A 72,089-nucleotide genomic window follows, 5' to 3' on the forward strand; every position below is an offset into this window, starting at 1 on the left:
ATCACAAGCATATTTTTGTAATTTACACACATACATGTTCATTCACAAGTATGCACATGCTTTGGCTAGAGCACACACACATACACAAACGCAGAGAAATTGCACAGGCATTATCCATGTCCTGACTCAGACACACTCATCTATACTCTCTCCCTCACCTTTCTCTCCCCCTCTCTCCCCCTCTCTCTCTCTCTCTCTCTCTCTCTCTCCCAGATGCTGCCCCGCTGTGATGCCTGAAGCTAAGCAAGCCAGCAAGATTAATAACGAGCCGTGCTCCCCGAAAGGCAGGGCAAAAAATACACTGTTTGCAGAGGACAGAGAGAGAGAGACAGAGAGAGAGAGAAAGAGAGAGAGAGAGTGGGTGTGATTGGGGCAGAAAGAAAGAGAGAAAATGTGTGTGTGTGTGTGAGGGAGAGAGAAAGAGAGACAGAAAAAGAGAGAGAGAGCAAGAGAGAGAGAGACTCTTTTTGTTGGCAGGTTAGTGCCATTCACTACCTCTAACGCTCACACAGACCCTCCCCCGAGGCCCGTCGACATGGATTAATGTGTTTAGTACAATTATTTCATTTATTACTGTCTGGAGCTTTTTTCAGATAAGAACATTTTTCAGGTTGCTAACCATTATTACCTCCAGGACTTGCCAAGCACGGGGGCTCGCGGTCAGAAGTGCTTCGCTCTCTTTTGTTAATGCTTCTCGCCAGCATCTGTTTCACAGCTCCGTTGAAAGATTGAGAGGGGGGAGAGAGAGCTCCATCTTTCTCTTCTGTTCTTTCCCTTTCCTTTTTTCCTTCCCCCCTCCTTAAACTCTCACATTATTACTGTAAGTAGAATATGGGCTCTTTTTTATTCTTTTAATTCTGTTTTAACGGTTTTCAGCAGTTTGCACCAACATTACTTTTATATATTTTAATAAAGGCTCTGTTTGTGTGTTTCCTCGTCCCCTTGCGTGTGTTTTTAATTTAATAATTTTGTTTTGTTTTAGCTCTTTAATATGGATCATGAAAACTCGGAACAGGTGTACTGCTGCTGCTAATCCTCAGCAGGTAGTCCTATAATACTCACACAATGGCTGCCAGTCTGAATGATGATACCTGCTTCAGAGGGTGTCACAGCGCTTAATCTATCAACCTACCCACCATGCACCCCCAAATCTCCACCCCCCTGTGAATCTTCGCCTTGAGAATTTCAGATCTGGCTTTGGCACGCCTGTCCTGTAGCACTAAATGACATTGCTGGCATGAACACTGTTAAAAATAAAGGTGCTTGAAATGGTTTATGCCCTATGCCATAGAATAAAAACCCATTGGTTCCATAAAGCACAGTATTTGTAATAGAAATATATGGGTGTAAATAACCTTCCCTTACATTTGTAAAGAACATTTTCATAAAAAAAGGTTCCTCACACGTCTCATTTAGACACTGACATGTCAAAAGTCATATGACAGAAACTAGTATTCTGTCCCGTGAATTTTGCCATGTCCCATAGTAAGAAAACAGTGCTGCACTGACCTGCAGGATATGCGTTTACACTTAATGTAGATGTGATGCCAAAGTCGCTGGTCTGTTTAAACAGTTCTATCCTTGCTATGAACATGCTGACCAGTGTTCTTCACTCATTTACTTGATTAAAAACATGTTGTTATGTAACCTAAGGTGTTTTTTTTTCTGTGGCACAACTACAAGAACCATTTAAAACTTCATCATACATTTCTGCATTTTTATAGAACCTGTTAAAATTGGCATTAAACATTTTTTAGATTAATCAGGACAGCTAAGGTGGACTCAATCTCCATTCCTCCCTCCACAATTATTCCACTCTCCTGCTGTTCTCCACTCCTTTATTAGCATTCACTTCTTCCATCCTGCCCTCCCCCCACAAGCACCCCAGTTCCCAGTATACCATTACACTCTCAAAAGTGAAGGTTCCTAAATGGTTCTTGGCTTGTACGTACAGTTCTAGGGGAAAAAGCTAATTGGCAAGGAAACTTTACATTATGCAGCTGCTCTTTAATCTTTAAAAAGGTTCTTCCGACTCACACATCCCATTTACACATATAATTCTTTATGGAACCATAAGTGATTAATGTATGGCGTTGCTCCAAAGAACCCTTTTTAGCACCCTTAAGAGTGGAGAGCACGGGATCCATTCACAGAAGAGCAGAAGCTGCTTCTTACTGAGCTTTCACGTCTTCTATTTAGGACAACTGAATGATAATGAAAGAAGAAGTCATGCCAGGCTGCTTACAGGGTCAATGCTTGGCTGTTTTATTGTGTTTTAATCATTTTGTTGTTTTTGATTGGCTGCCATGCAGTCAAAAACACATTTAATTCCGAATGGTGTGGTTTTGTATGTGTTACACCCCATTTACACTGGTCACTTCATATGAGTAGTATCTAAATTGTATCCTGATAAGAGTTTAGCCACATGTATTGACACTTGGTAGTCAAATGTGTCTCCAGTTAGTCAGATTAAAATCTGATTGCTCTGTGGGATGGAATATGCAAATTCATTCATTGTGCAGCAATTATTACTCTTACACACTTACATTACTCTTTATTCTTGTATTTGATGTTGTATCAATTTTACTTCTCTTTAAAATTTCAATTTTCTTTTTCAGTATATTTTCTTTGTTCTTAGGTCTCAGTGCTTTTTTTCTTTAATTGTTCTGCATTATGTCTTACATCTTTCTGTAAAGCACTTTAAATTGCCTTTGTTTATCAGGGCTGTGCAAAATGCAGAATTTTAGAATTTAATTCAGTTAATTAATGAATTTGAATTGGAATTACTATCAGTGGAATTGAATTCAGTACAGTTCAAAGAAATTCATTCTTATCACATATTAGTGAGAATGTGATACTTTTAACATACATTTGAAATGAAATGAAAGTACAGTCCCGAACATTAAGTATACATTTTCTTATTGAACGAGCACATATGTCCTTTGATGTATGATATCATTTTAAATATTGCTGTAATTAAAATTAAAAGTACAAACCATATTTAGCCCTTAATTAACTACTTTCATTAGAGTGTACCCTAAACAATGGCCTAAATATTTGGATAACTATTTTGAAGGGTTGGATAAAGCAAAATATTCTGTCGTATCATTTTCCACAATTTGAAAATTTACAATTTTATTTATCTTAATGTTATATAGAATATGATTTTTATTTTTTTTTTATAAATCCTGCAATTTAAATTGGAACTTCAACTGTATGTCCTGTATGTAATCTCAATTCAAATTTAAACCCAAGAATTGAACTGGAATTTTGGGGTCATTCTTAATGAAGTTCTGATTTTTTTTTTTCAATACTTATTTTAAAGTTACAAAAATATATATGATGGTATTTCCAAACAAGGACGGTATTTACAATATACCTGATGTGGCAAATTCCTGTTCATTGTTAATTCTGTGTTTAATCTGTCACAACAGCTCGTTTATTCATGTACATTTAAGAGAGTTACAGTATGGGAGCACTGTGGGGCTCAGTAATTAGTGATGTCGCTCTCTGAAAACAGGTGGGAAAAATACAAACCCACTGTAGTTCTGAGTTTAGAAACGAACTCGGTTCAAATTCAAGGTAAACCTGGGTGCAGCAGTCTGGAATATGTGCCTGAACGCAGCTAAAACAGCACTGAGGACCTTCAGTTGACCGTGTGCTCTCAGGTTTGAAGCTTTATCTGTTTTTTTTGTGGGGTTTGAGCCTCAGTTAGGTGGAACACGGTCTGTGTGGTGTTTGCTAACTAGCTGTGTGAATGTTAGCTTAGCTAGGTTAGCTAGCTAACTAACTAGCTAAATGGTTAACTAAGTTACCTAAAGCCTAGTTAAGCACCAAAAACAACAGAACCTCTCGTATAGTTAGTTTACTAGTTTTTATTAGTTGTACTCGGATCAGTTACCCAGAAACGCCTGTACTTAGCTGTGTGATGCTCAGTAGTCTACCTAAAATAACCTAGCTAGTTAGGTTGGCTAGTTAGCTAGCTAGCAAATGCTATCTTAACCAGTAAGCTACTTAGTTAACTAGCTAACTAACTACATAACCCAGCTAAATTTTACCTTCTATGGCATGGTGTTGCCCTCAGGCCTCAAACCACTTTTTTTTTGGTATTTAGCCTTTTCCTTTTTTAAAAATAGTATGACAAAACATGTCTCTGTGTAATAAACAAACGTTGTTATGCATGAGTACAAAATGAAAAAAAAAAAAAATTATTATTATTATTATTTGTTGCTGCCTAACGATCTTACCACTAGTTACAGTTACCACTTGTTTGGGGAATAATGATAATAAGCAGTTGTAATAATTATTTTCCTCCAATAATATTACATTCATGCCATAGAGGGTTAGGTTTTCAGTCCAGCAGCAGTTCTTCACTCTTTATATGTGGGGTTTCAGTCAGACAGAGTTTAAATATGTGCTGTGGTGAAATGGTTAAATGTGAGTTGACTGAGAGTTTAACATGTTTTCATGTAGTATCTTTATATTTGCGTTAAGTAATATCTTCATAATTCCAGTGTTGCTTATTTTTTAAATACCTACACTGTGAGTTTAAAATGTGTTCTATGATTTGACTTAAATGTGTGTACAGTTTTTACTTAGTCTGTAAACAAACTGAATTTTATATTTGTTGTTTTCCAGTTTTAGAAATAACCCAGAGTTAGATTGTATGGTAAACATGTAAACACAGGACTTGTGCATCTTACCCAAATCCCCATCCCCAGCGATACCATATAACTCGGTAATATTGATGATATGACCGTTTGATAAAAGTGCATAGTGCTTTTGAAATGCCTCATTGCATTTGTGGTTTGATCTCAGATCTTCTCATGAAATAATCATATTTGTAGCTGTTTTAAATAATCTTGAATTGTGCATTTTTATGAGTCTTGGCTTTATTCAGATATAACACTGACAATTAAGATGCTTGAAGCAACCAGGTGCAAATAAAGTCACAGTTTCCAGTTTGTAAATTTAACAGTGTTTGTGTACTGTGCTTTTAATATAAGATATAGATTGTTTATTTGAAGAGCTGGAAAGTTGGGGATGAGGTGGGGTGATCATACAAAAACCTGACTTCACTTACACTATTGTCAGTGGATGCAATCCATTATCACAGCAATTTGTCTTAAATCTAGTAGGTAGCCTTAATTGGACAAAATTTTCTGATATAAGATTTATTAGGATTTACATCAATAAAAACAGAGCTGTGACCAATTGTACAGTCATCAAAAACACATCATAAATCTGACATTTTTGTTAGAATTTTGAGCATCAGGGACATTGTCTTCACTGTGCAACACTATATCACAAAGCTTTCTAAAATGGTGGACCTTTTAAAGTAATTGTTTTTCACTTGATATTAAGACCAACACCACCTGTCACTTTCTTCCTTCTAATGATTACTTTAGTCTTGAGTGAGGTGTGGCCATGTCACTGTTGAGTTGTCAGGAAATATGAAAGGTAGAATGAAACTCCTTTCTGGGTGAACAGTATCAGCAAGGTCATCCCTCCAGCTCAGAGACTCAGACACAGGGTAGAGCCATGTCAGTGTGTTGCCATGGCACCTGCTTTGATGGTATGTCCAACGGCACCTTTGTGTCCCCAGGATAGAGGCCCAGATCTGGAGCGAGGTCAGCGTGACTGGCCTCATATCTCATCAGTGTGTTTGAGTGGGACACTTAAGGAGGTGCATAGTCATTAGAATTTGTGTGCAGATGTACGAGTTAGATAAAGGGTTGCCGTGTCATTAGTAGGGTTCTCTGGGAGTGGCTCAACGCTTTGAGTGATGATGAGACCCTACTTTGTCTCATGGCCTCATGCTCTTGACTGTGGCTGTCTCCCCCAACGTTGATTGAACAGGGGTCACTGATAATGAAAGACACACATTGTCATCATTTATCTCGCTGGTTTGGTCTGAAGGGACCCCATAACGATTTGTCATGATCACTGATCCTCCCCCCACTCGAAGGGTCTGTCTTCCTCTCACTTTCTACTTTATGCTTACCCTAAAACAAAAAGCGCTTTAGCTTTTACCTTTGACTTTTGAAAACGTACCTCGGACCCCGCTGAAGGAATGTAACGTACAACACAGCAGTAATGTAGATTAGAGTTGACTGCAATATTACCACACCAATGCTATTGCTATAATTAGAGGACATGTTCTCCAGCACAAACAATAAAAACTGCTTACCCAGATGGCAGGAAGTCATGGCTTTTGCTCTGAATGAGGAAAACGTTCATCAGAACGTGAAAAACAGGTATTTCCCAACAATGGAAACAATAACACGAGCCTGGATCTTTCACCATCCCCTCTGTGTGATTGATATCCCTTTACGACACATATTGCAAGAGCCGACTTGCTCAGAATTTGGCTCGGGTTCCAACGCCATGACTGCAAGCCGATATGTGGAGAATCATTCTCCTGCAGTAGATACTGTATCAAAGTCGAGGCTCTTCACAAAGGCGCACAGAGTGAGAGCGGGCTGAGAAATCTCATCTGCGTTTGCTATTTTTTTAAAAAAACATTCTCAAATCCTTATAACAGGATTGTGAGCAGCTTAAGCACAGTTTCACATCACGGTAAAGCAGTAGATTACATGCCACTCGAAAAGAGCACGCTCCTTTGTCAGTAACCCGTATGCTTACTCCCACATGTACCACTGGCTCGTTGCGTTACTCCAGCTTGAGATAATGACAAGAAAACAAGCATGCCTGCGACAAGACAACATACTGGAATCACCAGCTTCCCCTCCTCTCATCCCTGTGTCTGTTCCCCTCCTTCGGCTGTCTCTAGAGGACAATCCTCAGTCATTACGCACTAGATATACTGCGTTCTGCTGCTCTTACAGGTCTAAGTGCCACCTGGCACCATTCATAAAGCCTACACTGTTCTCCAGTGCCTGGTGTGTACAGGAGATGGTAGGGTGCTGTGGGAGGAGACTTGGGGGAACAGAAGATCAGAAAATGAAGAGGGAGAAGAAACACAATCCCCTAAAAAGAAGAACTATTTCACCACGAGCTAAAAATCACAGCAACATTACATATTCTCTAGAATGTTCGTGCTGCTTTCAGTGTCTATAAGGCACTTCCCACACACACTGCCCTAGAACGTCCAATAGAACACTATTACACAACCTTCATGCTGCTCTGAACTCTTTTTTATGTTACTCTATTCTAGGACAGTATGTTAAGTTTTGCTCATACACATTGTTCTAGAATGCTCTCCCCTATTGACACTGATATAGTATAGTCACACTGTTCTAGAATGTTTGTTATAGAATAATCTGACTCGCATTACTCTAGAATGTTGTTCTCACTCATACAGTTCTAGAATATTCTTCTCGCTCACATTGTTCTAAAATGTTCTTCTTGCTCACACTCTTCTAGAATGTTCGCCCCTATTCATGTTGTTGTAGAATAATTTGACACACTGTTCTAGAATGTTCTCCTCACTGACTCTGTTCTAGAATGTTTGCCACCATTCACGTTGTTATAGAATAAATGAATAGAATGTTATTCTCGCTCACATTGTTCTAGAATATTCTTATTGCTCATACTGTTCAGAATGTTCTTTTTGCTCACACTCTACTAGAATATTCTTCTTGCTTACATACTTCTAGAATGTTTGCCCCTTTTCATTTTGCTATAGAATAATTTGACACACTGTTCTAGAATGTTCTCCTCACTCACACAGTTCTAGAATGTTCTTCCTTATTCACATTAATAAAGAATTATCTGACTCGCCCTGTTCCAGCATGTTTTTTCCACTCACAATGTTCTGGATTGTTCTATTCTTAAACAGTTGCTCATTTTGTATTGTATGATGTTCTCTCGTATTCACACTGATCTAGAATGTTCTGCTGCTCCTTCTCCCGCAGTGCTTTCAAAGCAGACTCAGGTTTTCATGAATCATGTGACTAATCAAGTGTTTGACGACCAAGACCAACTGATTAAACCAGAAGAGTCAGGTGTACAAATACCTTATTGGAGTGAAGACCTGTATTCACACTGGCCTCTTGTGAATAACATTAGTAAACTTGCCTCTAGATTGTTCTCATCTATTTACACACACACACACACACACTGTTCTAGAATGTTTACACCCATTGATAGTGAGCAAGTAGTATTATTTACTCATACTAACCTATGATGTTCCCCCTCTGTTATACTGATTTGGAATATTCTTCTACATTCTGGAATAATCACTCTCCATTTCCAAGTTCTCAGTATTCTGGAGAGTAGTCGGACCATTTAACTACCTAAAAAGAAGAGAGCTGATAGGGTGACAGATGTTATATTTTTGTATATAGGACTGCACAATTTACCACAGGAGAGAATGCAGTCATATCTTGTCTCTTCATTTTATGTCAGTCTTCTGGTTGCCGGATTAAGTTACGTACCCATGCATTGCTAGGCACACTAATTTTAGCAGTCAGTACATGACTAACATGATGGCATTAACACAATATCTCCCAGCAGTGCCTGTTTTTGTTTAAAGATATTCCAAAGCACATTGCACAGCTCTAAACTACTAAAATACATTTTTGCACTGCCCAGGATGTAGAAATATTATAGAACGATGCAAAATCTACTGATCCCCAAGGTAAAGACAAAACAAAAACATCCAATGCCTTGTTCTTTCATGGCCTCTTTCTGGCCAGAAATGTTCTGAAGGATCTAAAATGTTTAAAATGTTACATTGAGTTCCAGTTACCATTTGGTTTCACACAGTTTTAGAGTTTAAAGTGTTATCAATTTTTGCTTTTCAGGTGTTGTGCCGAATTATATATCTGATCGAATTTGACTTACCTTGGTGGGCATGTGCATCACGCAGCAGAATGGGCATAACAGATTCCACTTGGGTTCATTTTTTTTCTGTTTATAAATATTTCTGTTTAAATCTACAGTTACAGTAGATACATGAATCACCAGCGTAAGCATTTGCATCCATATGGCTATGTGATGCACCTGCGTGCCAAGTGGAGTTGTTTTTGGCCCACCACCGTTTCTTTATTATTTCAGCTGAGGACAGCCTACCTCGGGTTCCTGAACCCAACCTCGATGGAAAATGCTTGCACACTGCAAACAATTCCGAGCATGGATCTGTAGCTCTGGACCGTGACCACCTCTTTTGCTTGGACCAAATTTTGGTCCTTTGTTCTGGACCATGGTTCGTGGCCTGTTTCACACCTGCCATTTTGGTTTAGACCAAACTGAAAGGTCCAAAAGTCTGGACCAAACAAGGCAGGAGTGAAAGCCCCCTAAATGCATTTGCTTAAGTCCTTCCTTCTCACTAAAGCTAGTGGGCTGTGGGTACCCAGCTATCAATTTTGGATTAGTGATTAGTAGAATGTATTCTGAATGAATGTTTCTAGGACATTTGTTATTTAGTGCTTTTAAACATTTTGCAATGCCACTTGTGTCAGTGTATATTTACATTTTTATATTTATATATATATATACAGTATATATATATATATATTGGAATGTTATTTATAACGTTTTCCTAATGTTAGTATTCATCTACCTGGGAATGTTGTGTGACAAATATTCTAACAACAATGATGCAAATGTGATGCAAACTATTATCTCTCATGTTTTTAGAACATTCCTGAAACATTTCTTTCTGTAGCATTACAGGCTTACCTTCCAGCAAACCTTCCTTTAAAATCTCTCCCAACATTCTTATGATGTTTTCTGTTAGCTGGGTACCTGCACATAAATCAACCAGCTGATTGTCTGTAGCCTTAAGACACCTGAAAACAAATCAATTTGGCAAAAAAAAAAAAAAAAAAAATATATATATATATATATATATCTATACCCACCTCCCCCTTCTCCCTTCTCTCTTCTTTCTAAATCTCTAATTGTTTTCTCCTACCTTTATTTTTCCACACTTTGACTCCTCCTGTTACTGTGCTTACTGTAAAATAAGCATATGGCAGATCAGATCAGCATTAGGATTGGTTGGGGTTTATTGGACAGCTGTGACTTGCTTGTTTAAAATGATAAGATATGATATATGAGTTGTCATAGTTAAGGTCTGTTATGTGCAGTTGTAGTATGTGAGGTATTTATATGGTTGGCTGAGACCTCTCTTTGATAACAGCTCAGCACACACTGGGTCGGAAGCAGGAACCAGAGAGAGAATAGATCATAGGGCTTCTTTATAGTGTTTCATCTCACCGCCACTTGATTCAGTGACAGAAAGAGCATTGTGATCTTACGCTCCAGCCACAGCACTTCGTATAGACAGACGCATGGAGTGATGCAATGAGGCCTGACTGGATTCAAGCGCTCCTCACAGTTTACGGTGTCCTGCGTATGACAGCAAATGTATGGGTGATGATACCCTATAGAACATGCTCAACCTGTTCTTTATTACTTTGGCCTTCACCCTATTGTAGTAAAAGAAGAATCTGCTTGACTTCCACCCTAATACACAGCTATTGTGTTGAACATCAGCACAGTCTCACAATCGCCACGTGAGGAGAGCCATGGAATCCAGACAAACAAAGCAGTTGTGCTAGTTATGCTGTTATATTTGCCTTTTTTATACTTTTTTCTCACATGTTCTAGAATGTTCCTTATTGTACACACTGTTGTCTCTGCTATAACTGCGTTGGACCTCCATTCACACTGTTCTAGAATGCTTTCCTCACTTACTGTTTGGTATTTTTCTGTCCATTCACACTGTTCTAGAACATTCTGTGCTTTCACACTGATCTAGGGTACTCTCTACCTATTTACAATACTAATTCTTCCAATTCGCATGTGTTTCCCTTTCACGCTGTTTAAGAATGTACTGCCCATTCTCATTGTTCAAAAATGTTCTACTCCGTTTAGAATGCTCTAGAATGTTGTGCCTACTCACACTGTTCTAGAATGTTTTTTTTCTACTTTCATTGCTTGGAATTGTTCCCAAGCACATTAATATATAATATTTCTTTCCATTTATGCTGTGCTAGAGTTTTCTTCCCATTAACACTGTTTAGGATTGTTTTCCCGCAATTCACACTATTTTAAAAGTTCTGCCTGCTCACACTGTTCTAAAATCACACTGATGTCTGAATTATCCTTCTATTTACTCTATTCTAGAATATTCTCTTGTACACACTGTGGTAGTGTGAGGATGAGTGGCCAGGAAGTTACCGGAGACAGAGGTGGTGTTGATACCCAAAAAAGCTTGCGAATCAGGTAAGACTCAATTTTTAAGTTTTTATTGTTGACCACAAAAAAAATAGAAGCTGCAAAACAGAAGCAAAATGAAACAGAAATTGTTTCATTTTGTTTCAAAAAATACATTGGTGGGAGTTAATACCACGGTGGGATAGCTGCTGCCACCTGCAAGATACGTAGACAACTTTACCAAACAAATGTTAGTCATTTTTACGCAAAATTTTATGATATATTACTCAAAATGTGTTTGTAAAAAATGTCATATTGTACTTGTCTTGCCAATATCAGCACAAGTGAACATGAGCACCCCCGCAACAGACAAACCTACGCCAACTAGCACTGCATGGGTATTCTCAATTAATGCGTGCAGCAGGCTATATTGGATTCTATAGACATAGTGCTTGTGCTATCTTAGTGATGACCCAAGCCAGGGATTTTCTCACTTGCCACGTTTTATTCATTGCTTGTTACTGTCAGTTTACAGAGTGCAGGTGGGCTGTAGGAGAAGAAATTGTCACTAAAAGCCTCAAAGTGCGTCTATGAAATCAAGCACTCTTGTAGAACGCTCGCCCAGTTGCACTGTGTGATGTTGACGTCACCAGAGGGTGGACTCTACAAGAGCATGGCAGGGGGTGATTTGGGACGGGTCTGTAAATGCTAATGTATGAAGTAAACTGCATGCGTTATAACGCGTTGAAAAACCAAGCGTTACAAAAGAGTGAGGATGCTATCAAAGTTTCCTTAATAGTAATACAGTCCACGTGAATAGAAAACCATAACTATTGTTTACAACTCCCAAAACATGAGCCTGAGGCGAGTCTGAGATCAAACCTCGAGCCCCCATCTCTAACATACATACAGATTGCGAATGCTCTCTACACTTAACTGTTCTAGAATTCCCTGCCCTGTTTACACAGCTCTGGAATGTTCTTTCCACTCACACCATTCAGGACCACGCTCTCCTTTTTAACAATAATATATAAGATTCCTCCTGTATTTATACTTCTCTTGTACTCACACTGATCTAAACATTTTTCTTCAACTGTAGAATGCTCTTCTTCTCTCCAAACTGTTCTAAAAGGTTATAATTCTTTTGCAGTGCTCTCAAACATCACTCATCATTCTTATGTACAAAGGGACTAATCATTATTTGTGTATTTATTTTTTCTGTGTAATTTCATAAGTATAGAACGTTTCTGTACAGACACACACAAACATGCGCACACACATACACACACAAATGCACACACACACATGCTCTTCATGCTATAAAAGATTTATTATATGGTGTAATGGGGTACCTGGCGAACAGCGTGAGCTGGTGATTAAATACAGGTCTGTAAATGTCACTGGTTTTTAATGCCATGGCAGCAAAGACACTATTTTTATTTTTGTTTAGTCTTAATTGTCACTGCTGGTGGGCTTGTTAGGGCCTTCACTGCTTTATTACATCACTGCAACCTCACTGCCATTGTATGTGATGCACATTTAAGGTGCTTGTTCTGAGGCCTTTGTTTGTGTGTGTGTGTGTGTGTGTGTGTGTGTGTGTGTATAGGAGAGAGAGAGAAATATAAAGATGCACAAGGGAGGAAAAGGTGGCCCGTTTACACTACTGTAGAATTATGTTTTGCTTGTTTACACTGTTCTAGTATTTATCTATACTAAGTTTTAATTGTTTCCCTAATTCACTCTAATATAGCTTTTTTTCCATACAAGCTGTTCTAGATTGTTGTGCTTGTACAGACTGTTCTACGAAATTCTGTCTGTTTCCCATTCAATGTTCTCACCACTCTACCCATTTACACTGTTCCTGAATGTTATCTCTAGTATCAACATTTTGGGATTGTTCTTCCCCATTCAACCTCTAAAATGTTCTCTTTTGCCTGTTTACACTGTTATCTTTACTATGCCAGATTGGAACTGTTTCATATACTGTATATGGAAAAGGGAAAGTTAAAAGGTGAAGAAGCAATAAACGAATTGCCCAGTCACATGGTGATTTTGCCATACTTTGATACTGCAAAACTACAATACTTTACGAGTAATAAAGCAATTACTTTAGTAAGTCTTGGGGAGTTTAGAGCTCCTGTGTTTCAATAATCTGTTGCAATTTGATGCCACATATCGATATGATTTGATTGAAACAATAAGATATATATAGCAATATTGATATATTGTCCCACCCCAGTTGGGAATGGAGGAGAAAATGAAGTGTCATAAGGAAATGGAGAGGTATGGGAGGAAGACGTAATACAAGAGAAAAGTGTGTGTGTGTGTGTGTGTGTGTGAAAGAGAGAGAGAGAGAGAGAGAGAGAGCAGCCAAACAAGCAGGTGATTACAGAGAGATGGAGGACCCCGGCTGCTGAAGGTGGAGGAGGTAAGGGAAACACGCTGTAGTTGTGTAGTAGTATGGAGAACTCCTGGCCCAGTACGGCACACTGAGGTTTGTTTATTCTCAGCCACAGAGCTGGGAGAGCGCTGGCTTTGTGCCTGGGATCAAATAGAGATGCTAAACCTGCTGCGTGTGGCAGTGTGGATGGAGGGCCAGGCTGTGCTCTCTGGGTTTCTCTCCCTGCTCCTTTCAGCCACCTCTGACAAGACGGAAATATATGGCTGCGAGTGCCTCGTTTCTTAATGGAAGCATGCCTCTCTCATGGATGAGAGAGAGAGCAGAATCTGTTCCATAAATTCTTTGCCAGCAGCAGGTACTGACTGTTGGAGAGAGCTGGCACTGTTCTGCACTAATGGTACACTCTCAGATTCTTGAGGCTGTCCACGTACGCACTCCTACCTGCCTGCTTTACTCTCTATTGACACTATCTGTGACATTGTTACAGCTGTCTTCCTCAAAATAAATGTATGCATTTCCATATAAGAATGCCTTGTGGTACATTCACTTTTTGTAGACACCTATCTATCCAACATTTCTCCCAAAATCAAGAATAATATTAGGAAATGGTCCCCTCAATGCTAACAAAAAAGTAGTTCCACTGCTCCACAGTCCAATGCCAGGGGCCTTAAGTCACTAGCCAGCATTTGGCAGTGGACATAATGACCTCAGTCTCATTTAGGTTTTTTTTTGCATAATGCTGTTTGGTGCAATTTCAAAGAAAACAGGACTGTAATTCTATATTAATAAAGGAATGTATCTTTTGTTCATTTTAAAAGTCAGTGCAGAAAGACATACTGGAGCATTCCATTTGATCCATTCATTATGACATTTAAGTAAAATGTGAATAATATAAAACCTATTTTCAAGCATTAAATACAAAATGTATGATTTAATAATATCCTAACTAGTATCATAGGCTAATGTTCATATTGTTTAAATGATACAATCTGCTGTTGCACAGTAATGAGCTTGCACACAAATATGTGTACAACACTGTTCTGTACCTTGTTAAATTCTGTTCCCTATAACAGTGCTCTATGTAGTGATTTGGATTTTTCACATTTACGGGACAGTGAGTATTAAACAGTTAACAAATGAGAAGGTGTCCCAATACTTTTGTCCATATAGTATCTGGTGCCTCATTGCAGTAATTTCATTTAAACATTTTGACTGAAACCTGCCTCAAAATACAGTTCAGTAGGCAGAATTTGTTTTGTTTTAGACACACACCTTTGTGTCACTATTGTCTGTTGGGTAATATTGTAGCAAAACATATAAAAATGGTAAAGAGTTGCATTAAAAGTACATTAAAACCTCGTTACATTAATGCACATTAAACTGCTACTTTTTTCCCCTCCTTCTGTAAAAGGTATTACCTCAGAGACATGAGGCTGCAGTGATATGTAGTGCTAAAATACAATACGCAGCAGTAAAGCCTCAGTAATGTGCATTCTCAAATGACTGAAACGACAAGGCTTTTGTCTCTCTCTCTGTTCCTGATGCGGCCTTTATGCATGCTGATTTGCAACTGGCGTTCATTGCTCTTACTGCCACTTCCCCATTCCCTCCTCCCTCTCTTGCCAATTAGCTGTGTGACCATAGAGGATGTTGTTTGGCGTATTTGGCTACGTGCAGATTGAATTAGCTGCAGGGTGGGGTTCGGCTCTCAGCAATGTGAATGAATATCTGATCATCTCTTATAGAGTGGTAATGAAACGCAGTTATGCCACAGGCAGTCCTGCTAACAACAATAACAACGGACCTGCTTAAAAAAAAAAGAAAGAAAGAAAAAACACCCACACCTGAGAGAGCCCGTCCGTAATAAATCAGACCAGCGTCGTGTAATTTGGAGGAGAACGAGGAGGAAGGTGTTAAGAGGGAAAATCAGATGCTGCTCGGAACAGATGGATCCTTCGTTCAAGCACTTGAGCCCCTGATTAAGTGATTCTATTGAGACACATCCTTTTTGTTAAACCTTTGTGAAATCTTGAATCTGCTAAATGCTTAATTTCTTTGCCTCTCAGTCTCTCTCTCTCTCTCTTTTTTTTTTTTTTCTTCCCCCCCTTAAACTTCTGAACTTCCATTTCTGGCCCTGGCCTTGAACATCACTCCTCACTCCTCGTTCTCTCTCTCTCTCTCTCTCTCTCTCTCTCTCTCTGTCTGGAAGGACAGGAGTAGCACGGCTCAGTCTTGGTGATAACAGAGCACCAGACACAGTCCAATAGCTTTTAACATAATTCTGTTTGCGTATGAGATCAATTAGCTTTTCAACAGAGTTGTTCCTCTGATTATTTGGCTCTGTTTTCAATTATGCCATGATGCTGCGGGCTGAGCGCAACCGCAGCAAGCTCGCCCTGGCTGAAGATGACTTAGCTCTTCCTGTACACGAAGTAATTGTGGTAGGTGGTGTCACGCATTGGTGAGTGTGCTCTCCTGATATTTCTGCACCGTTGCCCTACCGGGGTGCATTTCGCGCAGCTAAAAAGGATATTTTCAGAACGCTAGCGCTGCAGTTTTATACACTTGCTGTTGCAGTTCTCACAAAGGGCACGTACAGTACAGTGTTTTATGAATATTTCTTCATAGCCACATTTCAGCCATTTCAGGCTAGTGTCTCTGTCTTCCTCCCTTTCTCTCTCGTTCTCCCTCTCTCTATTTCTCTCTGTGCTACAGAGCACACCATGTTCCAGCTCTAGGAATCCAACACATCATGCAAATCAATCACTATATGCCCAACACACCCCACACAATAAGGGCAGCTCCAGACCTTTCAGAGCCTCATGTGCATATCATCTTTCTGCTCTAGGCCAAACTGCCTCTGCTGAAGCAAGAGCATTGTGAAAGCATTCTTTCTTCTTCTTTCTCTATTTTTAATAGTCATGCCCCACTGGTATCTAGCTCACAAAGAGATAAGCTAAGCTTGTGCGTTTTACACAAGCTCTTTGCATATGTGTGGCGTTAATCGACTTCATTGCTTATTTTACTGGAAATCATAACTTTCATGGAGATTTGCGTGAGGTGGGTGTATATGTACATATTCAACAAACCGTGGCAAAGGTCAATAACTGAAAGTTTACTCGTGGCCGCGCTGGTTTTGGCAAGAACAAGTAAAGGAAGAGGACCTGTAAGAAGAAGGATGAATAAATAAGCTGGCTGATTGGAGTTCCATTGGCAGTACTTGGTTACAAGTCTTACCATGGTCTTGCTTGCTCCAGCAGCCCTTTGGGTGGAGAAGGGTTGAAGCGGGTGACCGAGAGTCTGGGGTTTTAGGCTACGTCCACTCATATTCAGATATTTGAGAAAAAAAAACAGAGATTTCCCTTTCTCTATTTTTGAAAATGTCGTAACATCACCAGGGGGTGGAATAATGAGGTTAGGCCATAATCCTGTTGAGCAAATTTTATTTTAAACAGGAGAAAGCATGAATGACCGCCAAATGAGCAGTAGTTCTGTCATAAAATGGTGGCCCCCTGGCAGAGACCCTAATCTACCCTCTACCATAACATTAAGAGGGTGAATAATGCTCCAAAATTGGAACACTGTGAAACCGCTACAACCAAATCCCATTTATCTAAACATATATATATATATATATATATATATATATATATATATATATATATATATATATATATATATATATATATACAGACCCATAACTCCAACACTCCCCCCCTCCCCCCCAAACTACATAAAGCCCAAACCCAAATATAAGAGAAAAGGGCGGCCACAGAGCATGATGGAAGTTTTGTGAGACACCCAATACTCCACAGCTCCACAAGTTTCCATCCACACACAAATGAACATACTTGCTTGAGCATGCTGACCCTGAATGGGGAGGATTAATCCCAAAATGCATTCACTCTCTATAGTGGTGTAACAGTACACAAAATTCACGGTCCAGTTCACACCACAATATAATCCCCATAGGTTAGTTCCAGATTTTGATATGGTGGGTGGAAAAAAAACAGATTGCTTCAAATAATTTTATATATATTTTACTTCAAGTAAAAACATGGGATACATAAAAAATAAAGTGCTTTTGAAAAAGGGCATTTAAATTAATTGCATAAAATGTAAATAAAAAGTGCAGTTTCAGTTTTACTTTTTCCTTTGCTTTAAATCAAGACTGAAACAGTGTCAGGTCTATTTCCATACATTTGTAAAGAATGCATGCGTATGTTACACTTCTAAGTCCCTATGTTGTTTATGCAGTGCACGTTACACATCTAAATAGAGTATTATATATTTTTATTTAAACAGTCTTTACCTTTATTCCAAAAATCTGAAACCTAGAATTGTCTGCGTTTTTACATGTAGTTTTATGCCTTATGAAGTTCACTGCATAAAAAGTATGAGATTAAGAAAGAAATAGGCATGGGTTGTGAGGTCAACATTCACGTGAAACTCAATTTTACACCAAAAACAGAGCTTTGGAGGACATTTTCAAAAGTAACAGTTTTCTGTAGCCAAAAATGGTGAATTCATATTTGGGTGGAAGGCCAAAACACAAAAAAATAAATCTTATTTATTGGGATACATGTGGATGCGGCCTTATTTTCTTCAGAAAATCAGAGGGTTAACTGTCTTCTAGCTCCAGTGTCATTAGCCATTTTTCGAATGCAGTCGTAAATCAAGGCAGTGTTTACTTAAGAAGACTTAATCATCAATTAAAAGGCCCATTATGTGAGCGTATGCATGAGGCGCTGTCTACCTGCTGTTTTCTGGCTCTGCTGATGGGGCTCTTGGTAAGCTCCATCTCTCTCACTTTCTCCCTGGCCACACACCTTTTCCCCAGACTTATACTGAGGACTCTGCTCTCCGTTGCTATTGGAGATATGAGCTCCATGCCCTCATACTCCTGTGTCCTGTTAGTAAGGTGTGTGTATTTATCTTGTGCCTGCCGGAAGATAACTTTCTTTTGAAATGGAGTTCCAGATCTGCCTACACTCATGTCTGTGTGTGTTCCTGTGGCATTTTGGTGTATGTGTGCGACATACTTAGCTGTTGGTGGTTGGGCCACCTAGCAAGACGATGAAGATTTTTTTCATGAAAGTCTCCCGGCTAATGCTGGTCCTCTGTTTTGAGATATAACAGATGAAGAGGAAGAAAAAAAAAGAGTTCCACCTTCGCTCACCATAAACTTCTTTATGACTGCCGTGATTCTACTGAAAAGACAAACACAGATAGTCTATCAGATCGGCCAGCCCACATCAGACACACACTTGCTTTACAGGTGTAATGGTCCAACACTTTTCTCACCACCGTTTGAACAAGCACAAAATCGTCTTTCTTCAGTATGAGCATGTATGAGCAGTCCAGACATCAACAACCCGAGACACAAAGCCTCAGTGTGAGAGTAACAATCAGCAGCGGCGGACAGTTGGTGTTATAATTACATCACGAATGGGTCGTTAGAGGAAGGTCAACTCATTCTGACACCGCACCTGCTGATGATGGCTCAGAACGATTAGCGCAAGCACTAGTTTGGACACACCTTGATCAAACTCATTATGACTCACAGCGCGCCATCAAGAGGAAGAAAAAAGTGAAGGGGATAAAAAAAAAAAAAGCCTACTTCATTAAGACTGAAATCAAAATGCTGAAACAAATAATGGCTTGGGCAATCAGTTCAAGGCAGGCTTCAAAAGCAGCGCCCCGTGTGAGTGGGGCCTCTCTCCCCGTACGTTCCCCCCCATCATGTTTCTTAATTAACGAATGGCCACTTCAGAAGACTCCCCACGCCATTAATGCCACATCACAGTCCTGACCACATCGTGGGCGCTCATTACCAACACACAATGACCAGATACGGACGGGCAGGGGCTTGTATGCAAAGATGTCCACCAGGGAACCCACATCTGTCTCCAGCAACGTTTACTCATTTGTTTAAATGTTTGTTTAAACAACGATGGAATCCTGATGAGAGGGATCAGGCTGGAGTAGAGTTCAAATAGTAAGGAACTATACCTTACCTTTAAATTACACTGCTCACTGACACAGTGAAGACCAGACTGTTCCAATCTTGAACCACTGACACAGTAGTGAGCACCTTTGGCTGTTGAAGACATGTGACCAGCTTATAATTGTTGTCGGTTGATAATGGAATGATGATTACCTCAAAGGTGCCAAACGTTGCTGTTGATGGATCAATAGTATTTTAATTTGACTATAGCAAAAATACAGACACCATCTGAGTCAAGTGTATTTAGCAGAATGTACTTCTTGTTGTGTTTAAATTTGAGCATTACTTATGCAGAAACTGGCACAGGAAAAGCCATAGCCATCTGAGATATAGATGTAGCCCTAACATGTAGCAACCCACATTCCATAACTATTCAGGTAGAGTATCAACAACCATAATCCCACAAATTTTCACAAAGTCACTGTAACAACACTAGTGGAGTGTGTATATATATATATATAGCCAGTCAAGACTGTTGAACAGTTTGGGGGTTTTAAAACTGACCCACTTTGCAGCACTGTTTTGGTTATGTTGGATTTCTTTTACAGGATGATGCATCCATAGTGGGAAATTTACAGTATTTCACTTCCTTGTACTAAACTCTCATTTTTATCCAATTATGTCAAAAACACTAAGAACGGGGCTACTGTAGTGGTTTACTAGTGGTTTGACACAAAATTCACACAAAACCTAGACAGTAACAATCTGAAAATGACAGTTAAATGGGGGGGTTCTCTGGCAGGCAATGGTGTTATGGAGATGGGTGGGTCATCTGTGTGTACATCTGTACTTTTTTGGCTGTTTTTAGCAAAAGAAAATCCAGCAAATTCAGTTTGCTGAATCAGTAAATCACCACAAAGAGAGAAATTGTCTAATGTTTATTTAGATACACCGTTACGTACTGTATTTAGCATCACAATGTATACCATGCTATGTTTTGTGTTTTTATAAACAAATACTGATACTTTAATTATACATTGTTATGGTTTTCATCATATAGTATTGCATATCTATGTATATCGAGATAAGAGTTTTTTTTTTTTTTTAGTCATATTGCGCTGCCCTGTTTCCATTTTTGTAAGATTACTACACCAACTGTGTCAATGAAGGTGCTGTGAATTGCTGGGGTCATTTCCTGATGCAAACAAAGGCCTGAAAAAAAGCAAGGCTAGATGCAGAGCAGCGGCAGAAGAAAAGCTGTATGCTAAGCTGTACACACATGAGCGTTGCTAGGATTTCTAAAACCACCCACTCCTTTTTAGATAGACTGCATTATCATTTATTACCTAAAGCTGATGTACCGTAGGCATTTATGTAGTGCGTAAAGTCAGAGTGTGGTTGGGATTGATGAGGCTCATTCAGGGCTGTACAGTGCAGTAAACAGTGCTGGCTAAAGGGGATGATGACAGAGCAGCAGCAAACTGGTTTAGTGTATCTGTCAGACACTCCTGCCTCAGGCCCCCTGACACACCTGTGTTATGGTTTAGCGTAAAGCCGTGTGTGTGTGTGTGTGTGTGTGTGTGTGTGTGTGTGTGTGTGTGTGTGTGTGTGAGATTTGCTTAAGGGGGTTGGTAGGCTGGTTGAGCAGGAACTGCTGAAGTAGCAGGTGGGAGATTTCAGTGACAAAACAAACTCATGGCATGCATTTCTCCTCTCAGTGGTCCACTCTGTCTCCTTCACTCTCTTACTCTCCTTCTCGATCTCCTCTTTTCCACTCTCTCGCTCTCTGAATTGCCTCTCATTTTATCATCTTTCTCCCCTTCTCTCATTCTTATTGCTCAGTTACGCCTATACATACCATTCTGTCTTTTCTCTTTCTTTATCTCTTGTTTTTTTTTTTGTTCCACTCTCTCGCTCTCTAAACCACCCCTCCCCTATATACCTCAATACCATTTTATCTTCTCTTTCTTCTTTTCCTTTCCAGTGTTTCTCTAAACCTCCACTTCCTCCTTTTCCATCGCAGTCATCTCTTTTGCATTCTCTCAAATCAGTCTTTTCATCTATCATTCTTTCTCTCTGCTAACACATCCATTTCACCTTTATAAAGCTACGAGTCTTCTCTCAAATATGACGTTTTTTGTTATTGGTATAGAAGGCGGCGTTTATACACGTATCACGTAGCTTGTGAGATATTTCAGGAACAGATCTGTTCTCATTACACACAGATACAGCTCACTTAAATTTGTGAATGTGAACCGTCAAGAAAGCTAAATCCGATCTGAGCAAAAAAAAAAAAACAGATTTGAGCAATGTGGCTGATAATGTGAACTAAATACTAAATACTGCTACTCTCATATTATTCCTTATACCTACTTATCCTTCTGTTTTTTTCTCCCTCTCTCTCTTCCTTTCATTTCTACTGTATATCATTCATTAAACCTCCTCTCCCTCCTTTTCCATATTTATCTTTCTCGCTCTCTGTGGTCTTTGCCTATACACCTTACTAACCCCCTCTCCTCTTTTCTATACTCTCTCACTCTTCAAACCTCTACTCTGTCCTTTTCCAGACTTTATCATCTCATTTTAAATATTGCTCCTTCACTCACTTATTAGTTGTCTTTCCAACTTTCTCTCTCTCTCTCTCTCTCTCTCTCTCTCTCTCTCTCTCTCTCTCTCTCTCTTTCTCTTTCCCTTTATCTTTCTGTCTCTTGGTCTCTAAACCTACCTGTTCCAGACTTTATCATCTTGTTTTTACTCTTTTAGTTTTCTTTGCTCTCATACCTCTCATACCATATACTCTTCCTTATCATTCTTTCTTTTCAACTGGTTCTCTCTCTTTCACTTCCTTTCATTCTTTTTCTCTTCAATCACCTACTCCCTCCTTTCCTAGTCTTTATCATCTCTTTTTGACTCTGTCCTCCACGCTCCCCCATAGCCTCTTCCTATCTGTCCCTTTCTCCTTCCATCCCTCTGTCTCACACTTAATCTCTTGCTCTATCTCTCTGACTCCCTCTCTTTCTGTTTGTCTCTCTATCTCTCGCTCACCCCCCTCCATCCCGAAAGCGCTTATTGTAGTGCCTGAGGAGGACACAGACAAAGAGTGTTTATGCTTCCACTGCACCGGCTCTCCGACTGTGCCTCCCCGAGGCCATCTCCTCCACTATCATCACCACCACCCCCTCCACATCTCTCCATTCGCTCTGTTTTTTTTTCAGCACTCCTCCCCGCCACTCTCTCTGGGGCTCTGTCTCACGCCTTCCCCTCTTTCTCTCCTTCTCTTGTTCGCCTTTTCCCCCTTGCTGGATTTGCCCCCTCCCTCCTACGGCTCTGTTGTTCTTGCTATCTCGCCCCCCCTCCATATCTATCTCTCTTTCTTCTCATTCTTTCCCCCATGTCACCAACACCTCCTCTCCCTCAGCTCTCCACTCTGTCACCTCGACACTCACATACACACATGCGCAATGTATAAACAACACAAACACAGAGGTTTGTTTTAATGCAGTGTCAGTACACGTTATTATACATATGGCCAAATTCTCTTTACACCATTTTTACACAATTTTTTGATAAATTATCAAATTTATCAAAAATGTATTTATATTCTAATGTAAATTTATAAATGTATATGCCTTTTCATATTAAATTGTCCGAATTGAAATACAATAATATCTACAAAGTAAAGAATGCCTCAGTTGCATACTCAAAATAGATATTGAAAGTATGTTTGGGCTGCAGAGAAATGCAGCTTAGTCTTTGAGGTTCAGCTCTCTATGTATTGTTTTTTTCTATTCTTCCTTGAGTAAATAATGACAGGTGTGTGTGTGTGTGTGACTCTACTACAATTCATTCATTTTCGTTTACAGAATTTTCCCTGGAACAAATAAGATTTGGGGAGTAAAATTGTGCACAATAAATTCCAGGCCTATATGTTGTCTGTCATCCTAATCCACTGTTAATAACAAAACAAATTGTGTACAATGGGTATTTTAATGGCAATGTTATCTTCTGTGTTATGGTGTGTGTGTGTAATACTATAATGTAGCTTAAAATATAACTGTTTATGTTAGTGCTGGACGATATGGCCAAAATTTATATCACGATATATTCCTTAAATTTCGGTCGATACGATATAATTTCGATATTGATATAAATACTTTGAAGGCCTCAGAAAACTGCTAAGAAGCCCTGCAATCCCTGCAGCACTGCAAATTTAAATTATTATATAACTGTGTATTTGCACTTTTTGTATTGCTGGCATCAGATACCCTCATTATATGCACATCTATCTATCTATCTATCTATCTATCTATCTATCTATCTATCTATCTATCTATCTATCTATCTAATGGAAATCTGTAGCTACTACTGTCTGAAAATTTAATTTAAGACATTGAAACCTCCTTTCACAAAAAACTGTAATACTTTAGAAATAAAAGTAGTCAAAATAAATGAATGCTCAATATTATTTGCATATAGCAAAATAATAACATGACATCCCTGTCAAACATAAGCCTATATAACTATTACCAATAAAAATAACTTTAAATTACAACAGAGGCAGAGCTTTTTATTCTTTGTGAACAAAATTAACAGATTAAAACAAGTGTTTCAACTAGGATATAGAATACAATAAGCCCTTATATACATAAAAGCAACAAGATTTTCCTGTCAAATAAACAAACCTACAGGCTTTATCAACTATGAATGACTTAGTTACAACATATGCTATAAAAGTGCTTCAGTCAGTATAAGAAAAATATTGTATGTAGTGGAGTTGCTTGAAGTGGTGGAACAGATTAGATGTATTAACATTACCGCTGCTGGTCGGCTGCACTCTCCGGCACAATTTGCAGCAAAGCGGCAAGGGAGCGGACCCGCGGCCGCCCTCGAGGACCCACGGCCGAGCGAGCGGACCCGCGAGCGTTCCCGCGGCCGGCCTCGAGGACCCGCGGCCGGCCTCGAGGTTCCGGGGCCGACCGAACCGAGTCTACCTTAGCCTTGGATCCGCTCGTCCCGGCTCCGTTTGGCTCCAGCGCGAGACATATGTGCTGCGTAGCGAAGCGGACCCGAGCCTAGCCATTTTAACCTAGCCTTGCCTAGCCTAGCCTATTTGGCTACGTGCCTGTGTGGTTACGTCATCACGCACTGACGTAGCCCAGCTACGGGGGCTGAATGTGTTGAGCTCTGCGGCGAGATATCTGATAACTGATATCACCGTTATTGAAACATTTCTTATCGCGATAAATACCGATATCGAATTATTGTCCAGGCCTAGTTTATGTATAGGGTATGTAAATATGCAATGTAACTATGGTATGTAACCATATGTTCAGTATTCATGCATTATTCACCCAAATTAAGATGTTTTTTATCTTTGGTGCTTTTTTGTTTGTTTTTTGGCTTTTTTTGCTTTTGTAACAAAAAAAAATTGACTGAGGCTTTTACCTTGGCCTGAGCTACCCCTGCTTTTCTATGGTGACATGCACTCTCTCTCTCACACACACACACACACACACACACACACACACACACTCTTACGCACAATACCCGGCAGGCAGGGCAAGCCATATAAGTTCCATTAATGGCATTGCTACAATCTATCTTTATATACAGCACTGCTCTGCCTCTCAGTCATCCAAGCACAACCATTGCTAGATGGCCAGCTGTCCAACCCCCAATGGATGGCACACCGAATCAATCAATGCTACACAGAGAAAAAAAACGCTAAATGAAATATCTCAGAGGGCTATGAGTTTGTGTGCTTTGTAATTAGATTTATTTGCCTCTAACATGTCATTGATTCCACATCTACACATTTACAAATAACACGAAATCAATCATGTCCTATAGGATGATGTTCTGGAAACGACCGACGCTGGTGACCTTACGCAGACGACACACTCTATTGGACACACAGGCATTGGTTTGACTCCAGGTGTGCCATTACAGGCCCTCCTGGGCTGCCATAGAAGGCCAGCTCACTGAAGGCCGTGTGGTGAATCATGTGAGGGTGTCATCAGTGTAGCTCTTGGCTGTGCGCCCGCCTGAATTTGCACCGGCCCGTCCACTCGCCTGTCTCCGAGCAGAAGTGATATTTTAAAAGCAGGCTGCATAAACGCTGAGTTAGTGAAGGAACTATTTGATTTAGATGTGTTTAAGGGCTTGGCAGAGCGGCGTGCTGCGCTGGGCTTGGCCGCTTCAGCGATGGCGCGAGGGATCAGCAGCTGGCGGGGGGTCTCATTTACACCCCCTCGGGAGCGCTTGATTGACAGCTTAACATACTCCCATTATAAAAGCGCTGTGACATGTTCCACATGCTTTCGGAAGGCAGAGGGGCTGGTGAGGCAAAAGGGGAACTGTACCTCAGGGATAACAAACAGAATGGAAGCGAGAGACAGGGCGAAGAGAATGCCCTTTAGGTGGGACCCCCACCCGCAGCCTCAAGGCCATGTTGGGAAAAGTACACACACACACACACACAGACACATTGTTCAGACATTCATTGAGCTTTAAAATGGTGTGGATTTTGTAAGATTTGATTTCTCAGGATGTTTTCTGTACACGGTTACATTCTGTTTTATCACATTCTGAACTTGATGGAATACATTGCAAAAGAAAACACAGTTAGGCCATCAAATCTACTTCTGTTTTGACTTGTGTAATATTTCAGTTTAGCTTTTATCTGAAACATTGCATTAGCAGCGTTTTGAAAGCTGAGTAGAAAACAGCAGCTCTCTGGTAAAGCTCTAGTTTTGCAACTCCCCAGAGACGGACTATCCAGTGTTTTTAGCGCAATATAAAAACCAGTGCCCAAATGTATTCCCCTGTCAATTTCACCAGCATGCTTTTAATATGCTGGATGTGAAGTTACAGTAAAACAGGAATAGATGACCTTGTATGTAGAGATTATCCTGTAATCAATTGCTTAATACATGATTGTGCAAACTTATAGTATCAGTGAATGATTGAACAGTGAGAAGACATCATTGTGGTGATCTTTGAGTTTATTGGGAATTGACTGCTTCCAACAGCAAAGCCTGGCCTCCATAGAGGAAGTGACTAATGGACAGTAAGAGTTAAAATATTTGCGTGCGAGATATGATACACCAGCCTGCCATTGATGACAGCCTCTCCCTCTCTTATAATAACTCAGTCCTGCTGACAAACGAAAGCCTTATGCGGATAACAATGATTACAGAGTAGGTAGAAGATTAACTGTTATTGACATTAGATTTACTCTATTCACTTTATAGCACTGGATTAGGCCCAGTCTGGTCATGATATTATGCCGTACAATCAGATAAGTGCACAGAACATTGTGAGCAGTCTTCCAGAGATCTATACAGTAATACTTGGTTTTGGATAAGGCACAATGTAATCAGGCAGCCAATCGGAACAGAAAAAGTTGCTTGCTTGTAGTGCTGGGTGGTATACTGGTTCATCGTTTTTCACATACCGCTAGAGGCACTGCAGAGCGCTGTGTAGAACGCCAAAAAAGAGAATATAGCTATCTAGCTAACGCTAGCCAGTTAGCATAACAAGCTACTGCACTGGCGTGATGTAAAATAGAGAAGCAACAGCAAACAACAGCAAACAACAAGTATTCTCTCAGAAAGAGAGGAATGGAATTACACATTCAAACCACAGCTTGGAATAAAGTTCCTCTCAACCCCCAGATGAGCCCTGAAACGGTCCTTAGTGCAGAATCATTTATTCAGCACAAGTAATAAAAATTACCAAAACTCTAGATAAAAGGTGAAAATAAACTTCAAGAGCAGTAACTATAGCCCTTTTAAAGATATTAATCCTGTATCTTAAAGGATAATCTTTAATGCACTGTGAACTGAATGTGTCTGAATTTTGAAGACTGTAATACCTCTTAGCTTCAATAATAACATATTGTAAATTAAAATTATACTTGTCTCACTTCTGCAGTTCAGAATATTTGAGAAATATATCTTTAAATACTTAAAAAATTAGTATTTAGGTCCGTTTATAGTGTTAATGGAACTGTTTAAAATATTTAGTTTTAAATGGTAATAGGGTCTAAATTTTTCATATATTGCGCAACTTTGTTGAACAAAGTAAGCCCAATGGTGATCAAAGCCTTCTATTATCTGTAGTCCTAACAGCATAATAAGCACAAACCTATATAATAAGATACTGTGATGTACTGTAAAACCATCAGAATCTTGAAAAATACCATAATATATTAACATTTTTGGTCATACCGCCCAGCAGAACTTTTTTGTATAAATAGTTGTGTAAAGGGGAAGAGAGCAAGTGATTGCTGATCCCTTAGACAGAACTGCATCAAGAACTATCATTTAGCAATAGGTGATACACACATTTAGAAATGCTGCTTAAAATGTACTTTTTGTGACGTCTGCTTCTCTGGGCTTATCTGGAATGGACAATCACACAGTAGAATTGTGTATTGTGGTCTGAAGAAACAGTTTTCCTATTGTTTTGGAAGAAATAAAATGAAGAGTAATTAGAAGGCATATTTGCATTTTGCAAATATTGACTAGCAAGCAGATATGGAAACTAAACTGCGAAAGTGCCTTATTTGTTCTAAAATAGCAAATGTACAGGAGTGGGAAAAATTCTTCTTGACCTTTAAAAGATATTTGGAGCATTTCTATTAGTCCCCTCACCATGACATTTTGATACAGTATAAATAAACTGATTTAAATTAGAAAATATAGATATTTTCTTTAGGCCAAAAATGGTTGTGACAATTTTCCATTCAGCACATAGCAAGTTATCCCGGTTAATATTGGAATTCTGGAGTTTATAGAAAATCTGGAGGTCTTGTGGAGGGAGGCACATTAAAAAAAAAGTTTGTTTTCATGTTTTAGTATCAAAAATGGCCTGTATAGCTCTTAAAGATACAGAAATGCTGGCCATTAAAAATGAATGAATGATTTTTGTATATTAGTAAAAGCCAAACAATATACACTGAATTAAATTCAAGAAGAAAATGCAGGGTAAAAATGTATAGTTTTTATAGATTAATGCAAAATCCTGAGATACTGACACTCGAAAGATGGTTCTGTAATATCAGTGAGAGACTGGACCTAAGTGTGGTGTAATCTGTGAATAATAGTGTGATGATAGCAGATGCAGTGCAGGAAGTTGCCCACATCAATCTGAGCCCACAGCAGCGAAATCTGCATCACAGTCTCTGATTGTGCTTCCTCCAGGAGGTCCAGGATGGCCAGACCCCTGCAAGGGCTTCCTCTGTCATCAGTGTTTGCTGGTGGGTTACCATGGAAACTGCTCCCAGTGATGGCCACTGCTGTGTGGGACTTTAATGAAAGATGTGGTGGGGGTGGGGAAGTGCTGGAATGGTTTTTCCCCCCATGTATTAGAATGCCACCATCATAACAACAGCATGCAGAGACTACCTCCCCACCACTACTGCTGCTGGTGGTGGTTTTGTGTATATATGTGTGTGTTTGTGTGTGTGTGTGTGTGTGTGTGTGTGTGTGTGTGTGTGTGGACAGATTTTATCATTTAAAGTAGGATCCTTTGTTGAGTACACCATCAGATGAAATGATTGATGGGACTAGGAGTGACTCATTGGGATGAAAGGATGGAAAACCATCACTTGAAAAACATGGACACACGGAACTGGGCACACACCCATACATGCTCATACATACAGTACATTAGTGATGAGAGATAAAGTCAACAGTTCTGACACCAGACAATAATGTGAAACAGACAGGTACACAAACCAAAGTGTTTTTTTCTTTTTGTTACAGGAGTGCAGCACTTCTTGGTGTTTAAAACGGTTATTTAACCTATTAAATCCTAGGGCTGTTATTCAGATAAAAAACATAAAGCACACGCTATTGAGAATTACACTCACTGAACTACACTCACAAAGAATAATGAGCAAAGGAGGAGTTGTAGGAATAAAATATTTACAATATTAGAGCAAAAGGATGAGGCTTTTTGGGAAAACTGTACAACTGAAGGAGTCTCAAGTACACTATTGGGCCAGCCTGGAAAAAGAAGAGATACACTTTGGCATGGAGCCATACAGATTTCATATGGCTTTCTACAGCACATATCTTCATAGATGTTACAGCTCGGCCTGTAGATTCTGTACATCTGTAGGTTACCAAAGCTAGCGTCACAGACTGTCCCTTAAATGCTTAATTGGTGATCAATCCGGCAACAATCCGGCAGGCCAAAGAAATGTTGAAATCTGGTGGAGATGTCCCTGGGAAGCCCTTGCTGTGTGTGGGCTTGCGTTATCCTGCTGAAAAATGACGCTTGAGAGCCCTGTCATGAGAGGAAATACATGTGGCTGCAGGATGTCCTGTGCATACTACTGAGCTGTTGGTGCCCCCCGTATCAATACTAGGGATGGTAAACTGTTGTATGTGATGGTGCCCCAGATCATTATCTCAGCAGTTGGGGCAGTGCGTTGCTTCACACGTTTGAAGTGCTCATCATGAAGCCTTCATACTCAAACCTGACCATTGTGGGATTCCAATTAGAACCTGGATTTGTCACTAAAGACAATACAGTTCCAGTCCATAAGAAGTCCAGCTGACAATTAATAAAACCACTGCAAATGAAGGTGACAGTGTTTTACGAAATGATCATTCACTCAGACTGATGAGGTACCCCTCTCAAAGGGGGCATAACTGCTGCCCCCCCTTAACTAAATTCTTTTGTCACTGAATATTTTTGCCAACCATTTGCTTTGATATGTTTGGTGGAGTCTCTCAGAGTTCTACTCTAGGGCCTATGAAACTGATGTTGATTATAATATTAGTGTATTTATGAGGGGGAAGAACTGAACTGTTGGTCTACATACAAAGATCCAAGAAGTAAAAAAAAAAAACATGATCAACAGTTTCCCCATCATGAAAAAAAAACATTTGACTTTTAATACAATGAACTATTTAACCATTGAAACATCCCAATGTTCTGTATGCTAGAACCAACCGTTTTTAGTAAACAATACTAACAGAATACACTCTCTTTCTGTCTTTCTTTCGCTCTCTTGACAGGCACACACACATGCACACACAAGCACAAACACACACTGTCATCTGTCATAGTAGTTTTGATTGATTACCTGCCCAGGGTGTGTGTCTGCCAGCAGCAAAGAAAGAGAACGGTGCAGAATGGCTGGGGGCTTCTGTCTCTTTCCTGACTCAGCAAGTCAAAAAGACACACACAAGCGCACACACACAAGCACACACACACACACACAGTGTCTAGCCACTGCTTAGACTGCCACCGCTGTCCTCAACAGCTCAGTGGCATCTGTGGTGGAGCAGCGGCTGCTGTTTTAACACTCATTCTCCTTTTTAAAGCAGGTGTGTGTGTGTTTGTGTGTCTGTGTGTTTGCATAGATGCAGTACATGCCCTGTGTGGTCAGAGATTGGTAGAAGATTGCATTGGCGTGTGTATATGCTGTTGAGAATTAGCAGATGAGTTTTGTACACTGGGGGGATGGGCTCTATGCAGACACTGCTGATAAAAGCTTATTCGATGTTATGCAGCACCCCTCCCTTAATTCACCTCTCTGTCTAATCAACACTTTTAAGATAGAGGCATGCGCACACAGGCAAGCACCACACACACACACACACACACACACACACACACACACACACACACACACACGGCTCCAGCTGGCATTCTGCCTAGACAACATGTACCGACTGGCCTCTTCATTGACTGGCCTTCAATTGTGGCCACACCTCTAATAATGGAGAATGATGGACATGATACGAGAACCTTAAGTTTAGAGAAATCAAGAGGAGAGATGTGGAGGTTTTAGAAGGAAAAGAGATAATATGGAAGGAAAGAGGAGGAGAAAATGGGAGAGAAAGAGACAACAAGTTAGGAGGGTTCAAATAAAAAGGAGAAAAATTGAGATGGAAGAGAACGGTAGAAGATGGGGAAAGAAAAAGCGAAAAGAAGAGAATAGGATAACGTGGAGAGAAAATAAATGTGGAGAGGAGAAAAGAAGAAATGACAAGATGGGAATGTGGAAAAGATAATGAGAAGAGAGGAGAAGTTGGTCAAGAAAACACATAAAAAGTTGGAAGGGAATGTAAATTGAGAAGGGAGGAAAGATGGGAGAGAAAACGAACAATAAGTAGGAAGGGGAGGTAAATGAGAAGAGAGGTCAGAAAGGCAGAATAGACACGTATAATTACTTCAGCAGCATCACTCATAGCGTTCAAATCCCAGCATTCTCAGGCATCGTCTTTGTCAGCACTCTCCCCTGTCATTCTTTTTGCTAGTCCAGGCCAGATGTTCTGCATATCTACCCTCTGTTTCCATGCATTTTTCTCTCTTACCCTTTTTTGGCATTGGCATTAACCATCTGTTTTTTTTGGGGAGTGGTTTCCTGGTGAATGCATGGTGGAAAATGAGCAGCAGATAAAACGGTAGAACAGAGTCATAGATATACATGTGGATTAGTAGCCATGTAAACAGATGCTTGCAGGAAAAAATAGAAGGATCTGAACACACTGAACACATCCCAGATGCGGTAGACTGGCGAGTGGCATTGGTGTGTGGAGGCGGTGAGTAAACCAGCATATCACTGACTGGAAACTGCTATCCATTACCGTGCTCTGTTGCAAAAGAACAATCAGTCGTCAGCCTATGATGAGTGTTTACAGCCAGAAGCAGCGGCACACGCAGATGTCCAAAACCTTCCCTTTCATCTGTCTGTCGTTTTTGTCTTTGCAATGCAAAGTTTTTACAATAATCCAATTTATGACGTATTGTTCAGGGCTCTCTCTGTGCTCTTTTATTACAGGCCTGCGTTCTCTTAGCCACTCGCAAAAAAAGAAATTACCCAGATATAATAATATGGCATTAAAACAGCACACTTCAAAGCTTTGTGACTACAGGCTTCCTACTCAATTTGTATTGTATACTAGAAGTATGAGTCAGTTGTGTAGAAGGCTTTAGCACTGGCGGTGAAGGGGAGGCAGGAGTGTGGATACCTCGCTTTGATGAGGTAGATGCCTGGGAAAGTCGCTCTGGGCCAATTTGTCTGCGGTTGCGAGACACACTGAGGAGAGCAGAGCCTGCGCCCTCCCAGAGCGTCAGACTGGTATAGCCGGGGTGGGGTGGGGTGGGAGGGAGTTGGGGGGGGCTGGTAAAGGGGGGAAGTGGTGGGCAGAAGCTGCCAGTATGTGCCAACATGTGTGAGTGGTTACACAGATCAACCACCACCAGATGATCTCAGTACGGGCAACTCTGATGTAAGACACATACGTATACATGCGGTAATGCCCTTCCCTAGCAGGCATGCTTAACCCAATTCCGTGCACTCTTTCTCTCTGTCTCTGTCTTTCTTTTTCTCCCTCTCCCTCTCTCTCTTTCTCTCTCTCATCTCAACAAGGGCTACGACAAGAGGCACGTTAAAACACTAATACGAACACACACGCACACGTTCTGTGCAAATGAATTCAAATGTACTGTTGCAATTAGCCTAAAGAGCTTTTCCCCCTTCACATCCATTTACCCTAAATAGAATAAAACTACTCCATACAAGGAAATGCATTAGATAGCAACAGCTTTTTGTTGCATGCTGTATTTGAGTAAGAACAAAAGGAAATGTCAAATATCAGAGAGGTGCCAGCTCTGTAATCTCACATGTATTGTCTGTGGCTTCCTTGGCGGAGTCATCTTCCATTCTAACTTTACAGTAAATATATTTTTAGTTGTTGAGCCAGGGAGGGAGGCCATGGGGCAGAGGTGCGTTAACAGAGCTGCAAACCTGACCATCCCCTGGGTGACGTTGCTGAGTTAGTGTTGCACGGGCACAGCGTGTGAGCGAGATCAAATATTCATCTGTGATAAATCCACAGGGGCTGCAGCCTCCTCCCATTAAAAACAGCTTCCGTCTGGACTCTCTCAGCTAAAACTGCACAGTGGGAGGAAGCCATCCGTCATCACACGTGTGCATGCGCTCACATGCTACATGTGCAGTAATGGGGGGGCATACTGTTAGACTTAATATTATAATGTCAGTCTTTACAGGGTGTAATATGATATGATACAACATGAAGAGCAAGAGGACAAGAGAAAAGTACTGTAAGCTGTGAGAAAGTCTACCCCACCTCCCCACCACCTTCACCGTAGCTTCCATTCATTTCTTTTTTTAACACAGCAGAAGCAAAGTCGTGTACTCACTGTGCAAGATAGCACAGAGCGAGGGGGATGAAGAGAAGGGGAAAGTGGGAGTGAAGGAAGAGTCAGGGTGGGGAGAGCTGTAGGTGAGGTCCGAAAGCAGCAGGCAGAGTAATGCTAGTTAGAAATATGACTGTGGTTCATTGCAAAGCGCAGCAGTATACTCCTCACGCGCCTGCGCACAGATCACAATCTTATAAAAACAATATAATGACTCCTCAGTTGGGGAAATCCCCAGGGCTTGACGGTTGTAGATCTGAATTTTTAAAAGACTCTTCTAATGATCTCATAAATCCATTAATGCAAATGCATCATGGTGCAATAGAGAAAAAAGTGAATCACCACCAACCGTTCCAGAAGCCACGATAACATTAGCTTGTAAACCAGGAACGAATTCTGAACGACAAACTTCTTTTTTTTTTTTCTGAATACTGATCTAAAAGTTGTTGCGTGTAGGCTTCATGAGGTTGTTCCTTCATTACCCCTCAGGGGTTGCATGATAATTTTAATGCTTCTGTTAATATGTTTGCAATAGTACATCAGACTAATAGTACTTTAAACCATTTCCTAAATCTGTGGAGTCTGATCTCATCTTATTCCAAGGTTGTATATACTCACCTAAAGACCTCCAAGGCTATAACTATGTAGGAGTTAAGGTTTTCATTGTGCTTTATCAGGTTCTTTGCTTACTGAATAAACTACTAAATAAATTTGTTTAACAGTTATACAGTTTGCTAAGTCCTTAGTCTAATAATGTTGAGAATTTGAAAGCTGGTAATATTTTGATCATAGAAAAAGGTGTTCTTTAAAACACTTACATCTAATTTTATAATGTTAAACTTGCATTCAGAACCACAGCTGCATTAATAAATAGTATTTTTTATTTTTTTTATACTCGGCCATGGGCTGTGTGAATAATATAGTGAATAATATATACAAACAATTTCACAAAGAATCTGATGTAAAGCTAAGAAAGCCCTAGGCATTAACACACAGTCCTAACTCAGGGTAGCTCATATTTACTCTGAAGATTAGGAACAATGTTGGCCATGTACTTCCTCTGAACAATATGTAGGAACATTATTAATTAACCTTCCATTAGTCTTTGTGAAACGTGACTTCTCTATATTGTTTCCTGAACAAAGAGAACTTGATTAAGGTATAAAGCAGTGGATGTGATCAGTCTTATAGTAACATATCCAGGCAGATTAATCAAGGTGAATCAAACATTTGACTCAACAGGGAGAATCAGAGTGTAATTGGACACTTTAGTAAATATGGATGTTTTAACATTAGTATGGAGCCGAAACTAATATTAGTTCTGGAGCCGAGTGCACTTGCTTTGCAACTTTTGTTTGTTTGGTCAAGTATGAAAGCTGTTTTTGAGCCTGGGAGAGGTTCAGAGCACTGATCTCAAGTCCACCTGAAGTTAGGAGGTCTTGGGTTCACCGGAAAGTGAATTCTGGTTTGCAAACTATCCTCTACTGGTGCCATGTGTGGGGTTACATGATTGGTTAATTTTGTAACGTGACTACTTTGACTTGTTACTTCCCTTTCCATCAGCATTAGCCTGATAAACCTGCACATTTCCAGGACCAGAGCGAGGGTAAAGTAATAAGCTCACATTTGGTTGAAATTAAACATATAAGAAGCTAGTGCTGTGCGTTATGACGATAAATATCGTGCAACATGCTTTACGTTATTAAACTCATGAGATCTGAACAATGGAGACGCGTTGTTCTTTTGGAAAAAATTAGCTACTTCATCTACCTCATCTGTTTTCTTTTGATACATATATATTGCTGCACTAAAAGGTAGTAATTCTCATTTGTGAAAGTTTGGTTTAATGTCACTGAAATAAAGTTGGAAAAATTAAGCAATTATATTATTTTGTCATATTTTTTGAAAAATAACTGAAAACATACTTAAATGTAATGTGATATATTATGATATATATCGTTATCGTGATATAAGATTTTTCCCATATCGCCCAGCACTATAAGAAGCTGTTAATAATTCAGTATTGCAGAAGTTGGCAATGTGCTGGATAGATTGATGCATATAACTTTATTGATTTTAGTGTGGGCAGTGTGGTTGGAGCATCAGGCCACTATTAACAAGATTGTGGGCACGCTCTGGGCATGTGTGTTTACTGTATGTCACTGAGGGTTTGTGTTGTGATATATATTTGTGTTATATACACAGTTTGTGTTGACATGTAACATTTTTGATATTTTTTATTTCTTTGCAAAGTAATCCTCCAGAGTAAAAGATGCATATATGGAGGTTGATTGTAAAGGCTGTTTTTTTTTTTTTTACTTTGGAGGTAATGGGGTTGGAGTTGGAATGTAATTGTTGTGGGCTGGTATAGAAAAGGTCCAGGTCTGGATTTTGTTCCCAGTCCAGTTTTTGTGACAGCTGAATCTTCACATCCACAATGGACCTACTCCTTAAAAACACATGGGGTCTGCTTCTTTTAAAACACATTTGCAAGGAGGTAAAAAGGTTCTTGGAAAAGACTTGGCCGGGTCTGTAACATCTGTACCCCCTAGACCCATATTACATGCCATCTGGTGGCAAAATTGCAGAGTAGTCTTGTGAAACTGTCACTAGGTCCCACCAGTCTTGTGCCAGCATATTCTGAGCAACTGGGACAAGCAAGCTAAACTTGGCTAAACCAATCGGTGAACAACTATCATCTAGAGAAGTAGGCATGCCACAGTTGAAGGAAGGGGGTTTCCTCTATCTCTGGGCATGATAAAAATGCATTACCTGTGTTTCTGTGATGATGCAGAAAAAGTGGAGAAAAAGAAGTCAGGGCCTCATTTGCAGCTATCTTAGGTTGTCATGACCAAGCTCTGCCATGGTTTCTAGTTCCTTTGCTTACATGTTAGGTCATACATGTGTAATGGGAGTTCCATAAGCATTAGTAAGCTCCTTCACATTGCCCCTGAGGCAGGAATAGCAAACTCATGGACCTTGTGGATCTGTCAGGAAAATATGCTAAGCTAGGAACCAGATCGTGCTCGAGACTAGGGCCTCAGACATGGTGCAGGAATTTGAGAATGTATTAGAACAATCCTTAGGAGTCCCTTAAAGCCCAATAAACCACAACCCATTCACAGTTTGTGTTAAATACACACAGAATTTTGGGATTCACTTTAAACTATCCATGTATTGAACACATACCTACAGACTAGTTCACAAACACGCCGGCATATGAAAAGCTTGCATGCTCGAAGCAGTGGGCAGCTATTGATGTGGCTCCAGAGAGCAGACACTGTCTGCATAAACAGGGGTTACGTTACACTAGGGCTGCATGATATTGGAAAAATTTTACATTGCAAATGTTCTTATTTTAGCAATATTATATATATTGCGATATTAAACAATGCAGGGCCCATGACGTCACAAGCCCTGCCCCCACCCAAACGCTGTCTCTCGTCCGGACCGACCAAAAGCTGAGTCAGCGCCGAGCACTTAAAACCCAAGAAAAACAGCAAAACAACAGTAATCAGCCCTTTAATAAGGCATTTAATTTTCTTTTTAAAAGGTAAATAAGAGCGTTTTTCTGGGATTAAAAGCTTGAATTCCACTGTAACTGGAAATATCTGCACAAAACTGTGCTGAACTGAGGTGCACAGCTTTCGACACGTGCATTTACAAGCACATGAAGTGAGGTAACCGCATGTTAACCAAGGTAACCGCATGGCCTCAGCACGTGCCCAGCCATGTGGATGAAGTCCAAGAGGTTTCCTCGTGTTTACTCCTGCCTCCTGAAACATGTTAAATACATTTTTTTCAACCAGAACATAATCTGCTAGTGTATACTGCTCAATGTCTTATTTAGAATGAGTCCTGTCAATAACCAATGAACATTAAGCAAGAAAACCTGACAAGACTTTTTGTGCTTAAATGTGTTTAAAGGTTTAAAGCTTCTTATTAAGCACTCTCTGTTTTAAAATTTTGTATTAATGTTATAAATGTTATACCAGCTTCATAGTGCTGCACCATGTAAGGTGGAATGGACATAATAAGAAGCTCTGCCTCATACCTAGGCTAGACTCTGGTGGCCGCTTTGCTACTCACCTGCAGGGCGTTGAGACCATGCTGACCCCATTTTTTTATCCCACAACCCCACCCAAAACTGTTTTTCTTGTTTCTTATATTTTTGTCGGTGACAATTGTGGTGCTAAAGAGGATAGCAGCAAGATTCAGTGCTTACATGTTCCCCTGTGGCTCCAAGGTAATGTGAGGTGTGTGTTTTGGGGTGTGTTCAGTTCAGCAGCAGGTTGGAGTTGTGTAGTATATGATACCTAGGCACTTAAATAAATCAGGAAAGCTCAGCTCAGAAGTGTTCAATCAATCAATTCCGTTTTGTAAGATTTTTTTAAGTTGTCCTCTACATAAACTTAGATAATATGTTGAGTAAAACGTTGTGTACTGCTGAGGTAGTTCCTCAGCAGACCTTTGAACATGCGCCCAGCTGCTTGCTTTTGAACCCATAGCTTGAGGAAATTTGCTATAATGGCTCAGGACAGCAGTTGTCCTGTGAGCAGTCTGGGGAAATCAGCTACTGCCCAAGCTAGTTTTCAGCCCATCATCAAGGGCGCTGGTCTAGGGATCTAAAGGTAGCAACCTGAACCTGTGATGTCAACCAGAGTAATCTGAGTATGTGAGCTGCTCTCACAGCCCGTGGAGAACAGGATAGGATCTTGAAACTTTGACAGAGTCGCCAACCTGTACGAGAGCCATCCAAGCTGTCGACCTCTGTCACGCTGAGATGAGGCAGGAGGATGTCTTCCTTGTGAGCAGGGTATTTGTATTACTGGCTCAGGTCACATGTAACGTCTCTTCATGACTTGATGACTTGAAAATTTCAACCGTCGGGAAGTTGAGCAAGAGGTATCCACTACTTGTCGCTTCGCAGCATTTCTGGCAGGCAGCAGGAGCACAAAAAAACACAGCTGTGATATCAGGGTCGATTTCAGATCTCCTACTGTGAGACTCTCAGAGAGTCCTGAATCATTCTCTATATTTTTCATTCTCTCCGTCTCTCCAAATCCAACCCACCCACACCTGTTCCACAAACGAGAGGAAGCACAGTAACATATCTGAATGATCGGAATGCTTCTTCTCCCTGGCTGCAGTGGCACACCAGTAGGGGACTCTTAGCGGTGGGTCTGGGGCAGTGGGTGTTGGGGGGGCGGGGTGTTGCAGGCCAGGGGTGGAGGTGCAGGGCCACGCTGGGGTGGAGTGACTGGATGCTTTAGTGCTGTGATGAATCACCTGTGTGCAGATGGAGGAGGCTGCAGCAGCGGCTTCATCCTTCAGACAGGGACTATGATGGATGAAGTAAAGAGAAGTCTTCCCCTCTCTCTGTCTCACATGCACACACACTTTCACACACCCTCTGTACTCACTGGGCACTCTCTCCTGACCACACACACATTGAAGAATGTAGGTACTGTTCCCTAGAAAAACCTTTTCAATTTATTGTATAGATCCAAAAGTTCTCTTACAACACCACTTTAGTCAGGAAGAGCCAGAGGCATATGTTCAATAAGAAAAATCTTTAATCTTAGGAGTACTAGTAGTATTAACAAGGTGATTACTAACAATTATTGCAAATGTTAAGTCTTTTGTGAAGGCCCCGTTGTCGACCCATCCAGACTCTTCCAGATCCTTCTGTATGTGGAATTCAGGGGACGAAGCAGATGGGACCAAAGTGGAGGTGGCAGAGAAAAATAATTAAGAAAACGAAACAGCAGAAAGGGTGTGTAAGTAGAGGTGGAAGCTTGCACGTAAATTAGGTGGAAGCTTGTGATTGTTTGTTACGTGAGTGACATGCATTAGAGTCTCCTGGTAGAACTTTAGCTGAAGCTTCCACTTCCAAAAAAGTTTGGACACTGGGTAAAGTGTAACTAAATGTAAATTACAACAGAACATAATGATTTGCAAATCTCAGACACACATTTGGTTTTACATCAGATGTATAAATATTATAATTTAATGAAAAACATTAACTTATGTAGATCTCAAAAAAGTTGCAACAGGGCAACAAAAGCCTGAAACAAAGTAATTAATATTACTTTATTATTAGGAATATTAATTTAAAAAACTGCGCAATTGTTTCAGTTTGCAACTAACTTGCATGACTTGCATTCCCATTTTAGAAAAAAAACGTCCTGATAGAACATTTTATTTATTTATTCATTATTTTATATTATGAAAGAAATTTTACCCATATACCCATCACTTTTGGAATTGGGGTTGGACCTCAGACAGACCTAAAACACACACTCCTAATCCAGGGGAGAGTTCAATAACAGGTTGGCTAAGCTGCCACTGCTCGCCCCCAGTCCTCTCTGCTCCAGTGAGCACATAGAAGCACTTTGTAGTTCTATAATTACAGACTGTAGTCCTTTATCTGTTTTTCTGCATACTTTATTATTCTCTGTTCACCTTGTTCTTCAGTGGTCAGGAACCCACTGGACCACTACAGAGCAGCTGTTATTTGGATGATGGGTCACTCTCAGCACTGCACTGACCCTGACATGGTGGTGTATTACGGTGTATTGTGCTGGTATGAGTGGATCAGACACTGCAGTGCTTCTGGAGTTTTTAAACACCTCAGTGTCACTGCTGGACTGAAAATTTGGTTATAGACAAGAAGGTTGTCATATTGTTATGCGTGATTGTGCTGTATATGTTGTAAGATTAATATATAATAGATTGCATAAGTTAATGCGACACAGATAAATATTTCTGTTCAGTCAGATAAATATGAAGATGCTGCATGACCCATAAATGTCCACAATGATACCTTTCTGGATGGTGTCTTTCTGCTGTTCCCAGAGAGACCTCCCTCTGTCCTCCCTCCCCACTCAGCGCTCGGTCCCTGGGCTCGCGACCCCCTGCCTGGGGACATGAGTAAATTTGCATAGCTGGCTTGTCAGACAGGCTATAGAGTGTGTTGTTTGGCTGGGAGAGGCATGCGCAAAAGCAGCGCTCTGTGCCCGACTGGGCTGTTGCTGCCCCACTGTGCCAGCTCTACCCCTGCTGCCTGCCTGATTTACGGCCCACTGCAGGGGTCCCGGTGGTCCAGCCGCCGTCCTCACACATTTTAAAGCAGGGCATGAAGAAGCATTGCGAGAAGAGAGAGAAGGGTTATATGATTCAGAGAGATCACCATGTCTCAGGTTTCTGATGAATTTCATGAAAAATAAATCCAGCAAAACCATAAATCTGTATCTCACAAAAACCTTTTTTTTCCATTCTTATATTTTGCCAGACTTAGTCTGACCGTTATTCTTTATATTTTGTTTAGTTTCAGGGTTTTTGTGTGAAAGTAAGAAAATGCAAATGCACTATAATATACAGTAATGCTCAGATATAAATATATATATAATTAAAAAGTCTATTTGCTTGCTAAAATAATAAATAATTAATTACAGAAGTTTAGAAAATAAATTAAACTGTGAGTTTTTTTTTTAGCCTGAAACCTTTTCTGCCAGACATATATATGGATAATGCCTAATTCACTGTGTTTATATTATATGTATGAACATGCATTTATAGTACACACATGTTCCTGTCAGTCTGACCCATTTAGGACAATATGCTTTAATGGCCAAAAATATATATTTTTTGTGAATTGTGAATTATCGTAAATATACCATGGCCTGTAAATATTGATTAATTTATATTGATTGAGATGAAGATGTTTATGGAGAAAGAATTATCCTTTTAACATTTGTTTGCATTGTTAAACATGGTTTAACATTATTAGTATATTAGCATATAGTATTTAAAATTGAGTATTTAAAACATAAAAACAAGCAATTCTACTGATCCATTCATCACAAAAGTTTGACAGAATGTGAAGAATTGGTAGATTGACATTTGTTATAAACTGAAACGCAAAAATAAATAGACCATGTTTTTGCATGGCAGTGACTATATGTTTCTTTTTATATTAATTATTTGGCTAGAATAGATTGTATGCAAAGATTTTTCGTTTGTTTCATACATGTTCTGACAGTTCAAGACAGTAAACAAACAAACACAAGCAAATAACTGTAGTGTTATGAAGGTGGTCTTGCCAGGAGTCACACTCTGCCCTGGAGACAGCAGGTGAGGAGATATTTATATTTAACACACATACACACACGCCCACACCAAACCACAACCACCCCCCCCCCCCCCATCTCATACTAACACATTCCCCAGCAACATCTCAACAGGATTTACAAGGTGTGGATTCAAATATACTCCCATAAAAATGTCCACAGTATTCAAAAACATATCTCAGCAGGGCCGCTGCAAAAAACAGTATTATGCTGTCCTATATCACTTTAAATAATAGTCAGTCTTAGTCTGATCATCTCAGCTGGACAAAGCTGGACAAGAACAAAAAAGGTGCAGTGGCGGAAATAAAGATCAGAACTCAGCATTCCACTGTTCATATTCCTGTTCCTCAGACCGATGGATGAAGTTCATGAGGGAAAGCTCATACTGCACTCATATGAATACATATATTTCCATTTTCCTGCTGTTTTTGATAATGTAAATCTATCGGTTGTTGTTCACTCTGTTAAACTTTCATGATGAATTTAACCTTACGAGTTAAACCACCTGTACTGTTTGAAATGTACGGAACATTAATGTGAACAATGTCCCCAGTCCTGTATTAACCAGATTTAACAGTCAAAAAGTAGTTTAGAAACATTATATTTTAGGCCAATTAATATAAATTTAATTAATATTTAGTATAATCAGTATATTCACCATGTTACAGGTCATGGTGTACTTTACTAATGTCCTCAATTCACAAAAAAGAAAGACATAAAAAAAATCTGACCTCAGCTTTGGTCTATACTTAATACTTTTACCCTATATACATATGTAAGGGATCAAGTAGAACACCAGCACATGGTGCGTTACGAAAGAGCTGTGTGTACTGCTGCAGCTTGCAATATAATACTGCAGCATGCAGCAGGCCGTTATGCGCATTGAGCTGAATGTGCTGAAGATGGATACGCTGTATGTGCAGCAGGCCAGAGGAGCTCGGGTTGAGGATGGATGTATGGGGTGAGCTGGAGGGCTTCCATGCCCTCAACTGCACCCCCCTTTCCAACACACACACACACACACACACACACACACACTCGCCTCGCCAGAGTTAGTCTGGATCACCGTGTCCGGCACGTATGTGCAGCTGACAGCCATTCATTCACACGTGACTCATGGAGCGAAGGGGGGGTGAAACATTTTGGATGGCTCCTTTACAAGAGAAGGCGAGAGGGAAACATTAGGAAAGGAAAAGCAACAAGTTCAAATCCTTCCCTCCTGCAAATCTGAAGAGACCATCCAGATATTTTTACCGTTAACCCTTAGAGGCACAGTGATCACTGAAGAAGAAAAAATAAGTTTTTCCCTCATTTCTCACTTTGCAGTTGTGTTTATGGAGAAAATATTTTGAATCTTTCCTGGGGGACAGATAAGAATGTAGCACACATGAAGTGATACACTGATGTTTTGGAAAATGCATGTGTTTATTTGGTGATATTTTGGAGCATATAATCCAACCTGTATGTAATCCAAGCAAGGAAAAATTCCAGCCTGCTGCCTTTATTAACTAACTAACTAACTTAGTGATCTAATCAGAAATGACCAATGACCAATGAGTCACAACCCAAATCTGTTTTTATTTAATTGTTTGCAATTGTTCTGTATAAGGAATTCTGACATTTTGCTTTAAAGGGTTAAGATGGGAATGTGTTGTTTTGTGTTATATGAACAAAATTCAGGAGTAACTAAAATATATCTGTGAGACAAGTTAGATTATTCTCATAATTCATACTAACAGTTGATGGGCTAAAAACAACTCAAGCCAATTTGGGGACCCAGTGTTTTGTCTAATAAATATGTAGAAGTAACTCCATAACCATAATCCTGGCTTGTTGTTTCAGTCAATATTCTAAGTGTTCAGCATGTAAACCATTAAGTGTAAAAATCATTAATAACATTATTGATATTGTGGCAATTTCTCTGACAACGATTATTTAAAGTTAAGTCTTGGACTACACAGAGAATATTGAAAGGGTATTTTTAATTGAAAAATATATATATAGACTAGGACTAGGCTTCATCCCTGTCCAGAAGAAAATATCTGTTAAGTCTAGTCACTGATCTAATTCAGTTCAAAGACAAGCTGGCAGTCTATAGTAACATGAACTAACAGCAGTGAAATTATTTCATTAAATTGAATTTACTATTAACATTATCTAACATTCAGCTATAAATTGACAAATGTCATATACACTGGCATGCCAAAAGTCAAGAGATAAGATTGATCATGAAGCACTACCTCAGGGGACCCCTTAGAAATGCCCACATCTGTATAAGTTATGAGGTGTTATCTTGTAAGTGTTTTTGAACACTGCTATGACCAGTGTGGTCATAGCAAGGTGTCAGATGAATTTCTAAAAGTTCTATTTCTAAAGGTTTGTGGCCATTTTAACATTCCTGCATCCACAATGTTACCCAGAACATGTTAAAAATGGAATTACCTTCCACAGTACACAGCACAGTGGATGTTAGTAATCATGATTGGCTATGTCTGGCTAGATTTGTCAGTACAGGAGACCCCATCTATCCTGTATATCCCACATATCCCACAGATCAGTACAGCATTTTTAGCTTCTGTGGGATATGAGAAACGTCATGGGACTATGGGTATCTCATTAACTCATAACCTATTGTACCTAATGGGTGAATCTGTAATAGACTGATCTAAGGCCCAATGTTGATATGAAGGCCCTGTTTTCATCCGAACATTAAACATCTTTGACTTTTGACTGTACTAAATACTGCACTAAAATAATATTAATATTAAGAACTAAATAACTAAAAACTAACCTTATAGGGCTGCGTTTCAGGCATATTAAATTTACATTTGTACACAGTCATCACTTTTTGTACATGTAACATTTTTTACATGTCTATATTGCTGGATTGCTAATGCTAGTATATAGATTAGACACCTCTTCCATTTAGTGCCATTGACACACTTACCAAATGTAGCATATGATTCAGCTACACTGCTTCGTTTGGTCGACATCAGATAGAAAACCCACTCACCCTGAACCAATGGCCCATTTTGCTGTTCAGCGTTAGAAAAAAAAAAACACTGTGTTTAGTAAACAGTAATTGTGATTACTTCTGTTCATCTGGAGTATTAAGCTCAGGTTTCAGTTTAACGTTCCTGCAGCGTCAGCCTATAGCTGTGGTGTCGTATCGTATCATATGACCATGGACGGCACCAGGGAGGGGCTTGGGGGTGCTTGTGCTGCCCCTAGGATATCTATAGCACCCCCAATAAAGTGCTGTTAAAATATATTATATATATATATATATATATATATATATATATATATATATATATATATATATATATATATATATATATATACAGTTGTGGTCAAAAGTTTACATACACTTGTAAAAAAACATAATGTTATGGCTGTCTTGAGTTTTCAATAAGTTCTACAACTCTTATTTTTCTGTGATAGAGTGATCGGAACACATACATGTTTGTCACAAAAAACAGTCATAAAATTTGGTTCTTTCATAAATTTATTATGGGTCTGCTGAAAATGTCACCAAATCTGCTGGGTCAAAAATATACATACAGCAACATTAGTATTTGGTTACATGTCCCTTGGCCATTTTCACGGCAACTAGGCGCTTTTGGTAGCCATCCACAAGCTCCTGGCAAGCTTCAGGTCGAATGTTTGACCACTCTTCTTGACAGAATTGGTGCAGTTCAGCTAAATGTGATGGTTTTCTTGCATGAACCCGTTTCTTTAGCACTGTCCACATGTTCTCAATGGGGTTTAAGTCAGGACTTTGGGAAGGCCATTCTAAAACCTTAATTCTAGCCTGGTTTAGCCATTCCTTTACCACTTTTGATGTGTGTTTTGGGTCATTGTCTTGTTGGAACACCCAACTGCGCCCAAGACCCAACCTTCGGGCTGATGGTTTTAAGTTTTCCTGCAGAATTTGGAGGTAATCCTCCTTCTTCATTATCCCATTTACTTTCTGCAAAGAACCAGTTCCACTGGCAGCAAAACATCCCCAGAGCATAATAATACCACCACCATGCTTGACAGTAGGCATGGTGTTCCTGGGATTAAAGGCCTCACCTTTTCTCCTCCAAACATATTGCTGGGTGTTGTGGCCAAACAGCTCAATTTTTGTTTCGTCTGACCAGAGAACTTTCCTCCAGAAGGTTTTATCTTTGTCCATGTGATCAGCAGCAAACTTCAGCCGAGTCTTAAGGTGCCTTTTCTGGAGCAAGGGCTTCTTTCTTGCACGGCAGCCTCTCAGTCCATGGCGATGTAAAACACGCTTGACTGTGGAGACTGACACCTGTGTTCCATCAGCTTCCAAATCCTTGCAGACCTGCTTCTTGGTGATTCTTGGTTGACTCTTGACCATCCTGACCAATCTCCTCTCGGCAGCATGTGATAGCTTGCGTTTTCTTCCTGATCGTGGCAGTGACACAACTGTTCCATGCACTTTATACTTGCGTATAATTGTCTGCACAGTTGCTCTTGGGACCTGTAGCTGCTTTGAAATGGCTCCAAGTGACTTCCCTGACTTGTTCAAGTCAATAATTCGCTTTTTCAGATCCACACTGAGTTCCTTTGACTTTCCCATTGTAGCTTTTGTAGCTGAGTCTAATCACTGGGTCAAATGAGCCCTATTTAAATGGGCTCATGAGAAGTCAACAGCTGTAGTCAATCAGAATCACTTACAAGAAGTGAAGAGGCCATGACATGAAGCTAATTTGATTGACACAACTCGCTACATCACCAAAATTGACAAATTTTGTTGCTGTATGTATATTTTTGACCCAGCAGATTTGGTGACATTTTCAGCAGACCCATAATAAATTTATGAAAGAACCAAATTTTATGACTGTTTTTTGTGACAAACATGTATGTGTTCCGATCACTCTATCACAGAAAAATAAGAGTTGTAGAACTTATTGAAAACTCAAGACAGCCATAACATTATGTTTTTTTACAAGTGTATGTAAACTTTTGACCACAACTGTATATATATATATATTTTACTGAATACCATAATGTTTAAATCAATGCCTAGACCAAACAAACCAGTTATTTTAAACAATAAAAAAAAATTTGGTTCATTTCCTGGTAATCAGAACGCATTTTTGTACTGTAGCATCTGCAAAGCTTCATAAACATCCAGAGCTTCAGGTGATGTTAATAGGTCTGATGAAGCTGCTGACACAATGCATTTAGTCACTGACCTAGACCGAGTAGCCAAGCCAGAGGATGAGAGATGAGAGAGAAAATGACAGGCTTAAAAATAGCTAGGTTAACATGCTTGACAAGGGCCAAAATGTATAAATTAAGTTAGCTTTTTCTGTGTTGTTTTTATTGTAATGCGTACGAGGCACATATTATCGTTGTACTGTAGTATTCTTTATTGTTAACCTGCTTAAAAATCCAGCCTAAGACCATCTGGTCATTCTGAAAAATATACCCTATGCTGATTGACTAGCTCAAAACTAACTCTTATGGATGACCAGATAGTCTTGAGCTGGATCCTTTTAGCAGGGTAATGATGCTCACCTGTACAGCGTTGGGTCTGTAAAATGGAAAAATGTCAATTCATTAGTTCATTAGTTAAAGGTGTTGATAACAGGAAGGTGTGTTTGTGGTTTCAGAATATATGGTATAAATGTGCCTTAAGCTGTATCTGTTGCTCGCTACTTGTCTGCAAACCTTGGTCATAGTATACGTGTTCAAAATATGTATTCAGAGTTTATGTAGGCTGGCTTGTGAACCATAAATCAGTATTTCATGATCGCAACAATACGCCTTGTGTTCAAACTGTATTGATTTGCACATTAATGGGATAGAGCTCCTTTTCTGAAAAGTCAAGTTTACTCATAGAAGCAGCTAAAGAAAATCTCTGCCAACACTCGTGCATATGACACATACTGTACATTCATAGCCTTGGATAGAGTTTTGTTGTCATAAAAATCAGGAAAAACTGCATGTCTTTACTTGGTGATTGGAGATTTGTTTATCAGTAGATTGTTGTTGATCCTTGTATACCAGTTTACTCTGGCGGTGTCATCCCATACTGGGATAACAGGAATCTCCTCATCCAGGAAACACTGTGGGCCTGTGTAACTTCATGAGAAAGAGGATGTTCCGTGTCCTTGGTTGGGAAGGAAGAGCAACTCCTTTCATCATTGAACAATCAGTAAATGTCAGAAGCGATAAGCAGCAGAATGCAGAGGAAGAGTAGAGTCTGTAAAGTAAATAGCTCATGTGCAAAACAAAAAGCTTAATATATTAATATATTAAAAAAGTGTTATCCATAAAATGTGAGAGATTATATGTTTATATAAAGAACTCATTTTCTTTCATCAAAATGAAAAAAAAGGAAAAATGACATCTGATAGATGAAAGGTCCTTTTTGAGATTACAAAAACTAATAAATCACTTTTTATCTCATTTCAATCAAAGATACTTTGGGGCTATTCAAATGTTTATATGCCTGTGTGCATTATGTATTAGTATGTTCAATTTCATAATCCTTGAACATTTTCAATTTTCAAATGTTCTGATTATAGGGACCTTGCAGCATAATTGCAACCATAAATCTAATTTATTTTCCCAGCATGGAATCTTTTTTCCTGTTTTATCATTATCTGTGTTATTTCTCTGGTTATCATTAGGGCCAGAACCATGTTGAGAGAGTGGAGGAGAGGAAGGAAGAGAGAGAGGAGTAAAAGAGGAGGGGGGGTCAGGGGCAGGACCGCGGAACATTAATAACATATTTGTGCCATTGTTTGAATGGCTGCACTTGAGCAGTGCTGAAATTAAGCAATGATGTTTGAAATAGGAAGACATGGAATAGGCCATTACAGCCCACCTGAGGGCCTTTTCCCCTGAAAGGGGTCGGAGAGAAACCAGGGGGGTTCATGAGATTCGGTTTTCTGCTCTGATACAAAAAAGGAAAAGGGGGGTAGCAGCCTGCATTTGTACACCCCCCACCCCATTTCTACAGATTGTGTGTCTTTGTTTTAGCAGGAAAAGCAGACTTTGTGTAGAAGGTAATGTAAACTGCTGCTTGGTCTGTGGATCAAATCTCTGTTTTATGCTCTGCTAGCATAAACATATACATGCAGCACTTACTATAGTATCCTCCATATTAGTCTCAGTACTGTTTTAACATGCCCTTTTTGACTTGCCATTATCATCATCATTCTCTTAGCTAGGGTGACCAGGGCTGTTCCTCAGTATTCGGTCATTTGTGGTTTTGTGTCCATGTGTTCTTGCCTAATGTCCCCTTCCACTGCTCAAGTTGCATTTCAGTACTCACAAATGTATTTACCAATAATGGTTTAAATTCACGGGAGAAAGAGAGAGTGATTGTTTATGCACCATTTGATAAGATTTTAGTTGTTTTAAAGTGCTTAGGTTAAGACTATTGTGTCTGGGCACTTCATGTACACAATCCATGGTTTGTGTTTAATAGGATTTAGCTGTTTGTTTTAGTTTTTTTTTTTTTTTTAACTGTAGTTATTATTTTTACAAAGCAATACAAGAGTTCCCATATGTATATCCCGCAGACACAAAACTCGTTCTAGTCCCATGACTGTATCTGCATCTACACAACCATTGGAGCTATATAGAGTTAGAATTTCTGTGGAAGCTTTTTTTATTTATACCCATCAAAGTAATGTTTAATTTACCAGTGTATGTTTTCTGTTTTTTTTTAGTATGTAATTCACCCACTTTCTTATAATAGTTTATAATAGTTTAGGCACACTTTAGTCCTACATCTTAGATGTCTTTGAAGCCCCCAAGCCACAACATGTGTCCCTGGTATCTTCCTTTTTTTTTAAATGGCCTCCCTACTTTAGTGCATATCTGACACCATCTTCACGGTCATTCCATTACTTAATTAGCTTGATTAGTTAAATGGATGTTTGCTCAATAACCCTTTTGGAGGGGTTGGTTAACAAGCCAGTATAATTGTACCGGTACTCTTTGTGGAACTTGCTCAATAAGCATTGTGTTGTCTCAGTTTTAATTTGGAAAGCAAAGTGAAGTCAGACATTTGTGCAAAGCCAGATTTTATTTTTAAGTTTAAGTTTTCTGTTCTCACACTGCTTTATGTAGTAAACTAATGGATTGCTTTTGTGGCTAAACTCTGCTAGCTTGTTGATTAAAGAGAATACAGCACAGTTCTTAATCTAGGCTTGATGCTTTAGTAAATGTGACTGTCTGACAAGAACTGGTTTGTGTATGTTTTTGATTAGCTCTAGGCTAGCAAGTTAGCCTAGTTAGTTATTTTGTTAGTTAGTAGATTTTGAAATTGCTATTGTATTTGCGCAATGTATGTTGTTTTAACAGCAATTTAATGTTCAATGGCTAATAGTGGCAATTTACTCTTCAGCTTTGCAGTGAAGCTGGAGAGGGTACTGTCAAAAACTGTACTGAAAAGCACAGTCTGCATCCTCATCTCTTTTACTTCTCCTTCTTCTGGCTCCTTCCTCCCACCCTGGCCTTTAGCGTACACACGCGCATGTGCACGCACGCACACACACACACACACACACACACAGCCATAGACAGGCAGGTTTGGGAACTGTCAGCTGCTTATAAGCATATGATGGATGGGCTCTCGGGCCCCTTAAACCAATCCCTCCATCAGAGAGGTATGCACCCGTTCCTTACCTCACTACCAGCAGCACCTCCTGCAGCACCCCCATCCCCCCCTCTGCCACTCCCTCAGCCCCCAGAGAGCCCCTCACCTCGCAGGCCAGACAGGGTCACGGCGGGGGCACAGCGTTTATGAGGTGAAGTTATTTGCCTTCTCTCACAACAGAACACTGTGGCAGTGACACGGGCGGGGCTGAGCTCCAATACAGTGATGGAGAACAGAGAGCGAACGCTGGGCTTACTCAGATATGCATAGATCTCCCCTTATAGTGCATAATATTAATAAGTGTGTAAAGGGCAAGAACACAGGCCTAAGCTGAGAACCCATGATCACTAATCCCTTAGACGGCACTACATCAAGAACCATCATTCAACAATAGCTAAAACAACCACACAAACACAAACATTAGAATACACTTACTTTCACTAATACCACTTAAAAATGTACTGTGCAAAACAAAAGCCTAATGTTAACCATGTCCAAAAAATAGGCATTGGCTTCTCTGGACGCTTGGAGGCATCTTGGATGGATCATCACACAGTAGAAATGTGTGTTGTGTGCTGTGGTCATTTAAATCAATTTTACAGATCTTGTTTTATAGAAAATGTACACAGTGTGCTTCAGCACAAAGATGAAAGTCTAAAGGCCAGGGTCTGTCATGGCATGGGTTTGTGTCCATACACTTCACTTCTATGATGTCAGCTTTAATGCAGAAAAGTACAGTGAGATCTTAGATATGCTGCAACTAATTTTAGTAATTGACTAATCTAACTATAATTTTTTAAATTATTTGATTTGTCACAATTATTTTCATATTTGTGAGGCTCCCGATCCAATGCATGTTTTACTGCATCTTGACCGCTAACATTTTAGGTCTGTAGACAGGACATTTTAATTGATGACATACTGATAAAAAAAATATAAAGCATATTCATTTTACTGATAGAGAACTGTATCAGTAGTACTCAATATTTTTTCCAATCATAATTTCTATATTATTAGTTTATTTATTATTATTATTTATTAATACTTTTAGTATTAATGTTTTCTTTTTTTTATTTCCCCTCTTTAATTGTCTCTAGCCTGAGTTGCCAGGTTTGTGCTTTTTCTCCTGAACTTGCCTTGTTATATAGTCGCTGTTAAAAATTGAAAGGATGATGTGTGGGTTTTTGTTGCAAACCATTCAAAATGAAAATGTACTATGTTGTGAATGACTGTGGCAATCATAGATATTGGGCTAGTTTAAGCTTTTAACAGACGTGTTTTAGAAAGACTTTGGGAAGTATTGTTGTTGTCTTGTCCCTTGTCTTTTTTGTTTACATTTTGGAGACACTGAGAGCGAGCTGCAAGTGTGAGCCCATTACCCCTCCCAAAGGGTGTAATCAGATCTGTCCCACTTTAACATTAACATTAATGACAGTGAAATTCCGTGTTGACAATTTTTTATAGTCGTTGTTGTGGATTATGTTGACTAATCATTGCAGGCCTAATCTTAGAGAAACATATACTCCCTTAAAGACAAAATAAATTTCAGGGATGTCCATGCATCTTTCATCAACACTATGCAAAACCACACAAACCATGCAAAAGACTCAAACCAAGAGGATGAGGGTGAGGGTGCTGGACTGAAACGAAAAAAAGAAACATCTTTTGGTTCCATAAAGAAACTCTTCAAAAAAGCAATGCGACTGGAAAAAGCTGTTAAGTTCTTAAGAAACCTTTACATTCACATGGACATCTTCATGGGACCAAAAATGGTACTTCTATGGCATAGCTCTGAAAGCATTTCTAGTATCTTTATATTAAGAGAGTGTAGGAGGGAACATTTTGATCCAATCCATTGCTCTAAATAAAGACCATTGAGAGAACTGTTCGTTTTATAGACTGACTCCTAGACGTTTTAGGAGAAAGATTAAACTGATTGTTGGGCTAAAAAAAAAGGTTTTATTGGGAAATTCAGACTGGTGTTGTGTTGTACATTAGCTCAAGCTCTCATGCTCTTTATTTGGTTTCAGAAAAAACAACTCTTATGCACAAATGCATCACACACATTGACAGGTTCAGGTCTTTGTCTCTCAGAAAGAGAGAAAGGCCTTTGTCTCGCAGGTGTCTTCTGCAGGTGCACTCCTACATTCTTGTCACACCACTTATATTGTATATCAGATGTGCGCTGATCAGTGGTGAGCCTTCAGGCTAGGAAGGTCTTACCTTCCTGAGCTCGTGTCAGGCTGAAGTAGAAAGGTGGACCGCTGTGTGACCCTGAATAGCACCCCGGGTGTTGCGTTCTTCATATGGGTTATCTGAGCGTCCAGGGAAGGGAGATTATCTCAGTCTCTCAAGATAAACAAATAGTTACTTGCAAATAAGCAGTTGAGGTGGACCTTCATTTGACTTTTATCCTTATTATTGTTTCTTAAAGGCTGGCAGGCAGGGAACAGCACTGCCGGCACTGTGTGAAGAATTTATTTAGCTTTAGTGATTGTGTTTAGGATTAGTTTTTGATCTGTTTAAAGCAGCAGTCCTTAAGTGCGTTTTTTTTTTATTGAAAGATGTGTTTGTTGGAGTGGAGAGGAAACAGAATGTTGTAATAGATTGCATTAGTGTGCTTCTGCAAACATCACTTCAAAACCAAATATATATTCATATATGTTCATACTAAAAACAGTGTGGTCTGGTTTTCCCAGAAGATTTTCTGACCAGAGCAGTTATCTAAAGCAAGCTAAAACAAGAGTAACTGCCAACATAGACAACCTAGTCTTCTTCTGCGTGTTCACACATTGTTAAATATAATTAGAAATGAAGAGAGCTGACCAACTAAAAGAGAGCTCAATTTTTAGAGACCAGATTTGTCTGTGCTGAAAGGAAACCACACCACAATGCACGTTTTAAAAGTACTCTTCTGCATGCTTTCACACTGTCATTTTAAATAATATACTATAATTTGGTTTTAATGAACAGAATAGACTTATTTTCTATATAGGAATATACAGGACTTCATCTGATTTGCCTGCGTATGAGTCCGTTTTGTCATTGGTATTTAAATCTTTGTTTCATTTCTTCTCATCCTTGTCTAGAACAGTACAGCAATGTGCAATTTAACAAAAGAAGAAAAAGGGAATTGTAAAAAGCGATCAGCAACTGGGACCAATGTAATTCGCCAAAAAAAAAAGCCTGCTTCCTAAAATGAGAAATAATAATGGGTGTAAATCTCACGCAGGATGTATTTAACTAAATGTTCTAATCCCTTCACATTGTTGGTGGCACTCGACTCTCTGTGGGGAGTGTATCAACTTTCCTTCACACACACAATCCCTCTGCTCCCCTGTGCTTGTGCAGTGGGTGGGAGAACATGATATGATTACATTACATCCTTAATGGGTCTATTCCGTTCTAAAATTCAAACATTTATGCCACCTGCAGTGCCTGTAGGCAAGCTCTCATACACTGCTGTTTCCAGCCTTTATACCGCTCTTCCCTTTTTTCTCCTTACATCCATGTTCCACCTTCTCCCCCTCTGCTTTCTCTAGCTGCCAAACACACACACACATTCTGACCTGTCTGTTATTAAAGCCAAGATTCAGCAATATCCTGGACAACACGTCTTCCATCTTAAGTGTTTTTACCTTTAAACACATTTTTCTATCTTTCTTCCTTGTTTGCAGACCTGCTCACAGTTTAGTGTAAATCATTATGAGTGTTCTAGGCCTTCTTGTTTGAAGGCTTAACACTAGATTTAGGAATATTACTGTGAGGATTTGATGGCATTCAGTCAGAGTGTTGGTGATGTAAAGTACTGATACTGGAAGAAATAGTTCTGGATCACAAAAGCCATTCCATCTCAGCTACAGGGTGAAGCCCAACCATTCCACTTTATAGCCATGAAGCTGATGCTCTATGTTGAGATGATGAGCTTAGGCTCTTGTCTGACTGCTCCAGATCTGCAATGCTTTTCTGTGGTAATTATGAAGGCTGTGCAAGTGCAGTTGAATACGGTAGCAGTGAGTATTTTAAGACATGGCATCATTGCTTGAAATCATGAAAAATCATCACTTCTCAATTTATAAATACATATATGTACAGTATCTCACAAAGTACATGAGTTCTTCCCTCACATATTTGAAAATATTTTAGTATATCTTTTCATTGCAAAACACTGAAATTAATACAGTGTAGTCAGTGTATAGCTTGTATAACAATGTAAATTTACTGTGTCTCAAAATAACTCAACACACAGCCATTAATGTCTAAACTGCTGGCAACAAAAGTGAGTGCACATTTAGTTGAAAATGGCCAAATTGTTCCCAAAATGTCTAGTTTGTGTGGCTACCATTAATTTTCCAGCACTGCCTTAACTCTTACTGCATAAAGATCACTAGAGCTTCAAAGTCTGCCACTGGAATCCTCTTCCAAATTGTGCTCTTCCACCCTCCATTTGAGGATGCCCCACAGATGCTCAATAGTATAGTATAGTATAGTTTCTTTATGAATGGGTTTTGAGGTGTGTTGGGGTCCTTATAATGTTGAAATACAGTCTCAGAGTGAAGGAAATTATGCTATGCTTAAGTATGTCACAGTACAGTTTTTCCACCAAAACTGGAAAAATATTTAAGACTATAGTCTTTAAATTCACATGCATTTTTGATAATTTTTCACTTGACCTAATTCTGATGAGAAACAAGTATATCAGTAAGAATATGTGTCTGTGCTGAAAAATATGTAATATACTATAAATTTTAGGAAAGATAGATTTATCAGTGCATCAATAACATGAGTACTGATGGTAACTGATTCATTATTCTTAAAGAAAATTTGGTTTAGGATGTGTCCCCTAAATATAGTAGATCAAATAAGCATGAAAACAACTCCTAAAATAGGATTATAAGACTATAGCCTTGCGTTCTTGTGCATTTTTGACCATTTTTCACTTATGGATTCATTGTTCTGAAAATACAGCTTTGTTGTGCTTTAAATCATTGGGGCAACATCTTATAGTCCATGGAAGATTTTTAAATCCTAATCAAATATGGAAATAATCTAAAGTTTTGCACCAAAAATGCCCCCAAAAAATTTAAGTCTATAGCCTTAAGTTTGTGTGTTTTTGACATTTTTCCACTTGGCTTAATTTTAATGTGAAAACATATATCAGTACTGGCAGTAATTTAGAATCTTTTTCTAAAGAGCAGGTTTTTTTTTTTTCATTTAAACTGTGAGGAAATGATTTAGGACAGTTCCCTGAAGAGTAATACATAATAAATAAATGGAAAAAATCTTCTTGCAGTTTTGCACCAAAATGACCAAAATATATAAGACTATATATGCCAAACTATATGCACGTTTTTCACTTGCCTTAATTTTGAAAAAAACACGTACACTTGGCCTGTACTAAAATACATTTCTCTCAACAATAGAGTAAAAGGCATAAAGGCATAAAATAACTAAGCTTCGACATGTATGATTTTTAGAATCATTTTTTAATGAAATGCAACACAAATGCAATAAAATTAACATAAATAACTTGTCTAAACAATGCAAATATCTTAGTTGTATTCCCCACAATGTCAAAAAGTACATTAACCCTGCCCCAAAAAATGAATTCCCAGTGGGTCTCATAGTCAGCATGTACAATGAATCCACTTTTTTTCTGAGGCTTGAGCAACATCCTGGCATATTGCTGATGCCAGTGTCACAATATTCAGCATTGAATCCAGTGTTTATGAAAATAACATCTCTTCTTTTATAGACCCAAAAAAGTGACTTCACATGATTTTCACATCTGATTTTGTTTAAAGCTTTTGCTTCTGCAGTGTAACAGCGACAAAGTCGTTTAAAAAGTTAGTCATTCTTAAGAACTGAAAGGCATTTCTGTCCTTCTCCACAAATCTACACTGAACAGTCTTTACAGGCTTGCATATCAAATAAAACAGAGCAAAAACAAATGTATGACAGACAGACAGATAGACAGGAGGATAAAAATAAAAAAACTAATTTTTGGCAAAGCATGAATAAAAAAGTGACGAGAGGCAACATTAAGATTTGATCCGTTTTAAACCACCCTCTCACGCAGGTTCTGATTGTCCTTCATGATCACATGACTTCAGAAGCCTTTAAGTGCCTGAAGTGCCTGTTAATGTGCTGCATCATCCATCCTCACCACGGCACCGCTGTTACCAACACCACCCCCACCGCGGGCAGCAACACCACAAAACACACTGCAGAAACATCGCTAAAACCTCAACCTGTTTCAGCCTTTTTAAAGCAAAATGAAAAGGTAACTGCACCACAATGAGTTAGAACATTGTCAATGATCTTAATTTATATCATCCAACATAATTGCAGGGCTCCCATGCCTTATAATCTATTTACAGTCACTTCATTCATTTCAGTTATTGCAATCTGTAACAAAACCCTAAACGAGGTGCTTTGGTTTGTATTTGGGAAGCCAGATTTTGATCTGTTAGCACACGTACTGTATGGACCTGGCTATACAGTGACCTATTGACTTTCTTACATGTATTGACTACCATAAGAGCTTTTCATACCTTTGTTCTACTCATAATCCACACTGAGGACGACATAAGACGCAAATGAAATCTGAGACGAGGCTCGATGAAAAAAGCAATAGAAGTGTGGAGAACAAAAAAAGATATAAGCAAGTGGAAACAGCCTGTTCCTCATTAGATTCCCAAAAGCTATGCGGACTGTTCGGCCCCAAACTTTGCAGTATAACAACTCCTTATGACCCAGTTCACAGAGAACAGGTCACAGTACAGTGCAGGGATCCTCTCAACCTCTCAAAGCAAAACAATCAACAAAACATATCGGTTCTTTCATTAAAAAAAATAACACAATCAAGAACAATAAAGAGGAATAGAGTTCTCTCTTCATTTATATTATATTTACAGTTTATACCTTTTTATATTTATATATTTATATATATATTTATATATTTAAATATTTACATACATCAAATAAAACAATTTTACAACTATACACCTGAATAAGAAGATACAGTAAGCAAGAGGTACTGAAGTGTATGGCTTGATTGAAAAAAAATCATTTTCTTTTTTTCATTTTAAGAAAAGAAAACAATTAACTTAATTTATTTAAAAAATTCGGTGTCTGGACATTTTTTTAAAAAATCAGTTCCCTGGATGCCCAGAAGACGTCATTAGATTGCCGCTGTTTTGCGGTGGACAGCCCAATCTTGAAGACTTGAAGTGCCATGAAGGGCTTTGAGTCTCCAGGGTGACACCCAGTTCCATCTCTTTTGTGGCAAAATTCTGTACACCCTCACACTCACTCACTGACACTCACTCTCACACACACACACACAATGCCACAGTTTTGGTCCAGTTGAGATACAAAAAAGTCCTTGTGAAGCTAAGATGATTACGATGACCAGTGTAAAGTGAACGCAGCTCTGTTCAGGGTTTCCAGAAGAGCGAATCTGTGTTTCCCGTCTGCTTCAAAACGTTCAGTATAAATAATCCCACTTATAATAAAAACGTCCAGTGCCTCGTTTTCACTGAGAACTTAAATACCATTTCTTGGCTGCTGCTTGTGTGGGGTCTGTGAGGGAGTCACCCACAGTTTTCTCCCCTTCTGAATATCTGAATTTCTGAATATATGTGTTCTGACTGTGGGGTGCTGCCACAGTGACAGTGACTGCAGCTCTAGCTCCCATTCCATGGAGTACTAGTACTGTATAGTGTCTGTAGAGTTCCGGGGCTTGATCTGAGACTCTTCTGAGCACAGCCAATTCGATTGTCAGCCCTTTTATCCAGGATCCTCCTTCAAGGAGGCATGATTTCTCAGTAGTACATCCACATGACGACAGAATGCTAGCAGATGATTGATGCTCCTTCGGCTGTGACCAGCTGACCGCTAGTGGGGTCATATGTTCCAGCCAGGTAGTACAGGTCCTGGCTGCTGCTGCTGCTGCTGCTTGGCTTCCTCATGTGGCTGAGGTGCTCATATTCAGCACGACTAACCACCTGGCACTTATGGGAGATGGTCTGGACGTCATTTTCATCCTCATGGCAGGACTGGTACAGGGCATGCTAAGGAAAAAAGAGGGAGAAAGATTAAGTAAAAAGAATAACTGATAATGTTAAAAATCTTCCGTGGGTCTTATTGAGAAGCTTAAGTAGATGCAGTATTTCACACAAGTGATTACACCTCTCACATTTTGTAAATCTTATTATATCTTTTCATGAAGCAACACTGAAGATATGACAGTTTGTTTTAATGTAAAGTAGTGAGAGTACAGCCTATATAACAGTATACATTTTCTGTGCCCTTACAATAACACCCTCTAAGTGGAAATGGCCAAATTGTGCCCAATTTTGACGTTGTCATAATTTATCAGTGTTGCAAGGTTTCAGGTGTGAATGGGGAGCAGGACAGTTAAATTTGGTGTGTTAGGCACAATTCTCTCATACTGGTCACTGTCTTCTGGTCACTATCTTTTGTTGAGGATTCCCCACAGATGCTCAATAGGGTTTAGGTCTGGAGACAGGGCTTCCACTGCAAGGCAGTTGTTATCTTAGAGGTGTGTTTTGGGTTGTTATGTATGTCACAATATATGTTTGAATTTGGCTTCCAGCTCCAAGAAGCACTCATGTAGCCCCAGCCATGATGCTACTGTAAGCAAGGGGCAGTTTTTCCTGGTACTCCTCACACTTTTTTTTTATTTATAAAAAAAGCCAGCCTCTGAACACATGGAACAACTTCTTTGGTCGACCGTGGTGAGGCCTGTTCTGAGTGGAACTTGTCCTGGAAAACTGCTGTATGACTTTGGTCATTGTGTGTAGCTCAGTTTTAGGTACGCAAACTTCTTATAGCATATGTCATTTTTGTGGAGAGTAATAATTCTGTTTTTCACATCTTCTTGCCATGTATCATGTTGAATAGTGTATCCAGTGACCAGTATGAGAGAATTATACCCAAAACACCGTATTTAACAGTCCTGCTCCCCATTCACACATTTGAAACCCTTACAAATAACTGTTAAAATGTTCACTTAGGGGTGTATTTACTTTTGTTCCCAGTGGTTTAGACATTAATGGCTTTGTTTTGAGTTATTAAAAGGGCACAGCAAATTTGCAAGCTGTACACTGACTACACTATTAAACTGTCATATAATCAGTGTTTTCCCATGAAAAAAATGTAAAACACTTTGTGTACAATCATTTTTAATTTTGGAGAATTTCTATTGGTTCATTCATCACAAAAGCTTGATGACTACCAGATTCACATAAGGTCAAAAAGTACTGTATACTGTTTGGAACATACCTTGCCATCCCGGTGTCTTTTTCCCAGTTTAGTCTCTTCAGGATGATAAAACCACTTCACTTTTACTACCATATTGCTTGCCCAGGATTCCCACAGGCTCTCAATGCGGCCAATATAAGGGAGGTGAGGTCGGCCAGAAGAGAGAAACACGGCACAGTCACCCACTCGGATAGTGTCTTTACCCCGCACAATAGCCTTATAGAAGAGTTTCCGGGCCTTTCCCTTTAGACCCCGTCTCTGATAACAAAGACATACAGCAGGGTTTAAATAATAACACTTACCACACATTTTATTTATTTATTTTTTAATCCATGCATTTTACCTTATTACAGTAACATCCAATGAAGAGACTCACCTGAGTGGGGTTTCCGGACCACTTCCACAATTGACGTGCTGGCAAGAATGAAGAGGAATTTGGTGACCTCTCAGAAGAAGACATCTTCTGCTTTTTGGGAAAGTCCTTTGAGGATTTGGATTGTGCTGTAGACAGCGAGTTGTTGGGGATGTCCTTTTTCTTTTGATGTTTGCTTGAACCATTGTTGACCATGGCCTTTTGGCTGGTGACAGCCATAGATTTGGCACTGAAAGCATGGCGTGGAGGTGCAGATGGTGGGTCTGGATGCTGCTGCTGTTGGAGGACTGTATGACGGGAGGACAGGCATCCCTGCAAGAGAAGTCGAGAAGCCTCCTCTTCATCTGAGCTGTAGGAGGAGTCGTTGTCAGAGGAGCAGACACTAGAACTGGACAGTGAGCCTGAACTTGATGAGCTGGAGGATCCTGAGGATGAAGAAGAGACAGAAAGACGGGAGAGAAAGCGCCCGGTGTTGCGCATTGCCGCTCTTCTAGCGTCGTCATCTTCTTCATCTTCGTCTATGTCTGAGTAGGAGCTCAGGCAGTCACTGTGGCAGTTCAACCCATAATCTGCATACTCGCCAAGACCTAAACCCTGAGATTGCTTCCGCATGCCAGAGGAACCCTTGAGAAGGTGGCTGCCACTCCTCTTGGTGTCCTTCACAGGTAGCATTGGTTGGGAGTAGTCCATATGAGAGGCCAGTTCTCCCATGCCTTTGGTCCCAGATCCTTTCTCTATTCGGCCTGATCGAGATTCAAATTCTGTATTGCCTAGAAGCATAAGTGCTTTTCCATTCTTTGTTTTTGGAGAGGTAACTCCTTCGTGGTCCAGTTTAACCAGGTACTCCCGTCTGTCTCCTGTCCTTTTTCCTCGAACATTTGAGATGCTTTTGTGACCAAGTGATAACCCGGACGATAGTTGCTGATTACCAAAGGATGTATAACCATTAGCAATGCTGCTAAAGGAATCCACCTCAAAGGACGTGCTAAAGATACCTTTAGCTGGAGTGGCCATGGTGGAGCCAAGTAAGGGGCCAAACATGTCTGTGTCCTTCCCTTTCAGAGTTTTCCGGGACAGCCCATTGAACTGGAACAAATCCAAAGAAGGTCTCTTTTTGGACATGGCGACTGCTGGCCAGGTAAGAATAGCAGAGGCACTTCCAGTTACATTCTCATTTGGACATTTCTTTTCTGACAAACTGACAGATTTGGGTCTTCCTGTTAAGACAAAAAACATGAAAAAGGAATAAGCAACCAGTACATTTAGCACTTCAATAAATTATGACCTATTTACATTTGTTAAATTCCTTTGACAAATGCAGTTCTTTCACAGAGACTTGGAACAACAGGCTGAAATCAATATGTCTGAGAACTTCAAATGGAGGTAAATCTGATTCCACTCTTTTGTTGTGCTTTTTCAGATAAGATCTGCTGAGTACAAGTCGTTGGACTGGCACATTTCAGCCTTCAGTTAGTCCCAAGGCATTTTTCTGAACAGTTCAGACAGTCATAACTTAGCCCTCAGGCACCTCTATCCATTTCACATATAGTTTTTACCCCATCAGTCGCACCAGGTTCCTGTTGTTGACCAAACATCAAGTAATGGAGGTTTGTAAATAATCTTATACTGAGAAACTGATCAACTCTGTAAAGACCAACTGGGTAACAATAACCTACATCATCAGTTCTAACCTAATGCAGACTGTACAAACCTGAATGACATACATTAACTGTGGTGTTTGGAATGAAATAAGCTAACTTTCCCCCACTTACCTGGCTTTGCTTTGCAGATGATCTTTCCTGACTCTGTGTTGCCGTGCCACTCTGAGGAAGCATCACTCTGCTGAGAGCTCTTCTCCTGAGTGGAGCTCTTTCGTCTTCTGCGAGTTGGAGAGGTCAGGAGGGCTGGAGATGGCTCTGCACCTGCAGATTACAGATTAAATGTAAGGTTTCATTATACAGTAATGTTTTAGATGAAATATCAGTATTCATCTATTAATTTATATTAAATTTATAGTTGAATTTTAATCCATATGGATTTTCCTTTAAATGACAGAATCAATATACACCGCCAACTTACAGTAGATCTGGTACCCAGGGGGAAGAAGACGGATATTTGGCAGAGAAATCCAACCTCGATCGCCATCGTCAAACTCCACCATGACACAGCCTTCCTTCTGCTCCTCTCCAGGACCACCTGCGCAACAGGTCAAGCATGTAAAGATAATAGAACGAACGAAGAACGATCGATCGATCGATCGATCGATCGATCTATCTATCGATCTATCTATCGATCTATCTATCTATCAAATTAAATTATATTTAATTATGATTTGAGTTAAACATTTTCGAAAATTGTTAAAAGGAAAAACATCTCGTTGACAATGATCACAAAATAAATGAAAACAAGTCAGATGTGCATCAAAAATGACCATAGGTTTCAGTGTAGTCTTGAAAGTTTGTGTTTTTACCTCTCCGCACATAGCCTGGATACAGACACCTGGAACGTTCACTCCAGTATGCACACACTCTTGTTCCATCAGTAAGAAGCTCTACTGTCTCCAGCCGCACATCCAAAACCTGACAAGAACACACCAATAACAATTTAATCAAGCGTGCAACACAGAATATATTGAAAACATTATAAAAACATATTCAGTTATCAAGAGGTTGATCACACATGGATTCAGAATAAACATAAATAAATAGAATAAAATACTCTAGCTGACACTGTGCCATGGCCCCGAAATCCAACACACAAGCTCACACAGAGCGCAGCTCTCACACACCCCTCTGAGCCCGCCCATGGGCAACCCTGTCTCCTGAGAGCTTGTTTTGTGATTTTGTTCCACCGGACACATTTTTTAGTCTGAACTTGGTATCAAAAGACAGGAAATCGGCAATGAATGAATGGGCGTCTGCATGGGAACAATGAAATAAAAGAGGGGAGAAAAAGAGTCTAAATCGATGACTTTATTGTGAAGCTGCCAGCTTCCCTCCTACTACACAGCCTGCCCTGGCATGGGCAAGTGCACTGAGCGCTCTTTCAGGCCAGGCTCAAACGGGGTTGCTGTGGTGAGGGCCCTTTGACGGAGCAGGCAGGTGGGAGATTTAGTCCTTGGCCCAGATCTGCAGGTAGTGCAGTCGGAGGCAAACGGCTGATAAGAGACTGAAAGGCGGCGAGGGAATGAGGAGATAGTGGTGAGCGGGGCGGCTAATGTGTGTTTGCCTGTAGTTATCTGGCCACGGAGGCTCTGAGGTTTTGGATCCGTTAGGAAATGTTTGCTTTCATTAGTGCATTCTCCTGCAGTTTTAGAGGCAGCTGATTTTCTGTCATGCCTGTAAAATCAAGTTAGAAGTCAGTGGGGGAATACATTACTTCTGTCGGTACAGAAACTTGTAATTTCAAATAAAAAAAGGGTAAAAAACACATTAACGTTCACTGTATGTCAATATAAAATATATTTACAAATTGCTTTTCAATGCATGCATGCGGGCCTCCTGCACTGAATGTTAATGAGTTGGTTCTCTTTTTATACAGACATTTCTAGCCAGATGCTGCTGATCGCAATCATTGCCCCCCACTCACTGCACAGTCCACTGTGAGTGGTAATGCCTTCTATAACACATTCCCAGTACACACATGACACTGTGGATTGAGGAATGATAAATGCCTGCACTACTTTAAAATGGAATATCATGTTCCATTCATCTGGCATCCACCATCAGAGCTCAGACTAGTATAATGAGCATGCTGGCTAATGTTTAAACTCACTCACAGATAGATAAGATAATACCTCACAACTTATACAGAATTATACAAAATTCATTTCTCTTTAAATACAAACTATTGCCAACTATCTAATGCACTGACACTGACACCCCCCCGCCCCCCCAACCACAGACACAGATATGCTAGACAGATCAGGTTGCTGGTGAGAACAATGCCAGGCTTACAGGTAGGGTGAGCTGCAGGGGAAGTGTGGTGAAAAGGCTTCAAAGTGTTGAGCATTAAAATACAGCTTGTGCGCACACATTCACTCCAGCTTGAACCCAGACAGTCACTTTTTGTTATGCTTTTTTGAATAATCATGTACTGTAGTGGTTTGTGAATTGTGTGATGACGTGATATCTTTAGATATTTGATGCTCAATCTTTTAAGAAATGTAAGAATTGAGCTTCATCAAATACCTGTCTTTCTAATATGTCAGTAAGCAACACTAGGGGGGGGAGGGCTGAGGGAGACTGGGGAACTGGGCCTGGGATAGGCGGTCCCACATGTCAAAAGCTTGCTCAGGCAGTGAGACGGTCTCTTTTTTCCCCTTCTCCCCATCATGAAACAGAGACGGAGAGAGATGAATGAAAGAAGCAACGCATGTAATGTATTCAAATGAATGCGCGCCAACAAAGCGCTGTTGGTTTACGGTGTATAATCAGCTCCTCTCCCCGACGGCTTAGATAAACTATGCGTGTAAGTGTAACCCACAGCTCGACCCCCCAAATATGTTCATAAATAAATAGATAGATAAATAAATAAATAATAAAACAATAAAATCAACTCCCCCCTGTAAAAATCCTCCCGGGGGGTAAAGCAGAACTAACAGGGACCAGTCGTGTGCTGTAAGCACCTGTAACAGTATATGGAGGGATACAGTAAACTGCTGGTCTGAATTAGGAGCAAGTCTCTAACCTGGAGCAAAACACGGACAGCGGTGCCAAAACATGAACTAGGATCGCCCAGCAAAAGACTGAAACACACACAAACTTCCCAACACACTGTATCTCCACCTTTATTGCAAGCAGATGTTGGAATGTTTCTCTGCTGACGAATTTGTGGTCAATGAGATAAAAAAATTGCAATAAAATGCACATATGTAAAATGCACTGCACGCCTTAAGTCAGGTTTGAACCCCTCGTTAACCAATCATGACAATTTACACAGTAAGCAGCCAAGTAACTGCCTCTCAACGCACACATGCCACACACACACACACACACACACGCAGATGGTCTAACTGCTAGCTTTCTCTACAGAGACAGAGGTAGGCATGTGTGTAAGTCTGTGTTGAGAAGCCTGATATGAGTTCTTGTCAGTTTTGTGTGGCACGAGAGTTTAAAGAGGACTCACCGCTTCCTGAAGCAGCTGTTCCAGTGAGTAGATCCGTGGCCTGTTTCCTCTCTCGCCTTCGATGACAATGCTGTAGCTGTGATCCAGAGAATCAGAGGAAGGAACAGAGAGTAAGACTACTGTAAATACTGTAAGCTTTTAATAGAACGCTCAGTCTCTATTTCAGTGCTGATTGCCCCGTTTCCTTTTCTTTACTCTTTTCATTCTTCAAGTTTTTTCCACTGATGGTACAATACAGACTGCAGTTCAGCCCCATATGAACTTGGAGAGCCTTACATGTCGGGCAGATCCAGCGTGTGCACGTAGGCAGCATACAGCAGCTCATCCTCCTTAGAGATCAGCACTTTCAGCCCATCCCGCAGAGCCTCTTTCGTCAGGACACAGTTAGGCAGAGCTGGACAGAGAATGAAGAGAGAAACACACCAGAATCATACATTTGATTCAGTGGGAATGGAGGTTTTGAGCTACGATGACCTGAATAAATACAAAACACACCTTATGTATAAATTGTATTGTATCTTTAATCTAATTTTGCTCAGCATAGAGTAGGTAATTGTGGAGAGCATGTCTTTATTATCAAAACAGTTTGAAGTGGACTAATATTTTAACATTGACGTCAGCAATAAATTCAGTAGTAAATGACTTAGAAGATCCCTGTCACCCTTCTAATCATTTAATGCAGTGGTTCCTAATTTTGTTCCTGGAATATCTCTGCTCTCACTATCCTGGATCAACTAATAAAGTGCCTAAAAGTTAGCTGATTAGTTAAAAAGGTGTGTTAGGACTAAATAGACTAAATTATGCAGGTACTCTGGGGTATGCTGGGGCACTCCTGGGCTCTAGCTGTAATCACTGACTAAATCTTACACAGCTGATTGGAGGTGTGCTAATGCTAGGTAGCTAACCAGCTTTGTTTATGGATACATTATTAAAGCTAGCTGTTTGCAGAACAGCTTGGAAGCTAACAGATAAGATAAGGTCTATGGACTGTTGTCCAGGTGAAGCAAGCTTAAGTGGTTTTGTTGATTTGAAGTGAAAAATCCTCAACTTTAAAATCAGCAATACTAAGACTTTTTACTGGTATAAAGTAATATAACTGTTTATATTGCGGTACAATTCTTTAACAGTAAAAGTCTATCTATTTTTGACAGTAATGTCCTGTAAAAATAAATAAATAAATAAATAAATAAATATAATATGTAAATAAATATAAAATGTATGGTTGCCAAAAAAAACTATACTTTGAACTTATATATACATTGCATTGCATAGCTGCCAGTAATATACCAAAGTTTATTAGTTAAATGACATTTTTGTACTCATTTCATTACTCTGATTACTCATTTCATATTTATTCCCAAAATGTTAAATAAACAAAAACAGTAAGGCCAACTTAAATATATTATTAACTCCACTAACTCAACTATTTTCTGCCTTACAGGTTAAACAACATATTTTAAGTAAAAATTCTGATTAATCTAAATTGAGTTAGCTCAACTAATATAGTTATACAGTAGGTGTGTTTGCTCACCTGACACTGTATTTCTTTGTTGAGGCTTGTCCTCGGCTTCTTCTTCTTCCTCCTCCTCCTCTCCTTCCGAGAAGCTGCTGTCATCATCCATGCGGAACCCTTCATCTGCCGTAAATCTCTCCAACAGCTGGTTCATGGCTCGTCCTTTGGCCTATTAATGCAGTCAGAAACCAGAGTGAGTGTGAGCATTTGTGTATCAACACATACAAAGAGATTTCCATTACTTATACACTGTCATTCAGAATTCCACATACGGACTATATATATATATATATATATATATATATTACATGATTTATATATATTAATTATTGCCCTTTGTATATACCCATAACATGTTTGTTCTTGTGTTTGTGTGTGTTTATAATATATTCTTGTGAAAGGTTTCGCCACTGCAGGACAAGATGTCTAGTTTTCATTTTACTACTGTGTCTCCAGGGCAAGGCAGAGGTGATGAATGATGTGTGTGTAGGCTTAAGGCTTTGTTCTTTATCTGCTTCCTTGTAGGGGAGCAGGAATTCTCCCCCTCACCGCCTCTGATTGGGCAGGCAAAGTCCTCTTGCAACACCTTGATGATGACCTCACAGAGGCCGAGGGTGACAGCCTTGACGCTTCTGGGTAAATCTTTTCAAAACTATTGACTGTTTTATTTAGACAATGCATGATTCAGCCTGTGAATTAGCAGGCGGCTCCCGTCTTATCTTCATTGTGGGCAGATTTATGAGAGGCTGTGATGGTTGGAAACACGCGAGGTTGCATAATCCCTCTCAGCACGATGAGTTTTTTATGGCTACCATGAGGGCGAATCGGTGAGATATAGGCAGTCATGGCAACAGGACAACAGCGATTGCTGTGTGGTGCTACAGCTGCGTATCTGTGAGCCGCTGTCTCTCTGGATTCTGACCTCCAGTTCTAAATCCACTGACAGGTAGCTTTTCTCACCTGTTGGTTCTTGATCTTTCGGCTCCAGATGATGTCATCACTTTGAGATGAAACGGGTTCGAGCCAACAGCTTCTCCTCTGAAATGATAATAGAGGTCGGTAAAGTTTAAATTAATATGAATCTAGCCATTACTGAAAATAACTTCAGCCATTATACTAGAGTTATTTTCAGGGATCCACTGACCTTTCCAAGGACTACTGTGCCCTTTCTAGTTGTCCTCTCCAGTTGATTTGGGATGTTTTTGAGGACATTGTTAGGATAAACGCTGTTTCCTTGTGAACCGTCCCTCCATCTGAGCCCACTCGATCTCTTCTCCATCGGCAAATGATTCTGGTCTGCACCAACCTGTGCTGGTCTACAGGGAGCTTTCTTCCTCTCCTTCCCTTCCCCCTTGGAAAGTGACATATGCACAAGTCCTAAAAGAAAAAGCAGGAGAGGAGAATGAGAATAGTTACGATCTGGCCTTTGCATTTAATTTGGGCTTGGCCTGAAAGTGTGCAACACTCACCAAGCCCTTGTCTTTCCTTCTTGCTCTTGACTTTCTGACCAGCTTCCAGCTCAACTGTGGGGGAGGAGGAGGGACCACCAGCTTCAGACAGCTGCTCTTTAGAAGATAGATTCTTGATGTCCTCTGGCACTTCTTCGCTGTCATACACGCCATCATCTTCCTCCTCTGTGGGATGAAGGATCGATTTAATGGATTGACATCCCGACTGCACTTCAATACTCAGAGGGCATCGGAGGCAATTACTGTAAAAGCACCGTGATGACTCTTCTCACTGTATGGTTTGTTCGATACTTAGCAAAGTTCACATTATGCGAGTCAAATGTGGCTATAGTTGTCAGCGTCTGCAGGAACTATGACAGTTGCTGAGGCCAAAGCACTGACAGGTTTGACCACTAGGCTTTTACTGACCAGCCAACAACTAGCTGCCCCCCCCCTTTCCCACAACCGCATACTACGCACCTATGCACCTATCCACACACCCACGCTCAAAAGTCACAGATCTCTATTGGCAGGAGCCCACTGTAGACAGCATGTCGCACATAGAGCAGAGATGGCACAGTAGCAACAGTGTCGAGTGTCAACACAGTGCCAACACACTTGTCACTTACAGGGCACTCGTCAACACTCTCGCATGCCTGTGAAATGTGAAAAGGATAACTTTCAGGGTAATTAACACAGCGCCAACAACAAGGCTCAGCTGAACCGCAGGCTTAGCTCATATTAACATTCAGATTCTTTGGCTTCATCCTCACTTCGCTCACTTATACGCCATTATTTCTTGTAAGTGCTGATAAAAGCCACAGAGCAGGTCCGGACTGGGCTTTGGACTGTCCCCTGTTTTTGCCCACAGGGTGCGACATTCTAAAACCAGCGCAACGGCAGCTCACATTGCAGCTCAGGTTTTGGGGAGACATGCCTGAGGAGAAGTCGTTAATATTTTTAACGGCCTGACAGATGAGCAGGGATGTTGGGGGTCTACTAGTCGACATGGTGGGATACATCTCATTCCCTCTGCGGATAGGCCATAACTCACCTGGCTCGGACACTTCGCTGTCCAAGGGAGAGATGTCCTTCGCTGTCGTCTCCTGCCTGCTGCTGGACGAAGCTGCATTGGGCAGCATCTGTGGTGTTCGAGGTTCCAGGTGAGATGAGGCCGGGCCCAGACTGACCTTTGCCTTCCGCCCTCTTCGCATCATTACATGCTGACCGTCTGAACTCTGACTCACTCCTGTCTCGGCACTCCCTGTTGGAAAGGACCACAAAATTAAACAATAATAATACAAAAAAAGTTTTCGTGTCTAGATCCTCTGGTATTGCTTCAATGGGACAAGACAATGAAATGATGGAACAAGACAGCATTTTGTTTGATTGACTGCTGTAATAATTGTTTTGAAGGACAAATCATATCCATGGAAAATTTATGCAGGCCCATTCTGTTCACTTGAAATAATTAAAAGGATGACAATATAATAATTGCTTTTCAAACCATTTATTACTTTGTCACGATCGTGTAACATTTCCAGCATGTGTTTGTTTTTGTTTTTATCTCCAGCTGTTCAGAAGTGCTAGGAAAAGTGTCTTTTGCAGTGGGTTATACCTGTGTCACTGTGGCCTCCAGCCTTGTTGCTATTGGTGTTCTCAGCAGAAGAGCCGGAAGCAGCCTTCTCTCTGTGACAAAGCATGCTCTCCCCTCTGGAACCACGCTTGGCTTTGGCCTTCTGCTTAAGCTGGACCATCTTGGAGCTCAGCAGTCTTGGCCTGCCTCTCTGCCTACAGGGAGCCTTCAACTGAAGAAAGAAAAAAACAAGGAAAGAGGATGAGAGAGGGGAGGGATTGAAGTTGAATGTGAGAGATGCCCTTAGGAATCTGTTATGAGTCTCTTTTCTGTAATAAACTAATATAGTTGGAATACGGTATATGCACTACACTGTACTGTTCTTCACTACCTCACATTCAGAACATTTAGAGAAACTCTGGCTTTGGTAAAAACTCTGCAGTGGGCAGTGATGCTCTGCTCACCTGTGTGCCGCTGATGTGATGGTAGGTGCTGTTGGCCATCTTCTTCCTCTTCCTGTGTTTGTCCCCGCCTCCAGCCAGCTCCTCGTCCGCTGCCAGCAGGCCCGGCCCCGTTCCCGTCGACCTGTCCATCACAACAGAGAGAATTCATGAGCGGAGTGGGGAGCAGGGGATGAAAAGGAGAGATCAGAGGGGAGTGGAGGGCTTGCCTTCCCTCTTCGTGGCTTTCTAATAACCCTCTTTTCAGCCTTTGATGAATGGAGAGGCAGGGGCCCCTTTCCCTGCCGCACGCTTGAAAAATTGGGATCTGACGGCAAACCGAGAAATATCCGAGTGAAGTGCTGGTTAAGCAACCTCCCACTCATAATTTTGTTTGTTCTTTTTTCCCTCTTGTTTCTCCCTCTGCCTGTTTTCTCACTCTTTTTTCATTCGGCACCAATGGTTTTAGGGCAGCGGATTCCGGCATTACATTAATACAAGCCCCTCTCTCTCTTATTACCATATCAATGCATCTCTTCCCATACAAAGGAGCACAATTCAGTGGCCTTCGGGAGGGCTACTGAGAGTGAGCGAGTGTGTATGTGTATGTGTGTGTGTCTGCCAGCCATCTAGCAGACCTATTAAATTGAAATTGGGTTGAGCTTACACACACTCCATGCGGCCCATGGCTGGGCTCTCGTTTTGCTGTGTGCGAGTGTCAGCATTTTTCCTCCCTGAGCTGCAGACAGCCACTTCAAAATCGCCACAGGCTCGCCTTAGTCACTGCTCAGAGGGGCGGGGCCGCTGTCAGCCTGCCCGTCAGTCACGCTGGAATGATTGGCAGGCCGGTGTCAGAGGCTACAGCGGCGTGCGGTTGGTGAATGCCATGCCCCCATGTCTTAGCAACTGCTGGCACAGTGACAAAGCAGACACCTCAGCGGTGCCCCGTGCAAGAGGTCCATCTGTATTCCACATGCCAATAGCCACGCAAAAACCCAATAAAGAATGATTTTAAACGTTACCGCTTTTGTACAGTCAGAATGATTAAAAATTTGAGTTCTTCATCTAATTTTTGTACACAAAGGCCCCAGGCATAATTACAGGTGAGAGTTTAAACTCTAACTGCATCATAGTGGATAAAATAATGCTTTCAGTGGTCAGTAGCAGCTAATTTTTTCATTTCCCCAATTCAATTTATTTTTATTGTTCACAAATTAGGTCAGATATTTGAGTATAACTAATTGCATAATCTTCTCAACAGAGAAAAAAAAACTGGAAAAAAACTGAAAAAAAGAACAGGAAAACAGATTAGATGAGCTAGCTTACTTAATAACTATGTTCCTGTTTAGAATTAAAATGAAAATTGATGCTACAAACAATGATTCTAAATAAAAACATAGTTCTTATTCTAGGTTTCTGACTAAATTTGTGCTGATTTGCCAATCAGCTTACTGAATATGCCATGAGTGATGAAATGTGGACAATGTTGTGAGCCTCTCAATGACAACGGAAATACAATGTGTGAAGACGTATGGACAGATAAACCCCTAGTTCAAACACACAAACAGAGCCACACTCACTCCCACCTAACAGAGTCTAAAAGAGCACAGGATCGGCTGTGTTGCGCTTCGCTCTTCCGCTCAGCTGTCTTAGTGCTGGCTGGCTGCCCTTTACTCTGGCCAGTGCTGTCAGAAGGCATCAGTGTCCTGTGTACCCAACCCCCCCTGCCCCCCAGCACTGCTACAAAGAACCTCCGCCAGGCCTTCAGTAAGGATGGGGACGGGATGGAGTATGGGGTGGGCAGAGTGAAGGGGGGGGGGGGGGGGGGGGGGCGCCTGCAGAGAGAGCCAGGAGATTCATGGCCAGGACAGATGGGTGGGGGGGAGTGAGGGGAG

General features: G+C 40.2%; 1 protein-coding gene and 2 long non-coding RNA genes across 4 annotated transcripts in view; 2 read left to right on the plus strand and 1 right to left on the minus strand.

Annotated features, from left to right (window-relative positions):
• Positions 1-3,387: 3,387 nt before the first annotated feature.
• On the plus strand, positions 3,388-13,169 carry LOC111192400 (uncharacterized). Its single transcript, XR_002649900.2, has 3 exons — positions 3,388-3,668; positions 11,098-11,196; positions 12,734-13,169. It is a non-coding gene; the product is annotated as an uncharacterized LOC111192400 (long non-coding RNA).
• Positions 13,170-55,896: 42,727 nt separating this feature from the next.
• The window catches only part of bahcc1b (BAH domain and coiled-coil containing 1b), a 111,358-nt gene continuing 95,165 nt past the window's right edge, over positions 55,897-72,089 (minus strand). For both annotated transcript variants that reach the window (XM_007259297.4, XM_015608380.3), the window contains exons 15-29: positions 70,219-70,339; positions 69,797-69,986; positions 69,233-69,442; positions 68,200-68,364; positions 67,875-68,107; positions 67,691-67,768; positions 66,749-66,899; positions 65,494-65,611; positions 65,218-65,293; positions 62,561-62,669; positions 62,170-62,286; positions 61,863-62,012; positions 60,094-61,307; positions 59,739-59,975; positions 55,897-58,504 (exon numbers count right to left, since the gene is read on the minus strand). In XM_007259297.4, the coding sequence (XP_007259359.3) occupies positions 58,286-58,504; positions 59,739-59,975; positions 60,094-61,307; positions 61,863-62,012; positions 62,170-62,286; positions 62,561-62,669; positions 65,218-65,293; positions 65,494-65,611; positions 66,749-66,899; positions 67,691-67,768; positions 67,875-68,107; positions 68,200-68,364; positions 69,233-69,442; positions 69,797-69,986; positions 70,219-70,339 (3,388 nt within the window). In that variant the 3' untranslated portion in view covers positions 55,897-58,285. The remainder of the gene's footprint in view (positions 58,505-59,738; positions 59,976-60,093; positions 61,308-61,862; positions 62,013-62,169; positions 62,287-62,560; positions 62,670-65,217; positions 65,294-65,493; positions 65,612-66,748; positions 66,900-67,690; positions 67,769-67,874; positions 68,108-68,199; positions 68,365-69,232; positions 69,443-69,796; positions 69,987-70,218; positions 70,340-72,089) is intronic.
• On the plus strand, positions 61,898-62,520 carry LOC125781203 (uncharacterized). Its single transcript, XR_007424421.1, has 2 exons — positions 61,898-62,032; positions 62,146-62,520. It is a non-coding gene; the product is annotated as an uncharacterized LOC125781203 (long non-coding RNA).

The sequence above is a fragment of the Astyanax mexicanus genome, chromosome 15, assembly GCF_023375975.1.
Source record: "Astyanax mexicanus isolate ESR-SI-001 chromosome 15, AstMex3_surface, whole genome shotgun sequence".
In the NCBI taxonomy this organism is placed as follows: Eukaryota; Metazoa; Chordata; class Actinopteri; order Characiformes; family Acestrorhamphidae; genus Astyanax; species Astyanax mexicanus.